Genomic DNA, 55,954 nt, shown 5'->3' with positions numbered 1-55,954 from the left:
TACTAAAGAAAGAAAAAGGATACATCAGAAGGCTAGACAAGAATGATAATAAAAACCTGTGGCAGATGCTGAGAGTCTGACACACCTGGCTGTGATTGGTCATTAATTAAAAACAATTCACATGCTGGGTAAACAATTCTCCAAATCACATTCCAGAGCAGCAAAACAGGGAGAAGCTGAAGCTTCCCAGGTTTCCAGGAGAAGAAATCCTGGTGAAGGGATTTTTCATAAAATATCATGGTGACAAACAAGAACCAGTGGAGTTTCATGGTTCTGTTTTTCATGGTGATGATGGTGCCAAAGACAACAGAACCTACCCAATACACCACAGGAGCAGACATTTAAATGATGCACAGAGGGAAGCATTTAGACTGTGCTCACTGTCTAACGAAGACACTTCTGGTGTTTTAGCTTGTCATCAGCTGTACCATAACTCTTAAAAATTAAAGCTTATTCTGTAGGATACCATCCACACAGAAGTCTCAGTATTTTTTAGGAAAAGCAGCAGCACTAGGGCTGTGTGACAGATCAGGGAACTCCTCATCAGGACCAGAGAAGCACCAATCTTTTCTCCACAGCCTACAGAAGATCCTGCCTTCCTCCTTCCTTTCAAACACTCATTATTATTCCTTCTCACCCTCCCCTTCACAGAGGAATTCCCCTTCAGCTTAGAGGCACAGAGGACAGTACATTCTCCCAGCTGGTGTTCAGTGCTGTCATTTGAATTTCTATTTAATGTTGACTCAGTGTCTGGATTGCAGCAGGAGGGCACAAGCAGCTGAGTTTAAAGCAGCCAAGGGCAGGTAATGATTGACCAGGTTCCCAGACCTCAGCACAGCACCATCCCTGAGCCTGAAATGAAGAGGGGCCTCCCCTTGTGCCCTTTCAGTGACACCAGCCAATGTCTCACACACCAGGATTCATTAACTCATCTGCTGTATTGCTCCTCATCTAAAAATTTTAGGATATTTCTTTAATAGGAGACCTCTGTAAGCTGTTGTCAGGCACAGTGGGGACTGATGGAGAAACAGAGGTAAAACCTGCCCTGTGCACCCATTTAGCCCATAGGAAATGGCACAAACCACTCTAATGACAAGTGATGTGTAGGAATATTGTGTGTGAAAGCCAAGTGTGTCCATTAGAGGATGTCCACTGGTAAATTTTCATTTTCAAGCAACCTTGGCCCTCATTTTCCCATTCTTATTCTTATTGTGCCCTTGTCATAGTTGAGACAGAGACAGCACAAAGCAACACACTCCATTTTCAGAAGGCTTCAAACTGATTTTATTATACCATGCAGGTTTTTTGTACATTCTTACAAAATGCAGAAGTTTACACTTTACTCATTGGAAACAAAGTGCTCATTGGAATGGGCAGTTGCAGGTTTCTCTTATTTATCCTTCTTTCTTTCTTGGTTTCTATGTCAATGACCTTGTTAGAAAATTCTTTCAGGGGTAAACATGGATCCTCTTATCAAACATGGATCCTCTTATCAAACTTCCCTCTGGCTCACAGAAGTCACTGTAAAAACTCTTCCACATGCCCTTAGCAGGATGATGTCAAAGGGTAGAAAGATGGAATCACAGAATGGTTTGGGCTGGAAGGGAGCTTAAAGATAATCCAGTTTCAACCCCCTGCCATGGGCAGGGACACCTTCCACTACCCCAGGTTCCTCAAAGCCTGATCCAGCCTGGTTTTCAACAGTTCCAAGGATGTTCCACCTTCCATCAGACCAGGCTGTTCCAGATGGAGCAACCTGGGGAGTGGAAGGTGTTCCTGCCCATGGCAGAGGTGGAACTGGATGATCTTTAAGCTCCCTTCCAACCCAAATCATTTCATGATTCTATGATTCTATAATAATGATTTGTGCTATCATTAGGAAGCCAGGAGAATACTGGATTATGTTTTAACATGCATTTAGTTTTAATGGAACATAAGCACATGATTTCTTAAATAACCCTATGCCTACGAGATTTTAAAGGCATATTTATATTTACAATAGTAAAATGAAGTTTTGCCACCATCCAAATACTTGTACCCTGTTTTAAACAACCTATCTCAAAAGCATAGTAGTTTTTAGACTTCTTTTCATTTGTCATGAGCTGATGAGTCGCATTCAAAAGAAAACACTGAGGCAAACCCCTCCTATATAACATCATGTATGGTGCTTGCTGTGAATTATTATGGGGGCAGTTTGTTACTCAAGGAAGGAACAGGAGAAGAAAAACCCCTGTTTTGCAGAAGACTGAAAAAATCAGCTTGAAATGCTGTTTGCAAAGTTTTTCCCCACTCAACATTTCAGATTTTCCTTGCAGTATCACCTTTGGAAAGGGGCAAAATCCAGGAAAATTGAATTGCAAAATCCCTCCAGCTCCTCTTTGCTTAGAGAGCTTGATTTCTCTGGGATAGGTACTTGCAGCTCCTTGAATTCCCAGCTCATGTGTGGGGGTTAATGTTCAACAGAGACCGCCAGGACTTCATCCTGGCCCTGGGTACTGTGGGATAGAGTTGCATGCACACACTTCCATGTTCCAGCCCCAGGTCACTGCTGTGCTGCATGAATTGTTCTGCTCCTTGCCTGTTTTGTACAAGTTTTGCCCGGTTTTAAGCAACCAGTTTGCTCCTGTCTTTGTTTTTGTTAGCACTCAAAGTCATGGAATTTTCCTCTTGCTCTGAGTGACATTTTCAGGTTGCTAGCAGGGCTCAAAGTGTTGGTCACTTCCATAGAAACATGGAATCCTTGAAGAGTTTGGGTTGGAAAGGACCTTAAGGCTCATCTCATTTCAACCCCCTCCCATGGGCAGGGACACCTTCCACTGGACCAGATTGTTCCAAGCCCCATCTTTGGTTGTTTCCAGGGTTCATCCACCACCTCCCTGGGCAATCTGTGCCAGGTTTTGCCACCCCCATTGCAAAAATCTTCTTCCCTGTTTCCTAGAGGGCCATTCTCTTTCTGCAAAATCTCTTCAGCAAAATCTGAGTGCTGTGGCAGTCCATATAAATGAAATAATATAATTTAACTTTAATAATAGATTGACTTTGTTTCAGAGGAGGGAAAATAAAGCCATGGAAGTGAGTAGAGCTTTTTCAAATAACAAAAAGTAATCACAAACTTCCCCAGGACCACACTTTGATTTTATTTGGGAAAAACACCCCTCCTCCCTCACTTGGATGTCTTATGGATAAGTGCTTCCATTTGGACAACATTCCCACACTGTTCTGTCTGTGTGAAAGACAGGTGAGGGGAATTCACATTTCAAAGGGTCTTGAGAAAAACAGAAGAGTTTTATTTTTTGGTTTATTCATGCTGGTGTTGCAGATCAGGTGTTTGCCTCTCTGTATCCCACTAAAGAGAGAAGAGAGGGGTGACAAATTAAATTTCTTCTCAATTAGAAATGGGGAAAGTTGAAGAGTTGCTGGCAAGGGAAAAGATCCTTTTCAAGGCAAGGGTGCAGAAAAAAAAAGAGGGACAAAAAGGAGCACTTGGCATTTCTTGGTTAATTAGATTTTATGAGTGGAAGAGGGAAATCAGTGTTTATCTTGTTATTTGCTGCATAAACTCACCTTGTTGCCTCTCTCTCAGCTGCTCGATCTGGCCCATTACTGTGCAAATTAAACATAAACCTCAGTAATGTTTTCATCCTTCGAACAATTCTTGGAACAAAAGTGCCATTAACTCTGAGTTAAATATAATGAATGAGGTAATAAGGAAACAAACCACTGAACCAGAATGCCAGAGGTAAGAACTGCAGAAACACCTGGGCTGTGGCAGTGTTTAAGCTGTTTATTAGCCCAGGATTTTTTGAAGGAGAACCTTCCTGCATTGATCTCCTTTTAAGAAAATTTACAGCCACAGGGATCATGCTCTGAAGTGAAGCCCCAGAAGATGCTGCCCTTCAAAGCATTGTGTCAGACATGATTCTTGTGGAATCAGCACATTCTCCCAACCTTTTAAGGGCACTAAGAGGGAAATAGTTGGCATTGCATCACAAACTTGTGCATGTATATGAAGTAGTTTATTTCCTTTAAAGGAAAATAGATATATTAGTGACTGTTAGAACTCTTAACTCCTGAGGTTTTTAATCTGGACAAACGAACAGAATGCAAAGAGAATTCGCCCCTTAAGGCTGAAGGTGGAGCAGTGGGAATGATGTGGGATGAAGTGCCAGGCTGAATGGGGCTTGGAGCAACCTGTTCTAGTGGAAGTGTCCCTGCCCATGGCAGGGGTGTTGGAATGAGATGATCTTTAGGGTCCCTTCCAACCCAAACTGTTCTGTGATTCTGTGACACAAGTGAGGAGTGAAGGAGGGGGAGAGCTTTGTGTCAGCCCCCTGCAGTGGTTGAGGCTGTCCTGAGACCTGTTTAAAAAGTGACAGAGAACAGTTGCATCACCTCAAGTCTTTCCCAATGCTTTCCTCTGCCTTTGACATCATCCACCTGGCTACAGGGATGGGGAGATGGAGACAAAATGTGACATGAACTGTCAGTGAGTGACAAACCCAGGGTCAAAGCTGGGTCTTCACTCCAATGGTCAAGCTACATCAGGGAAGGTATAGGTTGGAAATTAGGAAGAAATTTTTCACCAAAAGAATAATGAAGTACTGGAATGCTCTTCCCAGGGAGGTGGTAGAATCACCATCTCTGGATGTGTTTAAAAAAAGACTGGACATGGCACTTGGTGCTATAGTCTAGTTGAGGTGTTAGGGCATAGGTAGGACTTGATGATCTTAGAGGTCTCTTCCAACCTCATTATTCTGTGATTCTGTGTCTTCCAAGTCCCCCTGACTCATCCTGGTGCCTGTGTTGGGAAGAGGCTTCCAAAAGCCATGAAAATTGGTGCAGCTCACTCAGGCTTGGCTGATGGTCAGATTATATAACTGGCCTGTGAAGTGGAAATTCACCCTTGGGGGATTGCAACACATTCACTGCCACCTGAGATAAGGGGTCCAGTCCCTCTCCAGAAAGTTCATGGCAGTTACTCATTGACTTGTCACACAATCCCAAGGGCCCTATAAATACCAGGTGTCTGTCCCAGCCCTTGCTCAAGCCAGTTCCAGCCACCATTGGCCTTTCAGGTGCTCTGCAGGACCTCACAATCCACAAGCAGCTGACAGCCATGAAGATCCTCTACCTGCTCTTCGCTGTCTTCCTCCTCCTCTTCCAGGCCACTTCAGGTGAGAAGCAAAACTCCTACAACGAGCAAAAGGGTTTGTAAGCAGAAGAGTGTTCACAGGGGGGCAAAAAGCCACCATCAGCTGAAAGGCAAAAATCTGATGCCACAGGGGTGGTGCAGTGGTGGGACCAGGAGCATCTCCACTCAGAATACTTCCACTTGCTAAAAAAGACAACACATGACCTGTTGAACATTTACCTCTCATCATTTCAGGCAGAAAGCTGAGATTTTAACTCTTGCCACTCCCCACAGGTTCTGCAGACCCTCTTTTTGCTGACACTGTCGAGTGCCGGAGCGCACAGGGAAGATTCTGCCGTGTTGGGGCGTGCCCACCCACCTTCACTGCCACGGGGACCTGCCACGGGGGCATGATGAACTGCTGCTCCAAGTAGGTGACAAAACATCTCAGGGGCCTCAGAAGGTCCCCTGTTTTATCCCCTGTTTCTCTGAATAATCAGCAAAACTTCAGTGGGGCTTGCAGGGCAACCCTCGGTGGGAAGGTCCAGAGGGAGGAGGAACACGTGCGTAATGTTGATGTGTGCTTAGGGAGAAAATTCATTTGAATGGAAGATATGTATGGGAGAAAGAATTCAGAATTCAGAAAGAATTCAGAATGGTCAAAATGTCCAAGAATTCAGTATTTTTCACTTTATTTTGAATTTTTATGGGAAAAGAAAGAAGTTTTTTAAAGAAATGATTAGGAAAATACTTCACAGCATTTATACCCATCAGGGGAAGCTTTTTATCATCCATCTGGTTTTATTTTAAAATTTACCTAGAAAAGGGGGGAGAGTGTTCACAGAACTTTGCTTTTCAACCTCTCCCCATCTCTCCTTCCTTCCACCACTGTACAGCTCCTAGAAAGGTGATGAGGAGTGAATTTGTCACTTTTGACCTTTGAAACTACTTTCTAATAATGTCTGGAGTTTCCCTGATAGCCAGATTTTTTTATTTCCTTAAGGCTTTGGTCATGCTTTTGGGGAATGCTTTTCATCTTAAAATAAAACATGTTCTCCATCTAATTAATTATTAGAATAACTTTGTTCAATTAATGGCCACGAGATGATCCTTGCCAGTTGCAGTGACATTCACACCCCCAAATTCAGCGCCAGATTAGGAGAGGTTCCTGTACCTTTGATGAAGAGGACTGGTGTGAAGATAAAATTTATCCCAGCCATGATGCTCAGGCAGATCCCCAGCCACTGATGTGACAAGACAGACCCTGGCTCAAAACAAAGGGAGAGCTCAGATCTGTGATGTCTGAATTTTCCAGAACTCTTTATTCTGTGATTCTGTTATTTATAGAATTGCCAAGGCTTAAAGGTTCCCAGAAACTGAAGAAATCTGATGAGGTGGTTCTAGAAAAAAAGTTTTATACATCTATTTAGCAAATGGGGATCCTCAGTGGTTTCAGGAAGCCCAAGTAATTCCAATAATAGGGCAGGTTTGTTGCCAGGAGAATAAGATGTTAAGGAATAAGATGCTAAGGATGCATTTGGGAATTCAGGAAAGCAAATGGAACAGAAGGAACCTGATATTAGAGGATTTTACAAAGCAGTGATGTGATCCCTCAGTTTCTGTGACCACTCATGCTCCTTGGAAAGCAATTTCCACTGATAGCAAATGGACTGGGAGGAGCAGATGGGAGAACTCCAACATCAAATTTCTGTCAGAACATCTGCTAGACCTGACAAAAAGAAAACTGCAGCACAATAACAAGACCCTTTGTATCCTTGCAGGATTTTGGCAGAATAAGAAGAAAAAGCTTTCCTGGATCACAGCCCTTGAACCAGCAGCATTTCCACTGCCTTGAGGAGCTGATTTTCATGGATTCCTCCTCTGTCTAAAGCCTCCTGCAAATGAGCTTTAAGAGAAGCTTCCAGAGGGCATGTCCTGTTAGCACACCGCTTCTGGAGATCCGGGTTTTCCCTCGCTGAAGTCACTCCCTTTTTGCTTTTAATACTCAAGCCACTTTGGCTCCTTGGCCACCTGTTCCAGCCTACCTCACAGGGGTGTTTGGAGGTTCAATCACTTCAGGTTCATGCAGCTCTTGGAGGATGTGAAGCAATATATATATTATTATTTTATTCGCACATGAAAATAAAGGTTTTCTTGAACCAAAACCCGCGATCTTTGTTGTTGCTCACAGAAATTTCCTCTCTGGTTTTGACTCAAGGCTCAGAATGATGCACTATTTTTTAAAGAAGTGAGTCTGTGCAGTCTCACATATTCCCAAAGGATTTGGGAAAGAGAATGACTAAAGGAGCAGCCAGTTTTGGTGATGGTAATAAAAAATGGTAATAAAATTTAGGATGACAGGAATGAAAGCTGAGTGGGAAGAACTTTACAGGCAACTCTTGACACAGAGGATAATTGTATGGCAGCCAATACCAGCAGTATTGCAATTTATATATATATATAATATACAATATACAATATACAATACATAATATACAATATACAATATATAACACATAATATGTAATATATAATATATAATACATGATATATAATATAACATATAATAATATATAATATAGCATATATAAGCATTAAAAATACATACACACATCCCTGAATTTATTAACACAACAATGGGGTCTGAACTATCCCTCCACAAAGACGAGATTTGGGTGATGTATAGACTGGGTTTTAAATCATCAGACCTGTTTTCAACAACAGTCACAAAATTCAGTATTTAAAGAACACACTGTAGCAAGGACATGTCCAATTTAAAAAACAGACACTGATGATTTGTTCTACGTCCCTCAAGTTCCTTCTGTGTGCTGGTTTTGTCTGGGATGGATTTAATTTACTTTCCAGTATGGAATGGTGGTTTGGGTTTGTGCTGGGAGCAGCGCTGATAATTCAGGGATGTTTTTTGTTATGGCTGAGCAGAACTCAATCAAGGCTGCCTTTTCTGCTCCTCATCCCACCAATGAGAGGGCTGAGGGGGACAAGAGGTTGGGAGGGGACAGAGCCAGGACAGCTGGCCCCAGGTGACCCAAAGGATATTCCAGACCATGTGGGGTCATGCTCAGGAATAAAACTTGCGGGAAGAACAAGGAAGGAAGGAAGGAAGGGACATTTGGAGTGATGGAGTTTTTCTTCCCAAGTCACTGTTACCTGTGGTGGATTCCTTCTCTCCTGGGGATGGCTGCCAGCCCATGGGAAGTAGTGAATAAATTCCTTGTTCTGCTTTGCTTGCACAGATTTTGTTTTGGCTACTAATCTGTCTCTATCTCAACCCACAAGTTTTTTCACTTTCACTCTTCTGATTTTCTCCCCATTCCACCAGGGCAGAAGTGAGCAAGAGCTGCATGAAGCTGAATTTCCAGCTTGGGTAAAACCACAACATCCTGAAGAAAATCTCTGCTATTAAATCTGGATAAATTCAGAACAGACTGAGCCTCAGATTTCCCTGCTACCCCAATGAAACACATCTCTGGTGTGTAAATCACAGAGGTGTTATTCCAAAAGGGGTTGTCTCTATTTCTGTCTCTGGATGCAGGACCTTATGCCCATCAAGGTCTGGCATTTCAGCCCAGCAGCCACCTCTTGGGATCTCTGCTGGTCAGAGTGACCCTGAGATATGTCAGAAAGTCTCTTTTCCCAGCCTGGTGGTTGAAGAAGGAGTCAGAGCTCCTCATTTCTCATTCTCAAGATTGTTTATTGTATCTTATCTATAAAATTCTTTCTCCTGACCTGCCGAGGTACACTCAGCAGGACAGTCAGAGGCACTCTGCCCACCTCAAGCAGTGTTATCTTTTTATACTAAAAACTATGTGTACAATATTTACAATAACTTCCCAATACCTATCACCTATGTTAGACAGTGAGCTTCTACTCTAAACCAATCCAAAAGTGCCAGCATCACAGCAGAAGATGGAGGCCAAGAAGAAGAAGAAGGAGAAAGGTTGGACACGCCCAGATTCCTCCATCTTGCCCCCTCAACCCCCATTCTAAAAACCCCAAAAATCTATTTTTCACCCCATGATAAATTCACTATCGTTCTACTTAAACTGTCATGGCTTGTAATTCTTCATATAAAGGTTGGTGATAGTTTTTCCAAGGGCTAAATCAAAGGCACAGGGGTCTTGGGCTCTGTACCAAGGTCTCTGAGCCCCCCCGGGCAGGGGCTCAAATCCTCGAGGGCAGCCAGAGGAATTTCTGGGTTCCAACAGCCACCCTCACTCCAGGCTCATTCTTCCATTTGTGCCCAATTTCTGTGAGTCCCTTGAGTGCCCATCTCACCTCTGCATCCCCCTGAGCCTGAGTGGAACCTGGCCTTGGCCTCATGTGAGACAGCTCCCACTGCTCTCCTCTGTTGATGGCCCTACAGGGACCTGCTTCTCCCATCCCAGTTCCCTGCCCTGTTTCTCTCCTGCGGTGACCACTGGGAGTTCTTCCCAAGGATTTCCTCATTCCATGTCTATTCAGAACTTGTCTCCTAGGACACCATTGGTGTTTCCCCATGGAGGGCTGGGAGGGCAGCAGCTCAAACCCAACTCTTTGATAGCATTCAAGCTATGGGAAAAATAGGTTGTTTTGGTTGATATTCCCCTTCCAAAGCTGATGCAGGACCTCAGAAAAACTCATCCTTGGTGACCTGAAGAACAGATCAGTTTCAAAATGATGACTGGAACAGAGCTTTCCAAAAAATCTGCTATCAGTGACTTATCCCCCTCCCTGCTCTGGTCCATGGCCTGGACACAGGCTGGAGGTGGTCCCATTACTGGCCTTGGACAGAAACTTCAGTCACTAGGACTGGAGTTTCCCACTGAAAATCAGTTTTATGCATGAGCAGCCTTTATTGAGTGCTCTGTCAAGGAGAACAAACATCGTGTACCCTCTGCTCAATGCCACCTTCACTGGCTGCAAACACTTGTCCCTCTCTCTGTCACTTGTTCCATGCCCTTAACTTCAGGACAGGGGAACTCAACACCACTTCTTGCCTCTGCCTGTTTATTTATTGCTGGAACAGAGGAGATTGTCACTAAATTAATCCTCCCTTTCTGATCAGGCAGATTAGCTACTTATCAGTTATAATTAAAAGCAGAGAAACTCCTTCAGAGCCAAAGATATTTGCACTGATTTCCCCACAGTCCACAATACAGACCACAGGTGGTGATTTCTTAAGGTGTAAAGGCAAATTTACCAAGCTCCCTGAAGGATCAGTAAGCCAAACAAATGAATTTGCTCTTTCTGGGTGACAAAATTATTTTCCTTCAAAGGGATAGGTCCCATACAAAATCCACCAACCACTGCTTGGCTGCCAGGTCAAATGTTATAATAATATCTCAGAGACCTCAAGATCAACAGCTTCCTGTCAGTCAAGCCTCAATGATGTCTCTGTTCAGTGGAGACTGTTTGGAGCATCTTTTCCTGGTCCTCAAGAAGAAGGAAGAAGTGGAGCACCGGTGTCCAAGCTGCCTTTCCCTGGTGCCAAGCAGTCTCCAAGGGGGCTGTTACCACCCCAGGTACATTTATATTTCCATGGAGGGAGCCTGGACCCGGGACAGACATTGCTGCCACTCTCCAGCTGGACTGGGGGAGGGAGTTGAGGAGGCCGGGGACATTCCCTCTTTCCTTCCCTCTCCCTGGCATTGTTTGGTTCCAAAGAACATTGAACCATCTGTGACATCATGGCCCAGCAGGGTTTGCTCAGCAGCCTCACTCCCCAAATTAAACATCCCTGCCCCTTGTGCTGCCTGGGACGGGCAGGAGGGGGGATTGTGCAAGGAGTAGAAAAGCACTTTTCACTTTTCCATTAAATCCTGTTATTTCTACAAGTACACTTCACCCTTAATGGTTTCCTTACAGCTGGCTGTGTTTTAAAACATCAGAGACTGATGATTTAAAACATGACAAAGATCATGGACTCCACTTTTTTTCTCTTATTTTTGTCTTTCCAGAAGTGAAGCTGAGGGTGGAGATGGATGGGCTGCCTGTCTGAAACCTTGTGCAGGTGCTCAGAGTGGTTTGGGTTGTGGGGTTGTGTCCATGTCCTGCATCACAATTCAGGCATCAGGGAGATGGTCAGTGTTTCCCTATGATTCCCTTTAAATAAAATTCCAGGCACACAGAGACACAGTGTGATTCAATACAAATGATTGACTCCTTGAAACTTCTATATCCGGGAGGGAAATGGAGGAGAGGTGACAGCAACAGCTTGAGCCTCTGGCTCAGGCTCTAAATGTGTGTGTGAAAATACAAATGTGTATTTTCATGTGTGTGAAAATACAAATGTGTATTTTCATGTGTGTGAAAATAGAGGGCCTTTCCCTAAACCATCACTTCCCACCCCAGCTCTCACAGCTCCTGGCTGAGGTCTGAAGGATAATTTTCTCACCATGTTCCCCAAGGATGTGGGCTCAATGAAGTATGAGTGGGAATTTATTTTCTTTGCCATCTGTATCCTGTTGCCCCTCCTCAACCTCCTCATCCATCCACAAGAAGATTTTTGCTTGTTTCTAGCCCTGATATACTGAATAAGTGGGTTTCTTTTATAAACCTGAAGCCCTTTCATGCCCTCCATCCAACTTGCAGCAGCTGGTTCAGCAGGCACAAACCTCTCTGCCCTCTGTGAGCAGTTGGAGCTGACCCCTGCTCTCACCCTCCCTCGTTTCAGTTTGCTGCTCTGGCTGAAGCAGTAAATAATTAATCACCCTCATGACTTTGTTTCACTGATGATTTGTGGTTTGTCTTGTTTGACTGAAAAAAAAATGTTCACTTAAGTTCCCATATGTCACAGGAGTGGCATTTCTTGGTGACAGGTACAAGGGTTAAGAGACCTTTACAGAATTCTGGTGACACTTCTTCTGGTCCATTTTAGATAAGGCTGGACCTTCACATGCATAAAAAAACCCCATTAGGTTTTATTTTCAGATACAGAAATAAGTTACAAGGTGATAAGAGAGGTGCAGACACCACACAGAAGTGGGTTTGATATGTTGAATCTGTGAAATCAGAGATGTGAGTCTCTTCATAACCACATTCAGCAAGGTGATTGACAACAAGGGAAAATGTCATTAAATCAAGAAAATTTGGGCAAGAATGAGTAATTTTAGACACACCATGCAGACTAGATTTGAGAAGAAGGCTGACACTATGATATCATTGTTTTCAGACAGATCTTTGGGGTTGCTGCAGGGAATTAGGATCTGTCTCTCATAGCATGGCACAACACACAGAGTTGTCTCTTCCAGTCCTTTCTGTTTAATGACTTCTGTGACATTTGGTACAAATCCATAGCTAAACTCACAAATAAAAGGCACAGAGAGTCACTGAGCTGTGAAACATGCTGGAAAACCTCCAGAAAGTGGCAGTTTCATAGTCAGGAGGGGGGATATCCATGAGTCTTTCAGCCTTACTCTGGCTCCTTCATTTGCAGCCCTACAACTCCAACCCAAGCAAGGATTAAATCTCTGATCCTTTCCTGCATTTTTCTCCATCATCACAGAATGGTTTGGGTTGGAAAGTGTGACTGTGGTCACAAGGGTTTTCAGGATGAAGAAGAGACGAGAATGTTGACTCCGTGATCAGAAGGCTTGATTTATTATTTTATGATATATGTTACATTAAGACTATACTAAAAAGAAATAGAAAGGAAAAGGTTTCTTCAGCAGCTAGCTAAGCTAAGAATAGAAAAGAATGAATAACAAAGATCTGTGTCTCAGACAGAGCAAGGGCTAGCTCTGCCATGAGTGGTCAAGAAATCAAACACCCACAGGAGACCAATCACGGCTCTACCTGTTGCATTCCACAGCAGCAGATAACCATTGTTTACTTTGGTTACTGAAACTGCAACTTCTCACAAGGAAAAATCCTAAGAAAGGATTTTTCATGAAAGATGTCTGCGACAGGAAAGGACCTTAAAGATCATCCTATTCCAAGCCCTACCTGGGTAGGAATATTTTCCAGTATCCCAGGTTGCTCCAAGCCCTGTACAACCTGTCCTTGAACACTTCCCTGTACAGGGATGGGGCAGCCACAGCTTTTCAGAATAACCTGTTCCATTGTCTCACCACCCTCACAGTGAAGGAGTTTTCCTGAATATCTCACCTAAACCTGCTCTTTCAGCTTGAAGCCATTGCCCCTTGCCCTGCCACTCCATGCTCTTGCCTCCAAGGAGGACTTTTCTCCTTTGCTCACCCTGCCTGGTGGCTGAGGGGGAGGACAAGCTGGCACAAGACCATGGCCAAGAGCCACAGGGCACCATCAGTTCTGCATGGTTTACAGCCCTGCAGATCCCAGGAACCCACCTCCCTCCTGCTCCAATCCCCTGCCCTCCCTGGGCACAGCCCACCAGCTGGCATGGGTTGGTTTGGCTGCTCGGGGCAGCCAGCAAGATGTGGTCACGGCTCAGGTCGGGCATCTCCTAACGTGAGAGGTTGCAACACCTCCCTACCTCACCAATCTCCATGGGAACAGGGCAGTGAACTCTCTGTTCTCCAGGCAGCCACTCCTCCACCCCCTTGTTCTGCCCCAGAGCCTTTATATGCAGAGGCACGGCCTGTGCTCGGTCTCGGACAGCTTCTGTTCACACTGGTGTTGTCTCCATCCCTGCCAAAGCTGCCTTGCTGCCAGCTGCCAGTCATGAGAATCCTCTTCTTCCTCGTTGCTGTTCTCTTCTTCCTCTTCCAGGCTGCTCCAGGTAAGGCTGAAGAGAGATGAGATGGAGGCTCAAAGGGTGAGGATGCAGAGAAGTTCTTTAGATCCCAGTGCTGAGGGTCAGATTACCTCTCTGCTCCTGGAATCCAGGACTTTCCTGTTAGAAGTCCCCTTCCCTGGTCATTGTCCTAATTTTCAAGCTATCAGTTCAAGGCTCTTGATATTCATACTGATGGTTTCTTTCTAGCATGTGATGACAAAATAAGAAAAAAAGGATGGTCCTGTATTGACCTTGGTGCCAGAAAAAGTTTTGGAGCTGCTTGAATGCCTTCATGTGGCATGTACAGAACACCCAGGGCACAGCCAGAGTTGGTCCATGAAAAGCTGATCCTGCTTGACCAACTTGTTCTCCTCGATGACAAGGTGTCCCATTTGGTGGTTTAGATATCTAGCTGGATTTTGTTAAATACCTGACACCATTTCCCACAGAGTTTTCTTGGAGAAACTGGCTGCTCCTGGCTTGGATGGGTGCACTGTTCACTGGGTTAAAAACTATCAGGATGGCCAGGCCCAGATAGGTGTGGGGAATGGAGTTCAGTCCAACTGAGGCTGACAGCAGCGGTGCTCCCCAGGGCTCAGTACTGAGGCTGGTCCTGTTTGATATCTTAATGAATGATCCAGATGAGGGGACTGAGGAAAACCTCAGCAAATTTGCAGATTACACGAAGTCAGATGGGAGTGTTGATCTGCTGGAGGGCAGGAAGGCTCTGCAGGGGAATCTGGACAGGCTGGATCCATGGGATGAGGCAAATTGTGTGAGAGTCAAGAAGGCCAAGTACTGTTCACATCAACCCCTGCAGCTCCAGGCTGGGGCAGAGTGGCTCAAAAACTGGAAAAGGCCCTGGAGGTGCTGCTGGCAGCAGGTGGACATGAGCCAGGTGTGCCCAGGTGGGGAAGAGGCCAAAGGCACCTGGGCTGTCCCAGCTCTGGGGTGGCAGCAGGAGCAGGGCAGTGCTGTCCCCTGTGCTGGCACTGCTGGGGCACCTCCAGTGCTGGGAGCAGCTCTGGAATCCTCATGGAGGGAGAGACACTGAGAGGCTGGAGTGTGTCCAGGGAAGAGAATGGAGCTGGGGAAGGAGCTGGAGCACCAGGAATGGCTGAGGGAGCTGGGAAAGGGGCTCAGCCTGGAGAAAAGGAGGCTCAGGGGGGACCTTGTGGGTCTGCACAACTCCCTGACAGGAGGGGACAGCCAGGGGGGTCGGGCTCTGCTCCTGGGGAACAGGGACAGGACAAGAGAAAATTACATCAAGTTGTACCTGGGGAGGTTTTGATTGGATATTAGGAAACATTTGTTCACCAGAAATTCTCAACCCTGGCACAGCTGTCTGGGGCAGTGATGGAGTCCCCATCCCTGCAGGGATTTAAAAGCCATGTGGATGTGGCACTTGGGGACATGGGTCAGTGGTGGCCTTGGCAGTGCTGGGGATGGTTGGACTCGCTGGTCATGGAGGATCCAAGGACCCTTTTCCAACCTGAACAATTCCCTGAGGATTTTATTGAGGCAATTGTTAGAATAATACTAAAGATGTAACCTGGCAACATGAGAGCTTTCTCTTCTCACATTCTCATGCACATATCCTCAACTGTGTATTCTAGATTAGGAGACCTCATCTATTTTTGGGAAAAATGTTATCCTGACTGTTGCTTTTTGCCTGAACTTGGTATTGGCCATGTGCATTAAGTGGTTTTGGAGCCAATGTATCATTCCAGGCTGTTTGGGTGTCTTTGAAGCAGCTGAAGTTGTCTCAATTTGATTTGCAGTAGTCTCAAATTTGTACCAGCTTTCCTAGACCATCAAATGTCTGTCTACTCAAAGAAAAAAAAATATAGAACCATGTGGTTGTAATGTTAGAGACCTGATTTAGAATAAAGCTGTGATGCTTTCCAAATTAGGGATGGAATCCAATTTGATGACAAAACCTTAACACAGTGCCAGGTAAATCTCATGCCTCATGTCCCCAGCCAGGGCAAACAAACATGAATTTTCCCTATTTTTTTGCAGCTTACAGCCAGGAAACCGCAGACACCCTGGCCTGCAGGCAGAGCCGGGGCTCCTGCTCCTTCGTGCCCTGCTCTGCTCCTCTGGTTGACATCGGGACCTGCCGCGGTGGGAAGCTAAGATGCTGCAAATGGTAAGAGAAAGTCCTCTGGGGAAGGGCTGCTGTACTAAAAGCAAGAAGAATCACCGGGCTTTTCCTCTTTTCAGCATCAGAGCCCCTTCTCCAGACCCCTACAATATCCAAAAAGTACCTGCTAATTGCTGGGGTTGGTGTGTGGTGAAAACAAAGCAGAGTTTTTGTGGTGTTGGAAGAGAGAAAAGGAGAGGCTGTTTGCAAAAGTGACAGGACAAGGGGCAATGGATTCAATCTGACAGAGAACAGATCTGGATTGGATGTTAGGAAGAAATTTGTCCCTGTGAGGGTGGTGAGGCCCTGGCACAGGATGCCCAGAGAAGCTGCGGCTGCCCCATCCCTGGAAATGTTCAAGGCCAGGTTGGATGGGATAGTGGAAGGTGTCCCTGGTATTCTGGGCATCAGCAGCCACAAGTGAGCAGCTGTGGTGTGTGCTGAGAGGTGAAAGCCTCATTCTCTATTTTATCTGGGCTGTCTTTCTTGCCTGGCCAGAGACACAGGTCCAGCTCAGATCTCCAGCTGTCTTTACCCTCATGTGGTCCCTGATGTCTCCATCAGTCTGAGGTGTCAAGGTGTAATTTATTTGTTTGGTAGATGAGCTAAGCACCTGAATTTTCTCTGCAGGACCCCCAGCTCCTAAATCTGACACCTCACTGACCACTCAGACAAGAGCTCTGGACATCTGAGACATCTCCCATCTCTGGACATCGATGGATCCTGTCCTCAGTGCCCTGAGGAGCCTCTCCCATGGGGATGGAGGCTCTCAGGAGCACGAGAACATCTGAGGAGGAGTTCTTGTCCAGTAAAGATATTTGCAGTTTCAATTCTAATAAAAGCAAGTTCTTGTGAAACCATGTTGCTGATACTGGCTCATGTATGTCAGGGTGGATTTTGTTGGTTTTGTTGTCTATAAAAATCAGCCTGTAAATGAATTTTTTTAACTCCCTTAAGTCCATGTGTCATCAAGTCCTGTTAAATCACCCTGTGTTGCAGTGATTTATGTGGCAACATTTATATCAATAATTGGAAAAGCATTAAACCCCATTCCAGCTGCCATTCCAGCCCAGAGCTGGGATTCAGGAGACAATCTCAGTCCTCTGCTCCTGTCCAGGGCTGCATCTGCCAGCCCAACCTGAAATATTTGGAATACAGAGAAACCCCAGGGTGGCAAAAGAGCTTGAAACTGTGCGAGTCAAGAGTCACAAGAGTCTGCTCCTGCTGTCTCTGTTTAGTGTAGACAAGCATCATGTCCATGGAATTTGATTTCTCTGTATCCCAAACTGGTCAGGCTGTTTTTCCCTGCCTTGCTCTGTCTGGAGGCAGTGGGCTGTGTGTCCATCAGCCTGGATTCTCATCACCAAGACTCATCCCCTCCTTCCCTTCCCCTTCCCTAACACCCCCAGTGCAAAGGCCACAAGGATTTGGGACAGGGGGTGACTCAAGATGTCCGTGGTCTCCATGCCAGGAGCTCCTGGAGGGATTCAGGACTTCCATGGGTGCTCAGCCTGGTCAGTTTGTGCCAGCTCTGCACTGGCCTCATCACAGTGGGTTTGGAAAATCACAGAATCATGGAATGCTTTGGGTGGGAAAGGACTTTCAAGATATCCAGTTCCATCCCAGCCACGGGCAGGGAAACCTTCCACTGTCCCAGGTTGTTCCAAGTCCTGCCCAACCTGGCCTTGATGTTATTCTTGGTTAAATTAATAATGATTAGGACAAGGACATATTCCTTGTCACATGGGTTTGTTTTCCTCTCCCCTTTTCTTGGATAAGTTTTCCACAAGGCACATCTCACACTGATTCTAGGTGAGACCCTCCAACAAAATGCACAGCAAGAGAATTCCTCACAGGAATAAGGAGATTGTTCCTCACAGGGATAAGGATCAAACACGGATCTTCCAGGACAAGTTTATTAAAATTTATTGAGATGTGTAGACTATGAAATATAAACATTTTGGCTGAGCATTCTGGCATTAGTCACATTATTGCTGAGTGCAAAAGGAAAATAAAATAATAATAGCAATAATAAAAGATCTGTTCTGAGGGCCAAAGGAAGAACTTTGCATCCTCTCACAGGCACAGACCCCTGCATGCTGGTGATCTCTGGGACAGATGTTGGTTGACACAATAAAATTTCAGCAGCAAAACATTTTTAAAAATGAAAAATATTGGTCTTTTCAAGAAGTGCTTTGTTGTTTCTTCATGTCATTAAGGCTGTTTGTGGAGGGGTTTGTTCTTCTTCTGTTGTTGACATTGTGGCGTGTGCCTGCATGGGTCAAATGCATATTTTCTGGTCAGAATTCTAGATTTTCCAGTGAGATGATACATCCCTTAAGTTGCCAGGAGCTCTAGGTAGCCCATATGAGATGTCAGTGGTCGCTAATCATACTGAAAAAAAAAAAAAAGGGAAGAAACTTTCATATTTTGTGCTTACAACCAGGAAAGAAATTAAATAAAATGCACAGAAGGGATTGAATGAGCACCAAGGGCTGATATTCCTGAATCTAACTCTTCAGGATATTCACAGTCCTGCTGCTGCTGAATTTTAATAATAAATTGCTTTTCTATTTTAATTAATAATGAATTGACCACATCCTGTGCCTGAAGCTTCCTACTGCTCTTGGAATTTTTAGCATGGAAAAGAGTTTCTGCTGCTCAAGTTTTGTTTTTAACATCTCTTGCTACTAATATTGAACAAAGTTTAAGTAAGAGCCTCCAAAAATAAATCAGTCTGCAGCATTTTACAAAGAATAAAAGAAACAGAAAATTAAATGTTAGAATCAGTGGAGGCAGAGTGTAAATATTCAGGGATATTTGTTGCTGCAGTTTCACATTGGAATAAAGATATGGGGCAAACTTTAGGATTCCAGTAATTTGAGGGGGAAAAGAATAAATTAATCACAGAATTAAAGAATGATTTTGATTTGAAGGGACCTAAAAGACCATCTGGTTCCAACTCCCTGCCATGGGCAGGGACACCTTTCACTAGACCAGATATTTTGATTTTGTCTAGAAGATGAAGTTTATCAAACCATAGGAAAAAAATCTGGGAGAACAACATGACTTTAAGGCTGTTATTCTGACTATGGGACCAGGCAGTCTTTGCAAGGTGGAACATGCAGGTTTCCTATGAATCCGTCCCAAAAATCCCAGGTTTCAGGACAGCAACCACATTAAGAGATGTGTCCTTTGAAGCCAGTACTAGTCATCATGAGCAGCTTGAACCAGCCAATGGTAACAGCAGCAAAAAGAGTTCATTTCTGGCTAATTAATTCTCTCTGCCAAAGAGGTTTCACTGTGATCTTCCCCACGAGGCACTTGAGCTGCACCAATAATGCTACAGAGGGAAGCAGTGAGGAAATCCTCAGGAAATCTGAGTGTGCAGAGTCTCTGCTCTTTGCCAGCTTGTGCTGGAGGAATTTTCCATCTAAAGGCCAGAGTAGATGTCCAAAAATGAGTAATAAATGAGTAATAGACCCCAAAAAATCCCTGGAAATGCTCAAGGCCAGGTTGGACCTGGCTTGGAGCAACCGGATCTTGTTGAAGGTGTCCATGACAATGGGGGTGGAACAGATGACCTTGAAAGGCCCTGTCCAGCCCAAGCCCTTCTGTGGGTGTGTGATCCATCACATCCTGGACTCACCACGGTCCTACAGCAGGGAATTCCCTGTTGGCAGTGTCCAAAGGGTCTCGTGTGGGGCGGGGGGCAGCGGTGGCTGGAACAGATGCCCCCAGCCTGTCTGCACTGCACCTCGGTGTTGGGGGCACGCAGGAAACCTGGGCAGAATGAAAAATAAATGATGCAGAGTCGTGATTTCCTTCCCAAAGAAGACCAAGAACAATCCAGGTTATAGCATGGCAGCAGTCTTGAAGTTCACCTGCAGGCTGGCCACTTCCACACAGTTAAATTCCCTTATTTTCCAGACTGGGAGAGTTCCGTGCATCCAATGGACCCATTTGGTGTCTGGTCACTGCTCAAGATGTGCCCAACACCTTGGCAGCACTTTAGGCAAAAGGGACAAAACCCCTTTATATTCTATTTCTATTATTTCTATTATTTCTATTATTTCTATTATTTCTATTTCTATTTCTATTTCTATTTCTATTTCTATTTCTATTTCTATTATTTCTATTTATATTTCTACTTCTATTTCTATTTCCTCTTATTCTGATTCCTTTTATTTCTGTTTTTATTTATTCCTATTTTTTTTTCCATTCTCACAATTTTCCCTCTGCATTTCCTTAGAGTTTATTTAACTCTTACCTGAAGTGCCCTGGAACATAAAGAGGAGAACAGCAAAGAAAAAGGAAAAGATCTTCATGTCGAAATTCAGTGCCACCAAATACAACAGATGCTAAGAAAAAAAAACAGAAAGAAGTAATGCATTTAACCTGCATTTGTCATCACCCACCACAAACAGCATTAATGACAAATTAGCTGCAATTTTAAAATAAAATTGGCATTTATGTAATAGAGTAAATGTTCTAGAATGAATTTATAGAAATAACAGTTTTTAAGGAAAAATAAATTTGAAAGCCTCCTGTAAAAGATTGATAAAATGTATTTATGACTCTAAATATTTTTAACAATTTTCTTATTTGAGCAACTCTGCTAAATCTGGGTGGGATGGACTTAACTTTAATCATGGCAGCCCATACAGTGGCGTGCTTCATGTTAAAGCAAGTTACTTCATGACTAAAATATCCATTTTATTTAATTAATAACTTAAGCCTTTCCTATTTATTTGAATATAAAAACTCAAAAGCTTTAATTGCTCAAATAATGGTAATTTTTTAGCTTACAAGCCAGTAATTACTCCTTGAAATATCTTTACAGAAAATCTAAGCAGCCATCTATCCATCCTGGAAGTCCTGGATTGTCTCTCCACCATCATTTCTCACTGAAGATTCCAGCTACCTTTGGAAAATAATGCCAACTAATTTAATAATTAAGAATCACCATCACTGAGTATAACAATCAGCCGAATGCATTACTGAAACACCAAGCACTGACCATTTCAGATATTCATGGGGATTTAATGAAGCTGCAATATTCTACCTCTTGGATGATTAAGTTCTTTTTAGAGGATCAAAAAATGTTATCCAAAAATCAGGTGTTTTTCTCCTCTTTGGTTGAAATTGGTGTGAAAACTGCACCTTTAGCTCACCCAAGGGGACTGAGGAGAGAGGGGCCAGAGGGTCCTACCTGTTTGCACTCCAGGGGATCTTCACAGAGCGATGTCTCACCCCAGAAGAGCTGTTTTTATACATTCTGTGGGTGACAGAGCTGCCACAGACCAGCTGGCCAAGGACATGGTCTTGCCACAGCAATTCCCAGCAGCTGAAATGTCACTTCCCATCAGCTGATGGGGGACAGTGACCTCTTGTGAACTCCCTCCCCTTTCCCTGGAACATGAGTTAGCCCTTCCCAAAAACGCCTCACGCTGCCCCAGTGTGTGACCAACACATCAATCCCTCATGGGCAGTGGGAAACTGTCAGACAATCTCCTTTTCTGACCCAGAGATGAGGCAACTGAGAGGCTTTTTCAAAACTTTTGTTCCATTTTCAGTCTTATGTGATGGGTGAGACAATACAGATGTTCTTATTCACGACATCACAATCAGAAGCCAACTATTTCCTAATTAAAAGATGCTATAAGTGTTTCTCGGCCTATCAGCTTTTTGCCACACCATGCTGTAGATGCCTTCAAGCAAATCACCTAAAACTACCCCTTGTGGGTCCTACTAAAATGCATCTATTTCTCCAAAGTATCTAGTTGTATTTGCAAGGCCATCTTTTGAAACTTCTTTCTAGCTCCATTTCTCTCTCAACAGCATCTGCCCTATTCCATGGCATTTCTAAGTCAGCATTTCTCATCTCAAATTTTCCATATGGATGCATACAGTGTAGGCCTTCTGTCAGGCCCTGAGAAGTCTCTACAGATCCATTTCCCACAGAAAACGATGGCCCGGGACACACAGGTTGGGATCCAGGGGGACCTAACCCTGCAGGGCTGTGTCTGGAGCCTGCAGATGCATCCACAGCCCCAGAACAGCAGAATTTGGGAAGCTCAGATTTTGCAATGACTCTGCTGTGTGAAATACAGGTGAGAGCCCTCTGTGTTCATAGAATCCCAGAATGGTTTGGGTTGGAAGGGACTTGAAAACTCATTCAGTTCCACCTCCTGGCATAGGCAGGGACACCTTCCACTGTCCCAGGTTGCTCCAAGCCCTGTCCAGCCTGGCCTTGGACACTTCCAGGGGTCCAGGGGCAGCCACAGCTTCTCTGGGAAACCTGTGCCAGGGCCTCACCACCCTCACAGGGAAGGATTCCAATATCCCGTCCTCTGGCAGTGGGAAGCCATTCTGTGTTTCCTGTCCCTCCAGGCCTAGAGTATTTGCAAGGAACCCCCAATGAGGGGAGAGAATGATGCATGTGACTCCATCTTATCAGAAGGCTAATTAATTACTTTATTATACTATATTATTCTATATTATATTACACTATATTACATTACATCTAAACTGAATCTGCCAAGCATTCAACTCTGCACACACTGCACAGAATCTCGTGACTGTCAGTGACAGTCCTGACACACACACACACACACTTGGCCCTGCTAGGCCAAGGAAACAAGACACTATCACTTTGGGTAAACAATCTCCATATTGCATTCTACTTTTTGCACAAACACAGGCACAGCAAATGATAAGAATTGCTTTTCCTTTCTCTGAGGTTCGGAGAATGTGAAACCCAGAAATATTCTTGGGAAGAATTGTGCCTTGCTTTTCTCTGTGAAGAGAAATGTGGCGACACCGGCCCTGGTCCCAAGTCCCTCTCCATCTCTTCTGGAGTTCCTTTAGGCCCTGGAAGAGGCTCTGAGGTCTTCCTGGGGGCTTCTCCAGGTGAGCACCCCCAGTTCTCCCAGCCTGGCTCCAGAGCAGAGGGGCTCCAGCCCTTGGAGCATCTCTGTGGCCTCCTCTGGACTCTCTCCAGGAGCTCCAAGTCCTTATGTTGGGGACGCCAGGCAGGACATCACAAGGGCAAATTGCCCTCCCTTGACCTGTTGGTCCCTCTTTCATTCTCATGGATTTGCCACATCTGTGTTCTGCTTGTCCCACAGAAAATGTTTATATTTGGATAACTAATTCCAGGGAAGCATGTCACAGCCATATTTTCTGGAAAAATCTCTTTGCCCAGGATTCTTCTCCTGGGAAGCTGAGAAGCCTCAGAGTAAAGGAAAACAATAATTATCTGATTCGCTTCTCCTGTGTTTTGCTGGAATGTGTTTGGAGATTGTTTACCAATAGGTGGTTGTTTCATTGGTTTCATGTGAATTGTTTTGACTTATTGGCCAATCAAGATCAAGCTGTGTCGAGGCTCTGGAAAGTGTCACGAATTTTCATTATTATCTTTTTAGCATTGTGTAAGTATCCTTTCTGTATTCTTTAGTATAATTTAGTTTAGTATTCTTTAACATAATATAGTATCATAAAATAATAAATTAGCCTTCTAAGAACATGGAGTCAGATTCATCATTCCCTCCTTCGTCTGGGCACCCCACAAATACAATAGAAGCACCCACCTCCACACAGCCTTTCTGATTACAGGTGGCCAAAGGAAACAACTTCCACAAAAATATTTTGGTCAAAGATGTGCCCTCAGAGGGTCTGGACTACAGAAACTGGGGCAGCACTGGTTTAACCTGAACCCCAAAGGAACCTGTGAGCCAAGATGTTGTGTTTTTATTGTCATACCACCAAGAGACCAGGGTAAAACCCAAAATTCCTGTACTCCAAAGAGCATTCACCTACTCGGGTCTCTCCCAGAAGATGGCAATGAAGAGCTAATGCTGAAATTCCCCTCCAGCAACCTTCTTCAGTGAAGAGTACAGAAATTATTCTGACAGTGGGGGTTTATGGATTTTTTTTTTTTCTCCTTAATTAAACTGATGTCTTTTGATTCCCAGCACTGATATGTGAGGGAATGATGTTTTCTGACAGGCCAGACTCAAAGCCCTCCCTGCTCTGCAGTCAGCTGTGGAGCCCTGTGATGGACAAGAAACCATTCACTGCTCTCAAAATCAAATTGACAGGACTCGAGGAAATGGAATGAAGCTGAGTTGGGGGAGGTTTATGTTGGATATCAGGAAAAGTTATTCACCCAGAGGGTGGCTGGGCACTGAACAGGCTCCCCAGAAAAAGACAGCTATTTAAAATCCCATTCCTGTATTATTTAATTGGAAGAATGTATATATTTGCTTTACAATGTGGAAGAGCATTTGTTTCTGTTATTTGGATTTTGATTGTGTTTTTTAAACAACTCAAAACTTTTGTTTTTTAAATAAATCAAGTGATGAAATATAAAGAAGCAGAAATAGACACTGTGAATATTAAATGTATAAATGAGTTTTCAGAGGCACAGACCTCTGAACTGAGATTTTGGGGTAACCTCTTGAAAAGGAAGTTAAAATAGAATAAAATTATTTCTTCCTGCTTTTCCACTTTGTGCATGTGCCACCTGCCCAAAGTGGAACAAAACAGATCCAAGGTCAAATACCGGGGTTTGGATAAGATCTTTAACTAATTAATTTTATTTGTTCTTATGATTGATGAAAAACTTCCTTTAAATATCTTAATTACTGTAATTTAACCCTTAATTCCAACATACTGTTATTTATTCTAGGCATTGTTCTGGCCACTCATGATTGCAAAAGTGCTGCATTTCACCTGTTTCCTGGCACTTAAACACATGCAATTAAAGAATGAATATTGCAAATCAATTAATATTGCATCCTGAAAGCATTTTGACTACTAAATATCTTAGTTCCCTTTTCCAGGGGTACTGCAAAGGACATTGTGTGAAGCCCCCAAAATTATGTTCTCCAAGCATAAATATGTATCTGTATGCCTGTGCATATAATCTATAAATATTCCAAGAGAAACAAAGGCCAAACTTACTCAACTGCTTTATATTTTATCTTTGCTGAAGAACATGCAAATAGAGAATAATCCAGATTCTAACCATGATTTACTCAGGAATGGTCAGGATATGAATTTCAGTAATTGTTTACTTAAACATAGACAAATTTTACAATGATTTTTCTTACTCTCCTGTTTCTCTACAGCCCTCATAGCAAATCCACACTAACCTATATATATTTATATTATATATATAAAAATATATATATATATTATATATATATATATATATATATATATATATATATATAAAATGAGTATGTGGAAAGACTCCTCTAAATCGCAGCTGATTTTTTATCACTCAGTACACGACAGACTTTGTTCCCAGTAAACATCCAGCTCTCAGTTCCTTTGCCCACACTTAGACAAGTGTGGCTGCCTGAGATGTCCCTGTGTCCCATCCCTCCTCCCTGGCTTGCTCTCCTCTCTCCTGAACCTTTTCCATGAATCCCAGGAGGAGATCTCAGCCAGCCCACAGCACCCTAAATCACTCTAGGAGCTGGTGTGAAGGGAACTGGGTTAACCCCTGTGTGTCCACAGGGTCACCTCAGCTTACCTGTGAAAATTGGACGTCCCCAGACACTTGAAGTAACGAGGATCCTTCACCTTCTCTCTGCCATCCTCTTCCTCCAGCGTCCTCTGTGCAAATGACAGCAAGGATGACAGACCTTTGATACGATTGCCCAATGTTTGTCCCCACAGCACCTCCACCTCTGGCAAAAAATGGCACGAAATCCATGTGGGAACAGCCCTGCTGTCCATGCACTGACCTTGGACAGCCCTGTGGAAAACTGCCCATGTCTGACTTGGCGAAGCTCTGCCTGGAAATCCCATCTGCTGTTGGGGATTTTGAGCAGTGATGTGGAGTGAGCTGCCCCTGCTCCCTTTGGGAATTGCACCTTTCTCACAGCAAAGACCCCCCAGCTCAGGGAAGGCACAAGCAAACAGGGTTTGCCAGCTGCTTCCAAAACCCTGAAAATATGAGGATAAAAGTGCTGCTTGAGGTCCAGAGAGCAGGAACTGAGCTTTACATCTCTAAAGCATCAGTAATATTTATCCGTGCTTGCCTGACTGCATTGTAAAGCTGTGATTTATCCCATGGGGAGTTGGCCCATCTGGGAACAAACCCTACATTTTGCTAACCTGAAGCTGAACATCTGAGCTGCCTTTTCATTCAGGACATTCAAGCAGCTGTAAAGCAGATATACCTCGAGGAAGATATTCTTAGCACTGAGATTTCTTAAAATCCACATAGATTTCCACAGCCCACCCTTGTCCTCTTCCTTATGTAATTTTGAGATTCCCTTCTAGACATCAAGGTTTCTGGTTGTCCTGGCTACTTGGTCCAGAAGATCTGTAAAGCACCACAGCAGTCACCAGGGGAAGCTGGTGACATTACCAGTGATTATTTTACAGGGAAGGAGAGGAAATTTTTCCAAGTGAGGGCTGGCCCTGGCACATGCTGCCCAGAGAAGCTGTGGCTGCCCCATCCCTGAAGGTGTTCAAGGCTGGGATGGAAAGGGCTCTGAGGAACCTGGGATAGTGCAAGGCGTCCCAGGAAGGCAGGGGGTGGAACTGGGTGATCTTTAAGGTTCCTTACAGCCCAAACCATTCTAGGATTCTACAGCTGAGGAGCCCTCAGGATCAGGAGCCCTCAGTGCATGCTCCAGGTATTTTACATCACCCTGTGGTCTAACGTGCCTTACACAAACTGGGATGGGTTGCACAAAGATCAGGGGCACTGTGGTGAAAGCAGTTTCAAACTGGACCTTTCTTTCTCATTGGAAGAAACAAAATACAGGCTGGAAAAGGCTTTTTTTTAATTGGCTAATGATTGCATTGGCTCATCCCCAACCTTTTATAGGCATTTGGGTCTTGGTGTATCTACAGGAGAACAGAAGTGGCAGTGATCCTCCACCTTCTCCTCAGGTAACTCTGCCTGGTTCTGGAGAGCCACCCTCACCTCTCCATCTTTATTAACCTTTCTTTTCATCAGTCTCAGGTTTCTGCTTTGATTAACCCCTTCCCTCTCTTTACTCCAGCAAGTGCCTCCTGTGTATACACATTCCATAGAACCATGCATTGGCTGCTTGCAGGGCTTCCAGGAGGGCCCTGGGTTTGCTGCTCTCCAAGAGGAACAGAGACCTGGGAACCTTCCCTTGAGACATCAGAGAAAGAAATGTCTGTTTTACTCCAGAAGAGGACACCCAGCCAGCACAGTAGCTGAGCTTTGCATTTTGAGCCATGTCTTGCCTAAACACAGTAACATTTTGAATGATTTGCTGCCTTAATTAATATTGAAAAGATAGAGATGTATTTTTTTAGATTTTCCTAAGGATTAAGACTAGCTCATTCTCTGAATCCTTTCGTACTTCAAGTGGGATAATTTGTAGGCCTATGCTGGTGCAAGAGTAGCTTGCCTGGGTCTGAAGAGATCTGGGATATATTTTTTTCACTGCAGTAAAACCAGAATAAAAAGAAAAAAAAAAAAGGAAAACCAGCACCAAAACAACATAGAACCCCAGAATAACTTAGTTTTTGTGCTAATCCAGAAGTTTCTAGTCTGAATCCATGCTTAAAGTGGTACTAATTAGGTCATGTTCTTTAGAGATACATTCCTTGAAATTGCTAATACCTCCAAGGAGGAGGTTTTCACTCTGTTCTTTGTCCAAATCCACTGGACAAAAATTTTGGCTTTGGTGTCTCTGGACACATTTTTTAATCATCATCTCCTGGTCAGGAGGGAATCCTCTGTGTTGTCCAGTGTTGTTCACCCTTGTGCTCTCTGCTCAGTGCAGGTAAAGAATCCACATCCAACTGTGGCCATGAGGATCCTTCAAATGCTCCTGGCTGTCCTCTTCCTGATGCTCCAAGGGGCTGCAGGTAAGGAGTGAGGGGAGTAAAGAAGAAGACTGTATTTTCTTTTGATCACTTTCATGGTAAATGACTCTTCTCTTTGTGCTGTTCAGGACAAGTGTTTCCTAGGCTGGACAATTCTTGTTTGATCCAAAACGGACGCTGTTTCCCGGGGATTTGTCGTCGCCCTTATTACTGGATTGGAACATGCAGCAATGGATATTCTTGCTGCAGAAAGTGAGTAGAAATTCAGGGATCTCTATGGGAATGGCTCATATCCTCATTATTTTTTTTCTCCAGAGCAACATGGCACAGCTCCTGCCACCTGCCTCACTTCTCTGGTGCCAAACCTGCTGGCATGGAGGGGGAATTCACATCCCCTGGCAACCTCTGCTCTGATGTCATGAGATGAGGAGAACATCTCTGCAGAAAACCTACAGGTGGGTAGAGAGACTCTCTCTTCTTCATGCAGGGGGTGGAGTAGCTGAAGAGTCCCTGGATTCACCTTGGAAATCCTTCCTGCATCTACTGAATGGCTCCTGGGAATCAGCCTGATCCCATTGCTCCTGGTGGCACCAGTTCCTGCTCCAGTGAAAAGCTGTCACAATCCTCCCTTGCAGTGAAGCAAACACCACAAACACAAACCAGACAACTGTGGAAACTATTTCTTTCCTCTCCTTTAATAAAATCAGTAATGGTGGCATTCATGTGGTTGAACCTCTGGTGATTATTTGTAGGGAAAGAGGGAAACATTCTTCCTGTGAGGGTGGTGAGGTCCTGGCACAGGTTGCCCAGAGAAGCTGTGGCTGCCCCATCCCTGAGTGTCCAAGACCAGGCTGGACAGGGCTTGGAGCAACCTGGGAGAGTGGAAGGTGTCTTTGCTCTTGGGTTGAGATGATTTTTAAGGTCTCTTCCAACCCAAACCATTCTGCAATTAAACAAATAAGGTGCCCCCAGTACCGAAAGGAGCAGTCATTGAAGTTGCAAAGTGGACCTTCCTTTCTCATTGCAAGAAAAAAAATACAGGCTGGAATGTGTGCTTCTGTCTCTTTTCCTTGCCCTCATGACATAGCAGTGTAGATAAAGCCAAGATACCTCCAGAAGTTTCCTTCAGAGGACCTGGAGGCATCTGGGAAATTTTCTGAGTGGACCTTATGCAAAGGAAAACCGGGAACATTTTGAATCATATCAGCAACACAAAACAGGAGGGGAAAAAAGTATATAAAAAAAGGGAAAGGGTAAAAAAATATATTCCCAAGAGTTATGGGTGTTCAATGTAGTGATTTGGTTATCTCTTCAAAAGCAGTTGCTGAACAGTCACAACAGTGCCCAGTGAAATATGTTACCAAACTCAGATGGTTTGGATTCCTAATGGCTTTCTAGGTGGGTTTGGAGAGATGACAACGTATTTTAAAAAACCCTCTGAAGAGCAAATTCTGGCTCTGTGAGAGACACAGCTGCCACTTGTGTTGTTCTGCAGAATTGGTGCTTGTGGCTCTTATTGCAAAACACCTCCTGTGATGCAACACTTCTGGGTTTCTTCTATCCCTACTGTTATTTCTATGTTTTATTTCTAACAATCTTACTGCAAATGTCTATTAAAAGTCTGTAGAACAGTCTCTCTCCATTATCCATAAAGGAAGAACAGTGAAAATAGTTTGTACTTCGATATTTCCTTTTAGGATACCTGAAATTTGGTGAGATTGCTCCTGCCAGTTTTCTCTAGAAAATTTGATTTGGTATACGAAGTTTCTTTGAATCTGAGTAACTTTGGGATACCTGGCCTGTGCCAAGGGGCTTTGATCACACACACCACTGCCAGTCATATCGTGGTTCTCAAAAAGAAAGGGGTTAGGGTTAGGGTTAGGACTCTGCCCTTGTACCCCAGTACCTTTAATTAGCTGGCAGGTCAAAAAGATGGAGCCAGAATTGTTCATGCAGATGTTAATCTCATAATTTACTCAAGATAACTGCATAATCAATAAAATATTGAGCTTGATTAAATGCATTTTGTGTACATTTTGAAGCACTTTAATTAGGGGTAACATCTAATATTAAAGGAAATATTATTATCTGTCTTTAGTGAAAGACAGATAATAATATTTCCTTTAATATTTCCCTAATATTTCCTTTTTTACTTTCAAAAGAAAACTACTAGGAGCAGAGTTTGAAGTTCTCCTTTTTGCTCCTAATTGCCTCATCATCTGTGCTAGATACAAACTCCTAAAGTCGAGATAAGATCCTCCTTCTTCTCTGGAAGCTGAACTTGGTAAAATCACTCAAACATCGTGATTTTAAAAGGGTGAAAGACATTTCTGCTCCAGACACTTTGCAGCCTCCTTTGAGGACATTTCCCTTTGGAGTATATCCCACCTGCTTCAGACACAGCAGCTCCTCAGCACTGGATTATTGCACAAAATGCTGACCCCACCATAATAATTGAAAGTGTTTGATGGTCTCTTGTTCAGCAGAACAGACGACGCAGATGGGGATGGAAAGATTGTCCACCCTAAGAGCCACAACCCAAAAATCTTTCTGAGTTCTGCTGAAGGTGCTCCATCCCTTCTCTGCTTCTCCCTTCCCCTTGTCCAGACAGAGGTTTTCTGATGGCCTGGATGGGACTGTGATCATGTGAAATTGATATTAAACAGGGCCAAGAATCCCCAGTGTTAAAGCCAAGCCCTTGAGAGTTCTTGCACATAAGATCTTACAGACAATTAAAATTAACGATGCACCTTTGTTTCCTTGAGGAATTGTGTTGGGTAAGAGTAACAGTTGGCAAGTTAACCACCAACACTTGGCAAGAGGTGAAGCAACTGCAACTTTTGCAATTTTATTCCTGCTATTTTTCAGTTTTGTGGCCAGATGTTGGCAGACACAGCAGAAATCCAATTTCCAATTACAGAAACAGTTCACATACGAAATTATCTAGAGAATAAAAAGCTGTGTCAGAGTATGCTTGTAAGGGAAATGGTTTGTAGTCATGTTTTCACATGCATATAGGTAATTTCTGTACACTCCTATGCACCTGTTTACTTGGGCAGGGCTCTGAGCTAGGTCTGGGCTGATCTGATCTAGTTGAAGATGTCTCTGCTCATTGCAGAGATCTTGGACTTATTCACCTTTCAAAAGTCCCTTCAAATTCAGACTATTCTATGTTTCTATTTAAGAACTAAATATCAAAGTAATGAAAAAATTACATGACTAGGATGTAAATTGCCAGTCAGCAATGGAAATATTTCAGTTTAATTTTGGTTTTACCTTTAGACACTACAGCACAGTAGTGTCTGTAAGACATGGTGTCATTTGCAGAGGTCTTGGTCAATTAGAAACACCAATCATTCAAATTAGCAAATGTATCATTACCTATTATGATGTAATTCATATAGCATGTTAAAATACTGTATGGACAATATTTTTTTGTTGACTGAAGGGAAGTTTAAAGTAAAATATGATCTGAGAAAGCATTTCATATCTTAGAATAATAGAAACATAGTATGGTTTAGATTCTAAGTGACCTTAAAGACCATTTCATTCCAACCTCCCCAGTGTAGACAGGGACACCTTCCACTATCCCAGGCTGCTCCAAGCTCCATCCAACCTGGTTTTGAACACTTCCAGGGATGGGGAAGGCACAGCTTCTCTGGGCAACCTGTGCCAGGGCCTCACCACCCTCACAGGGAAGAATTTCTTCTTAACATCTAATGCAAGCCAGGTTTTGTCAGTTTAAAACCATTTCCCCTTGTCTTGTCACTATCTGCCCATATAAAAAATCCCTCTCCCTCCTTTTCATAATACCCCTTTAGATACTAAGATGGAGTCTAAGGTCTCTCTGGAGCCTTCTCTTTTCCAGGCTGAACACCCCCAGCTCTCTCCATCTCTTCACAGCAGAGGTGCTCCATCCATGCAGAAGTTGGGCACTACTTCCCATGGCAGCAGAAGCAGAGGCAGCTGGCAGACTGAGAGCAGATAACCAAAAACTAAATGCTCATCTAAGGCATAATCTGGTTTTGGAATGATCAACTGAAGGCCCTGTGGAAGGCAGAAGAATCAAAAAATCAACCAGAGTCCCGGGGACAAAAGCTCAAGCAGGAGCTTTGGGGCCTGAGGGCCCAAAGACATCCTCTGGCACTGGATTTGCCTAAATTTACACATTTCCCATCAACTGGAAGGGTGTCTGTCCAGGGACATGACCATGATGTATTCACTTTATTTGGGTACATCTTGTTTCACCCCGTTATCTTCAGTGGCCACTGGCCAGGAAGCCAATGGACATTTGGTTTAGATCCACATATCCATTCTGTGCTCTTATATTCTGTATTTATGGAACAGAAAATTAACTGGGATTGCAGGGAACACACAGATGCTTTGTCTTGTAAGGTTTGAAGTTGCTCTTAGGCAGGGAGAGTTCAACCTATGTCCCAAGATGTTTGACACATACCATGGTGGGTTAACGTATCTTACACAAACTGGAGTGTCACAAGAGGTATTGCATGAAAAACATGGGATTTTCCAGGAAAAAAGCTCAAAGCCTATTTTATCATTGAGAAATGAAAAGCAGCTGGTTTCTGGTTGGATTAGAAGCCACCAGAAAAAAAAAAGAGCAATTTTTGGATTGGCTCAATGAATGGCTCAGAAGAGAAAGCACTTGTCAGTCTCTTTTTGGACTCACCTTATAAAAGAGCATCCCAGTCCCAGAGCCGAAGTCTTCAGGAGGGAAGAGACCAAGAGCAAGTCTTGTTTGGCTTCAGGGCTCACCTGATACCTGGTAATGTCTCAGTTCTTTTCTTTCAATGTCAGCTTTTGCTTTTTCCTCAAAAATCCAACTCCCAAACCTCTGCGTTATTAACTTTAATTTGTATGTAACTAAAATGGTAAACTAAGATTTCAGAAAATTCAACATGTTGAATAAGTGATTCAAATATATGCTAATACCTAGAATGCTTTAATAAAATTTTCTGCCTCCTAAGTCCTAGGAAAAATAAATGTTTGATTGGTTCGGGTCGCTTTTGGGAGGTCTATGGTCCAGTGAAATTGGTGACCTCTCAGTGGAAATCTACATGTTTATATCTATATATTTCCATTAAATATATAGCCTCTGAATATAAACATATTATAAATAGTCATACAATATTTCTGTAATGCATAAGAGATATAAAATTAAACATTGTTTATATATTTATATATTTTAATGATGTATGTAATACATATTTTATTTATTGTATTTTTTATTTATGTCTCTACGTTAAACCCTTATTTCAATTTCAGAACTGTTCACTTTGTCTCCTTATTTCTCCTGATATTTTCAAATGTATAGAAGCTTGTGTAAGCTTCTAATACTAATTTTGAAACAGTTTTGGTTCACCCTCTATCAGTTCTGTTCTCAGCAACAGGACATTTCAGCACAATCTCATTTCCATTCCTTGCTTGAGAGACCATAATTTGTGACAGATCAGAACCTTCCAAATTCCTAATAGTTCTTAATATGAGATATTAACTGCCACTTCTTTGTCCATAAGCACCCTTCTAGACTATCTTATCCTATAAAATTAATCCTAATAAAAGTTTAAACTCTTCCAATGAAGGTATCATATGTTTACTTTTAAAATTTTCTTTTCAAATGGGAATTGATTTGATTGCACATTTCCTTTCTAGAACTGCTGCCTGTAGACCAAGACTGGAGATGCTGAGCAAATTGACCTCTTGATAAATTTGATTTACAAAATGAACTTTTTTTTCCCCTGAAGTTTGTAATTTTTACAGTATTAGCACCTAATTTTGCTTTATGTTGTTTAGTTACTAGATAAAATCATTTAGCTAAAAATAAAGTTATGGAAGTATTTAAGACCTGGTTGGATGGGACTTTGAACAGCCTGGTCTAGTGGAAGGTGTTTCAGTCCTGGGGGTTGGAACAAGATGAGTTTCAAGGTTCCTTCCAATCCAAACCATTCTGGGATTCCATGATTCTGTTCTGGCTAAGGAATATTTGCAAAATGGAAAAAAAGTCTGAGCAACAAAACTATTAAAGTAACTTAATGATCCCATGTCCTGAAAACATTTTGACCCACACAATAGTCAGGGTTTTACTGATTATTTTTGAAAGCTTGAAGAAAAAATTAATATAAATGTAATTGTTATTAACACAGTGTGTATCTCAGAAGACTGCAGATCCCAGGGACTGTCTCTTACATCTTCCTTGGTCCTTTTCCCAACAGTGTACAGCACATCCTCAGCCATGAAGACCCTTTGTCTGCTCTTTTCTCTCCTCTTCTTGGCACTCCAGGTCTCTCCAGGTAAGATGGGAAAGAGATGCTGGAAAAGGATTTTTGTGCACCTGAAGAAAAATCCCCAGCATGTTTTAACTACTTCTGTTCCAAATTGCTAGAAGCCAGTCAGGAATTAATCAATCAGCCCAGTGCTTGTGCTAGACCTTCTTTGTAACCTCATTGCCCACACAACCTTTCAAAACATCCAAGGCTGTGACAAAGACAGCTCAGGGAATTTGAAAACAGAAATAAACCAGCCAAGGTTGTGACAAAGACAGCTCAAGGAATGAGAAACCCTTCCACTGCAATTCCCTGCCCTGCGGAGCAAGGGGGAAGGAAACATTTTATTCTGGTTGCAGGTTTGTCTTCACCCCGGAGGGAAATGCTTTTCTGCAGAGGAGGGAGCTGTCACTTTGGAGGATGTCCCTTCCACCTGGTCAAAGTTGGAAGTTGCTTTGGGTTCCGCTCCTGCTGCAAACCGTGAGTTTGGTGTTCACCGAGGCTCATCTGCAGGATGAGCAGAGAAATAGTAAATAGTTTGCCTGTCTCCTAAACCCCAAGGTGTTCCTGAATATTTAAATTAGGAATAAGGGGGAAAAAAAATACTATGCCATGAGGACAGTCAAGTGTTCTGTGTTGACTCAAATGTTACATGTTGCCCAAGAAGCATTTGGAGAATGCTCTCAGGCACAGGGTGAGGTTTCTGTTGTAAAATTTGTTGCAAAATTAAATTATCATATGAGAAACAGCCTTCTATTTTTACTCAGGAATGAATGAGCTCACCCCAAAATCTAGGGATATAAATTTAATTCCCTGCTTTTCCTAAACATTAGGAAAACAGTCTCTTTACTCACAGGTATGATTGCATAGAGCATGTCCCAACATGACGACAAATGACATGAACTATTTTGGGAAGAATTTGTGTCCAGGAGGAAAAAAAGCATGGGCTGAGAGTGAGTGGGGAGGGAATATAAGCAGAATGAAAATCTGATTTTTTTTTCTTTCTGCAGGCCATGGAATGTAAGAGATGTTGATGAGCCGTTCATTGAAGAGTAATGAAAATTTCTTCTAAGCCTACAAATTTGCTTGGAATCTCCTTACTCCTAAACCCACTGGATCCTGCTGCAAAGCCTCACACTCCTTTCACATGCAAAAGGCTTTAAAATATAGAGTAAATCCAAATGTGTTCTGCATTGCTTTCCCTCCTTCTAAATAAATGGTTGGTTAGCATTGGTCATTGAAACATGTGTCATGATTCTGCCTGGGGTTTGACACACAAACCCCAGAGGGCAACAATTTATGGTGCAACCTGATCCTTACTTTGAGTTTTTCTGAGCCATACATCTCTCCAGGTCTCCACAGCCCTTAACTTCAGTGCCAAGAGAAAGCCTGGCTGAAAAAACTCAGCTTCCCTTTGTCAGAATGTGTTCAGATGCCAAAATCCCTTATTTCTTACTGCGCAGAAACCTTTTCTTGGGAAAACAGGAATGGTTAAAACCCCTCATTCCCCATCTGGAGGTCCTGGGCCCAGTGTAACCCTCCTTGCCAGGAGCTGGGAGCTGTGCTGCTCCACACCCCATCCCGCCACAGGGCACTGAGGGACTGCCTGGCCCTCATGAGCACTTGGGATGATCCCATGGGGACACCTCAAGGACACCTTTGTGGACCTTAGAGGAAAATAGATTGCCCAGGTGTGCTGTCCAGGTGACATCACAAAGGGGCCCTCTGGATCAGATGGGCAACCTGGGTAGCCCTGCAGGGTGGGAGCTGGGGGTCTTCTCCTCTCCACACAGCTGGACACAACTGGAGGTTACACAACAGAGGCTTTCCTCTGCTGAGGCTGACCTCACCCTCTGTGGAAAATGCGTCCATGATCATGATCCATGAACATGTGTGTGCATAAGGAGTGTCTCTGGTTCTACTGGTAAAGACTTCTCTATCCAAGGATGCCGCCCTGGCCAATTCCAAATTTCCAGCTGGGTATGAAGCACACGACAGAGATGCCAGGTTGCTGCTTATTGGCATTTGCAACCATCCTGTTTCACTGGGGAACTTCATCCACCTCCCACTTGCTACAAAGATGCCTCTTATCCTGCAACTGTTTTTCTCCAAAACACGTGGCATCCTTAATATTTCATTATTATTCAATATTCAGCCTTAATATTTCAAATATTTCATATTTGTCTCAGGGTGACGGTTTTGGCAGCAAAACTCTGCCCAGTGATGGAGTTACAGAGCAGAAGGCACAAAAGGGTTTTTCATTTTCTGCCTTACTCAAAAAGCATACTCATACATACCAAAACATAAACCTTAGAGATCAAGTTATCTGGGGGTGTCCAGCCTGGAGAAGAGAAGGGGTTGGGGAGACCTTGAATCCCCACCCAGTGCCTCAAGGAGATGAAAAAGAGTAAGAGAAGGACTTTGGGCCACGGTCTGGAGCGACACCAAAAGGGAGAAACTTTCAAACTGACAGACGACAGGGTTACAGTGGATATTAGGAAGAAATTCTTGACTCTAAGGATGGTGAGGCCCTGGCACAGGTTGTCCAGAGAAGCTGTGGCTACTCCATCATTGGAAGTGTTCAAGGCTATGTAAGACAAGGCTTGGAGAAACCTGAGAGAGTGAAGGTGTCCCTGCCCGTGGCCAGGTTGGATGGGGCTTGGAGCATCTTGGGATAATTGAAGATGTCCCTGTCCATGGCAGGGGGTGGAAGGAGATGATCTTTCAGGTCCCCTCCAACCCAAACCATTACAGAGGTGATTCTGTGAAAGAAGGATTCTGCTCCCCCAGGGCTGCACTGGTTCCTGTGCCTGCACCCACCACTTCCTGTGCCCATCCCAAGGATTTCCCTGCTGGCCCCACAGCCCGGTGCCGCTGTGCCGCGGGTGTCACAAGAGGTGTTGCATGGGGACAACGGTGCCATTGATTGCAACAGCCCCAGGAGGCCCCTCAGCCTCTGGCCCTGCAGCAGGGAGGGAGCAGGGCCAGCCCCAGCACCCCCACAGCCATGGGGCACTCCCGGCTTGGCCCAGGCCACTTGTGCCAGCCCCACCCCCTGGAAATGGGGAAAAACCGGCCTGCTTGGGGCACAGGGACACTCCCTGAGCTGGACTCTTCACACAAGAGGTTCCAGCTTGGTTTGTTACAGACAGACCTTGGTGTGCTCTGAACCAACACCTTTCTCAGGTACGTCACTGGGCAGTCACTGCCAGCCCACCAAGACCCTTCCCTGCCCTCTTGCTCCTCCCTGGGTCAGTGCTGCACAGGGATGGGGAGTGGGCTGGCTGGGAATCCTGGGAATGCTCTGGAGCTGAGGATGGATACTTGCCAGCTGAGCTGGGAAGACTTGCCTGACTGCAGGGGATTGTGCGGGGTGTTTGTGCATCAAGCTTTGGGCTGGCTTGGGCTATGGACAACATTTGATAAGACTTTATTTAACTTGGCCTCTCCAGGCACAGAGATTCCCCTAAATCCTTGACCCTGCTTTGGTTCTTGGTGTGTTCCCTCTGCAGCCCCAAGAAGACCCAGGACAGGCATCAGCCATGCGGATTCTCTACCTGCTCTTCCCCTTCTTCCTCCTGCTGGTGCACAGTGCTGCAGGTGAGAGGCACAGAGGGGAGGGGGCTGAGGAGGTGAGGTGGGAACCCCCACCTGAGGGGTTTTCCAGGTCCTGGTAAGCGACCACTAATCTCAGGTATTTATGACATTTGGGAGGGACTTGCTGTGAGGAAGGTTTGGGCAGCTGAGCTCCAGCACAGCAACTCCTGTACATCCTGCTGATCTTTTCCTCTGTCTTTCCCCACATGCACATGTTACTGTAGAAAAATGAGCTCTTGACTGGAGAGTTTAAAATTTTGGTTTTGGTGTTCAGTTCCCATATAAGACTGGGACTCAGAGCCAGCAGCAGCTGCACTTGAACCAGACACATTTTTGACTTTTATGCAACATTCACTGTGCCCTCTTTCCTTTTTGTGCAGGATCCTCCTTGGGACCAAAAAATGAGAAACAATGTAAGAAAGAAAAGGGATACTGCTCACTTTTCAACTGCTCTTTCCCCTTTGTCATCGTGGGAAAATGTTCCACGTTTTACTTTTGCTGCAAAAAGTAAGTTTTCAACCTACAAAAGCTGCTGTCAAGGCAGATGTTGTTTAAGGGGCCCTGAGTAGCTAAAGACTCAGCACTCTTGAAGATTCAAGGCAGAGCAGAGGGGAGGGAAGGGAAAGTGCTTGGAGCTGACCTGAGAGAGGCTGCAGGAGCCCCACATCAGTCACGGACTCCACACTCACCAAAGACACCAAGGAGGGAAACATTCCCTGTCCTTGGGCAGCACTGAGGACATGATCCCAGTCTGGCTGCATCTGCACAGGCCTGGAGCCAGGGCTGCCAGCACTGAGATAGCCCAGGTGCAACCTGGCTGCACTAAGGACTGCACCTCACCTCCCCTGAGCCTGACTCTGCTGCCCCTCACCCTGGGCATTGCAGGGCAGGGGACACAGTGGCAGGGAAAGTTACACCAGCTGATGTGCTTGTTTACTTTCTTTATGCAGAATCTGGGGTTGAGAACAAGATATTCCAGAGAAGAACCTCCCCCATGCTTCGGGCTGCTGCATCCATGTGCTGATGTCCTCATGTGCTGACGTCCCCATGTGCTGATGTCCCATGTGCTGCTGTCCCCTGGCCTTGGTGGCTGTGCCGTGCCCAGCTGGGCTGGCAGCAGCAGTGGCAGCTGCTCCTGCTGGGTGCTGCTGGGCTGGAGCCCTGTGGTGCCAGCCCCGGTGTCTTTGGGGCAGGGGCTGCTTTTCCCGCCTTGAATAAAGATGAGCACTTTGGCATTGCAGGCCTGGGCCGTGTCTGTGTGTCCTGCTGCTGCAGCGCTGCTGTGCCTGCTGCCCCTGGGGCTGCCACTGCCTTGGTGGCAGCAGAAGGCCCTGGGCATGGAGCTGGGGCTGAGCAGCGCCTGTGTCCCTGGGGATGCTCCTGCCTGGCCGTGCTTTGGGGACGCTGAGCCTGGCCCTGCCTGCTGGGCCAGGCTGGCTGGGCTGCCTGTGCTGGGGCTGCCCTGCAGATGCTCCCTCTGGTGGAACAGGAACCTTGTCCTGGTGTTTATAGGCCCAGATATCAACCTGTTCTCCAGACACAACTACTATGTCAGAAATACATGGACTGGGAACTGTGGACATAGTGGCAAAGCCTCATCAATAAAATAGCCTCAGCATTCTTACAAGGTCCCAGCTCCAGTCCCAGCTGCAAAAATTGCAGCAGGAACCATTCCTTAATAAGGATGTGGTGTGGGGGATGTCATTGAGGACAACATAGACCTACAGAGAACGCACATGTGATTCATGAGCTTGATAGGAGTAAAATAATGACATGAACCAAAAGATTTGCTTTTTCTTCATTCATCTGCATTATATCTATATGGACTACTCACTATCCAGGGCACAGTTTCACTGTAGCGTCACCTAAATTCCCCATCTTTCTATACTTTTGATGATAGAAATTATTATTCTTCCTGCTGCTCCTTGCAGCATCAGGACGGGAAGAGCACAGGAGCCAGGCTGGAGTCACCAGTAGCCCAAGAGTTCTTTTCCCTCTTTCTCCTCCTGTACCACAGAAAAGGAGGCTTTGGTTTCCTCTTCTGACACCTCTAACAAGGATTCCCAACCCAGAGCCTTCTGTCATCCTGCCTTGTGTAAGAACCCTGTGGTGCTGTGGTTTGCTGGACACATGCAGGGACACAGGGACACACCCAGGGACACCCACACAGACCCTGCTCACTGGAAACCAGCACCAATCTTCTACTGAGGCACAGAGTGGAACCTTTTCTGAGTCCCTTCAAGAAACCTCCCAGTAAAGCCACCATCAATGATGAGTTTCCACCACCAGAAGGTGGTGTCTCTGCTTCTGCTGAGCATCCAGAATCCATCTCCCACATTTTTTATCATTGTCACCTAGTTACTGTGACTTCAAATCTCAGGATTGTTCATGAGAAAATCACAAGATGTTCCACTTGCAAATCCCCAGCACCTTGCCCCTTGTAGTTTGGAGGGACCAGATTGCTCTGCCAAACCCCTGGAGAAGCAGCTGCCAACTTGGGCACATGGCACAGACCCTCCTGTCTGGCAAGGACTGTCACTTCTCCCAGTGGCATGGCTGGCATCAAACTCACTGGATTCACAAGTAATGGCTGCATCCAGCTTGTATTTCTTCACCTTGGTTGGCATTAGAAGGAGGCGCAGTTTAGTTGGATCCCCTGGTTTAGGGAACTTGTCATCTATCCTGGGGTTGCTCTCATTTTATCTGAAGAGCATGAGAGACAACCGTGCTTGTCCCCCTCACATGGCAGGTGCACATATCTGTTGTCTAATCAGATGTTCTTGCAGTGTCCAAAGTTGTTTTCCATATTTTGTGACTATTTGAATATCCCACATCAGCTGGTTTTTCAATCAGAAGAGGTGAGAAAAGGATAGGAGAGAAGGAAACGTTTTCACATAAACAGAGTTTAAATCAAACATATTACGAAGGAATCCTTCCCTGTGAGGTTGGAGATGCCCTGGAACAGGTTGCCCAAAGAAGCTGTGGCTACAGCATCCCTGTAACTGTTCAAGGCCATGTTGGATGGGGCTTGGAGCATCTTGGGATAATTGAAGATGTCCCTGTCCATGGCAGGGGGTGGAAGGAGATAATCTTTCAGGTCCCCTCCAACCCAAACCATTGCAGAGGTGATTCTGTGAAAGAAGGATTCTGCTCCCCCAGGGCTGCACTGGTTCCCGTGTCTTCACCCCCCAGTTCCTGTGCCCATCCCAAGGATTTCCCTGCTGGCCCCACAGCCTGGTGCCGCTGTGCCGCGGGTGTCACAAGAGGTGTTGCATGGGGACAACGGTGCCATTGATTGCAACAGCCCCAGGAGGCCCCTCAGCCTCTGGCCCTGCAGCAGGGAGGGAGCAGGGCCAGCCCCAGCACCCCCACAGCCATGGGGCACTCCCGGCTTGGCCCAGGCCACTTGTGCCAGCAGCAACTGGGGCCTGTCCCACCCACCAGCACTGCTATAAACCCAGCCTGCTTGGGGCACTGCAGCATTGCCTGGCCCCAAGGCCATCTGCACACAGCCATTGTTCTTGGCTTTGCTGCTGCCTCAACACCCAGACCTTCTCCAGGTAGGTGAGTGTGGGGTCTTTCCCTGGAATTCTGCCCACTCAGGGTCTCAGCTCAAAGCCCAACAGAGCTGCATCTCCTAAAGGAAAAATTATTGGAAGTCTCTAGGGGTAAACTTCGGCCAGCAGAGATTTTTTGGGAAAAACAACAAAAGCCTTCCTGTGAGTCTAAGAACATGTGGAAGGTGAAACTGAAGTTTCCTAAGTACAGGATAGTCTGGAACAGTGCCTTGATGCTGCAGGAGGGACCCAGGACCTTCTTTGCTGGCGGAATGAGGCTTCCCTTGGAAAGTAAGGAGAGTCTTTTCCTGTAGTGTCCAGCAGTACAGAGCTTTCCCATCATTTCAGGTTTTCCGTAGCTGCAAAGGTTGATTTCTGTTCCCATTTCTGGGCATTTCACTGCCCTCTGGCTCCTCCCTGGGTCAGTGCTGCCCAGGAGAGGGGCAGCAAGTGTGGGGCTGGGGAATGTCCTTGCTGGGAATCTTGAGAATCCTCTGGATTTGGGGATAGGCACTGTCAAGCTGAGCTGGGAGGAATTTCTTGAGCTCAGTGAAACCTGAAGGACTGAAAGAGAGCTTGTCCCATAACATTCAGTAGCAATTTTTCCTCTGTTTTCCCCCACATTTCACTGGCCATGTATTTTCAATGGATGGGAAACAATTGGCCCCAGGTCTGGTGCCCCTTCTCTGCGGAAAGATCTTTGGAAACCATCCAGGAAATGAATTAAAAAAATCAGTTGAGGTAATCAATTTCCAAAAGGCATGAAACATGAAACATGAAACACTCCCAAAGACATGAAATGCAGACATGAAACACACTCAAAGTTTGGAGAGTGGCACAAAACTAAGAATTGTGTTTAAAGAGAAATGGAGAGGAAATATCATCTGCTGTAGTTGGGAAGCAGCCCCTCTGCAGTTTGGTGAACCACAGAGCCCAGGTTTCTGCCCCACCTGGGGTCCTGCCTGTCCCCATTACCTTGGTGTCCCCTCTGCAGCTCTGTGAAGACCCAGGAGAGGCAGCAGCCATGAAGATCCTGTTCCTGCTCTTCCCCCTGCTCCTCCTGTTGGTCCACGGTGCTGCAGGTGAGAGGGCAAGAGGGGAAATGAGGGAAAGTGTGAGCACCCAGGAGTGGGAATTGAGTGTCCCTGGATGAGACCCTGATTGTGGGAGTGTTGAGAAGATAATGGAGGACTGAGGTCAAAGGGGTTTCTCCAATGTGTTTCCAACCGAATAGCAATTTGGGGGGGAGAAATGCCATGGAGACAGAATCCTGCCTTGTTCTGTGGGTCAGGAAGATTCCAGGCCCCAAACCTGCATCCAGAACTTCCTTTCTGGGAGTCTCTTGCCCTTCTCAGGGACGACTGAGAGCCACAGAGTTTTTTGAGTGGAGACATTTCCTGGAGCTCAAATGTGACACTAATTATCCATCAGCTGAGTGAATTATTATTATTATTGTTGTTATTAAAATTATTAATATTGTTATTGTTATTATTATTGTTGCTGCTGTAATTGGTTTTTGTGTGCTTTTATCCATGGAAACAGGAAATATAATTACATGCAGGCGCAGAGGTGGATTCTGCAGCTTTGGGCGTTGTAACTACCCTATGAGAGCTGTTGGGAGATGCTCAACATTTGAAGTGTGCTGCATTAGGTAAGGACCAAATCTCTGCTTGAAGGAAGAGTTTCCTCCTTTTTCCCTAGAGGGATCTATTACTAATTTCTTTCTGGCCAGCCTCTGATAAAATATCTCCTGATTTTATAATTAGTCAAAGAGGCCCAAAGAGAAGAGTAAAGCCCTTGTGTTGTTTTGGGCTTCCATGAGTAGGGCTGAAACAGCCCCAGGTCAGCCAGGGCTCCCCCACTCAGGAAAGCCTCTAAAGAGTGAAGCCTTCACTGTCCTGTGGGCAGCCCTGAGGACATGATAAAGGGTTTGCTGAATCTGTGCAGGGCTGCCAGCACTGAGATAGGCCAGGTGCAACCTGGCTGCACTAAGGACTGCACCTCACCTGCCCTGAGCCTGACTCTGCTGCACCTCACCCTGGGCATTGCAGGGCAGGGGACACAGTGGCAGGGAATGTTACACCAGATGATGTGCTTGTCTCTTTTCTTCTTACAGTCGCTTCGGATGAAATCCTGAAATTCCCAAGCAGGACATGGCCCTCGCTTCTGGCTGCTGGACCCATGTGCTGATGTCCCCATGTGCTGATGTCCCATGTGCTGATGTCGCCTGGCCTCGGTGGCTGTGCCGTGCCCAGCTGGGCTGGCAGCAGCAGTGGCAGCTGCTCCTGCTGGGTGCTGCTGGGCTGGAGCCCTGTGGTGCCAGCCCTGGTGTCTTTGGGGCAGGGGCTGCTTTTCCCGGCTTGAATAAAGACGAGCACTTTGGCATTGCAGGCCTGGGCTGTGTCTGTGTGTCCTGCTGCTGCAGGGCTGCTGTGCCTGCTGCCCCTGGGGCTGCCACTGCCTTGGTGGCAGCAGAAGGCCCTGGGCATGGAGCTGGGGCTGAGCAGCGCCTGTGTCCCTGGGGATGCTCCTGCCTGGCCGTGCTTTGGGGATGCTGAGCCTGGCACTGCCTGCTGGGCCAGGCTGGCTGGGCTGCCTGTGCTGGGGCTGCCCTGCAGATGCTCCCTCTGGGGGAACAGGAATCTTGTCCTGGTGTTTATAGGCCCAGATATTAATCTGTTCTCCAGACACAACTTCTATGTCAGAAATACATGGACTGGGAACTGTGGACATAGTGGCAAAGCCTCATCCATAAAATTGCCTCAGCTTTATCCCAAGGTCCCAGATCCGGTCCCAGATCCATTCCCAGCTGCAAAAACTGCAGCAGGAGCCATTCCTTAAAGTGATGTGGTGTGGGGCATGTCATTGAGGACAACATAGACCTACAGGCAATGCACATCTGATTCATGAGCTTGATAGGAGTAAAATAATTACCTGAATCAAAAGGTTTGCTTTGTCCTCTTTCATCTGTATTATATCCATACAGAATACTCAGTATCCACAGCACATTTTCACTGTAGACTCGCTTAACTCCTCCATCTTTCTATACTTTTGATGATAGAAATTATTATTCCTCCTGCTGCTCCTTGCAGCATCAGGACGGGAAGAGCACAAAGGCCAGGCTGGAGACACCAGTAGCACAAAAGTTCTTTTCCCTCTTTTTCCTCCTGTACCAGAGAAAAGGAGGCTTTGGTTTCCTCTTCTGACACATAAGACAAGAATTTCCAACCCAGCACTATACATCATCATCCCTTGTGTAGGGACCCTGTGCTGCTGTGGTTTGCTGGACACATGCAGGGACACAGGGACACATGCAGGGACACAGGGACACATCCTGGGACACACGGACACACACACAGACCCTGCTCGCTGGAAACCAGCACCAACCTGCTGCTCTGGCACAGAGTGGAACCTTTTCTGAGTCCCTTCAAGAAACCTTCCAGTGAACCCACCATCAGTGATGTGTGCAGGTGGTGCCTCTGCTTCTGCTGAGCATCCAGAATCCATCTCCCACATTTTTTATCATTGTCACCTTGTCACTGTGACTTCACATCTCAGGATAGTTCATGAGAAAATGCCAAGATGTTCCACTTCCAAATCCCCAGCACCTTGCCCCTTGTAGTTTGGGGGAATCCGATTGTTCTTCCAAGCACCTGGAGAAGGAGTTGCCAACTTGGGCACATGGCACAGACCCTCCTGTCTGGCAAGGACTGTCACTTCTCCCAGTGGCATGGCTGACATCAAACACACTGGATTCACAAGTGATGGCTGCATCCAGCTTGTATTTCTTCACCTTGGTTGGCATTAGAAGGAGGCGCAGTTTAGTTGGATCCCCTGGTTTAGGGAACTTGTCATCTATCCTGGTGTTGCTCTCATTTTATCTGAAAAGTCACTAGAGAGAACCTTGCTTATCCCCCTCACATGGCAGGTGCACAGATCTGTTGTCTAATCAGATGTTCTTGCAGTGTCCAAAGTTATTTTCCATATTGTGTGAGTTTTTGCACATCCCACGCCTACTGGTTCTTCAACCAGAGAAGGAGAGACATAGGAAAAGGACAGGAGAAGAGGGAATGGTTTCACAAAGACAGGAAGCAGGGTTAGATGGGATGTTGGGAAGAAATTCTTCCCTGTGAGGGTGGACAGTCCCAGGCACAAATTGCCCAGAGAAGCTGTGGCTGCCCCTGGACCCCTGGAATTGTCCAGGGCCATTTTAGATAAGGCCTGGAACATCCTGGGATAGTGGAAGGTGTCCCTGCCCATGGCAGGGGTGGAATGAGATGCTCTTTCAGGTCCCTTCCAACCCAAAATCATTGCAGAGTTGATCCTGTGAGCCCATGCAAGAAGGATTCTGCTCCCTTAGGACTGCACTGGTTCCTGTGCCTGCACCCGCCAGTTCCTGTGCCCATCCCAAGGATTTCCCTGCTGGCCCCACAGCCCGGTGCCGCTGTGCCGTGGGTGTCACAAGAGGTGTTGCATGGGGACAACGGTGCCATTGATTGCAACAGCCCCAGGAGGCCCCTCAGCCTCTGGCCCTGCAGCAGGGAGGGAGCAGGGCCAGCCCCAGCACCCCCACAGCCATGGGGCACTCCCGGCTTGGCCCAGGCCACTTGTGCCAGCAGCAACTGGGGCCTGTCCCACCCACCAGCACTGCTATAAACCCAGCCTGCTTGGGGCACAGGGACACTCTCTGAGCTGGACTCTTCACACAAGAGGTTCCAGCTTGGTTTGTTACAGACAGACCTTGGTGTGCTCTGAACCAACACCTTTCTCAGGTACGTCACTGGGCAGTCACTGCCAGCCCACCAAGACCCTTCCCTGCTCTCTTGCTCCTCCCTGGGTCAGTGCTGCACAGGGATGGGGAGTGGGCTGGCTGGGAATCCTGGGAATGCTCTGGAGTTGAGGATGGATACTTGCCAGCTGAGCTGGGAAGACTTGCCTGACTGCAGGGGATTGTGCGGGGTGTTTGTGCAGCAAGATTTGGGCTGGCTTGGGCTATGGACAGCATTGGATAAACCTCATTTAGCTTGGCCTCTCCAGGCACAGAGATTCCCCTAAATCCTTGACCCTGCTTTGGTTCTTGGTGTGTTCCCTCTGCAGCCCCCCAAGAAGACCCAGGACAGGCATCAGCCATGCGGATCCTCTACCTGCTCTTCCCCTTCTTCCTCCTGCTGGTGCACAGTGCTGCAGGTGAGAGGCACAGAGGGGAGATGGCTGAGGTGGGAACCCCCACCTGAGGGGTTTTCCTGGTCCTGGTAATCGGCCAAAATTCTCAGATATTTATTATGTTTGGGATGGATTTGCTGTGAGGAAGGTCTGGGCAGCTGAGGATCCAGCACAGCAACTCCTGTACATCCTGCTGATCTTTCCCTCTGACTTTCCCCATACAGACATGTTGCCATAGAAAAAATTAATTCTAAATGGAGACTTTAAAATGTTGGGTTTGGTGCTCAGTTTCCATACTAGACTGGGACTCAGAGCCAGCAGCAGCTGCTCTGGAACCAAACACATTTTTGACATTTATGCCACGCTCACTTTGCCCTCTTTCACTGAGCAGGATCCTCCTTGGAGCCAACAAACAAGAAACAGTGTGAGAGAGAAAATGGATACTGTGGATTTTTGAAGTGCAAGTTCCCCTTTGTCATCAAAGGAAAATGTTCCTCGTTCTTCTTTTGCTGCAAAAAGTAAGTTTTGGAATGACAAAAGTTGCTGTCATGGCAGAAGGCATTTAAGGGCCCCGGGAAGCTAAAGGCTCAGGGTCCTTAAGGATTGAAGCCTGAGCTGAGAGGAGGGATGGGAAAGTGCTTGGAGCTGCCCTGAGAGGGGCAGCAACAGCCCCAGGTCAGCCAGGGCCTCCCCACTCGCCAAAGACACCAAGGACTGAAATATTCCCTGTTCTCAGGCAGCATTGAGGACATGATCCAGGTCTGGCTGCATCTGCAGAGCCCTGGAGCCAGGGCTGCCAGCACTGAGATAGCCCAGGTGCAACCTGGCTGCACTAAGGACTGCACCTCACCTGCCCTGAACCTGACTCTGCTGCACCTCACCCTGGGCATTGCAGGACAGGGGAGAGAGTGGCAGGGAAAGCTACACCAGGTGATGTGCTTGTTTCCTCTCTTCTTGCAGTCTCTGGGGCTGAGACCCTGAAATTCCCAAGCAGAAATGAATGCCCCACGCTTCTGGCTGCTGGACCCATGTGCTGATGTCCCCATGTGCTGATGTCCCCTGGCCTCAGTGGCTGTGCCGTGCCCAGCTGGGCTGGCAGCAGAAGTGGCAGCTGCTCCTGCTGGGTGCTGCTGGGCTGGAGCCCTGTGGTGCCAGCCCCGGTGTCTTTGGGGCAGGGGCTGCTTTTCCTGCCTTGAATAAAGACGAGCACTTTGGCATTGCAGGCCTGGGCCGTGTCTGTGTGTCCTGCTGCTGCAGGGTTGGTTGGGAGCAGCTGGGGACCCTGCCTGCTTCACTGGAGATTTTCCCTCTCAAGAATCAGACCCATAACATTTCTGATGTTGGAAAAGACCTCTGAGAATATTGAGTCCAACCATTCTCCCAAGAAATCCAACCCCAATACTAGACCATGAGCTCAAGTGCCACATCCACATAGCTTTTAAATTCCCTGCAGGAATGGTGACACCACCACTTCCCTGCGCATCATGTTCTAAACAACCATCACCCTTTCTGCCAAGAAATTATTCCTAATATCCAGTCAAATACTTCCATGGTGCTATTTCAGACCATTTCTTCTGGTCCTGTCAATAGTTACCTGGGGGAAGAGACTGACCCCAAAAATGTCAGCACTGCCATTGCTTTCCAGACCTGGAGGATTCGGTGAGGGATGTTCAGTCCATCCCTGCTGTCCTGGTTTAGGGCAAATTTGGGAGAGAATCTCCAAAGGGTGGGCCCTCCATAACCAAACTCACACGGCCACTCCCCTCAACGGGTTTGTCAAAGATTCCCCTGAGACAAATGGAAAGAACCTGTTTATTTAACAGGTACAGCACCCAGCAGCACACAAAATGAACAATACTGGATGGCACCACTCTATCACCGCTCTGACAAAGATGACAAATTCAGAAAGTCTCTCCTGGGGGTCGTCACTCTGTTATCAGTCCCCCGGGTGCTCGGGTAGCTGGGGCAGCCACAAGGTGCAAACTCTCGGTGTTTCCCAGGTCCCAGTCCGGCGCAGGTTTGAGTGGTTCCAGAAACGGGAAAGGAAAAACAGTCCTGGGAAAAATTCGAACGGTTTAGCTGAACTAAGGAATGAGCAGAAGGAAAATGCAATAACAATGCAGTAGCAAAGCAGAAGCAAGAGCAAGAGTAAAGCAAAAAGCCAAGCAAAAAGCAAAAGCAGCACTATGTACTGCCCCGTTTCTGTGTCCGGCCAGCGGTGGGGGAGCAGGCTGATAAGAAACCAAAACAAAACTTTCACTCTTCAGAGCCAGTCCTGAAGGAACAAACACAATATCCAGTATAAACAGAACACACAAATGGGGATTCAAGCATCATAACATCACCCTAGGAGAGCTGCCTGCCTTGGCTTTTCCTTCAGCTGTGCTCACCTGGCCTGCACTGACTCTGGGGCTGCTCCCTCAAGCTCCCTTTCCCTCTGCACTGAAGTGCTGCTCCCCCAGCCCAGGGGCTCCTTGGCCCAGAACATCTGGAGCCAGACTGATGGAGGTATGGAAAACGAGCTCAGGGCTTACCAAGGGCACACGGGGGGAAGAAAAGGGCAAGAGGGAGGGCAGGAAATTTTAGTTTCTTCGTCTCATTTCCAAACTCCCCAAAAGAGCTGTTGGTGTGAAATGAGTGGGAAACCTTTCCTCTCAGTGTACAAATCTGAGCACAATTGCAATATTCACTCAGATCTTCCACATCCCACTCTGAGTATGGAAGAGATAAAATGAGAGACCACAAGGAGGGAAACCATTTCCTCATTTCTACTCTACCCAACCCCAACTCAACTCTCTTGTCCATCCCATCCCTCTCCTGCCCAGCCCGGTGCCGCTGTGCCGTGGGTGTCACAAGAGGTGTTGCATGGGGACAACGGTGCCATTGATTGCAACAGCCCCAGGAGGCCCCTCAGCCTCTGGCCCTGCAGCAGGGAGGGAGCAGGGCCAGCCCCAGCACCCCCACAGCCATGGGGCACTCCCGGCTTGGCCCAGGCCACTTGTGCCAGCAGCAACTGGGGCCTGTCCCACCCACCAGCACTGCTATAAACCCAGCCTGCTTGGGGCACTGCAGCATTGCCTGGCCCCAAGGCCATCTGCACACAGCCATTGCTCTTGGCTTTGCTGCTGCCTCAACACCCAGACCTTCTCCAGGCAGGTGAGTGTGGGGTCTCTTTCCTGAATTCTGGTCACTCAGGGTCCTGCCTATCCCCATTACCTTGGTCTTCCTTTGCAGCCTTGTGAAGACCCAGGAGGAGCAGCAGCCATGAAGATCCTGTTCCTGCTCCTCCCTCTGATTCTCCTGTTGGTCCAGGGTGCTGCAGGTGAGAAGGGAAGAGGGGAAATGGGGGAAAGTGTGAGCACCCAGCAGTGGGAATTGAGTGTCCCTGGAAGTGACTGTGTTTGTGAGAGTGATGAAAAGGTAACAGGGGACTGAGGTCAAAGATGTTTCCTGAGTGAGTTTTCAGATTGGCACTGATTTGGGGTGGAGAGAGCCCATGGAAACACAATCCTGGCTTATTTTGTGGGTCAGGGAGGTGGAATGTGACAAATGCCGACCTGCCAGCTCTGCTGATCCAGGCAGAGGTGGGAATGCAGCTGGAAGACATCCTGGCTCTTTCTTAACCTCACACTGGTCCTTTCTACTCTCTGCTCTGCTGTGCCTCCAGTTTAGGGGGACAGGGACCTTCCAGGTGAGACACATTGCATTTGGAGATGTGGCTGTGGGGGGATTGGATCTGAGCCCTTCTCTTGGCCTGAAATGCACCAGCACCAGGGAGCATCATAATGTCTATAACTGCAGCCTGACTTCTCAGTGTAATATTTTAATTGTTCCCTGTATCTTTCCCCATGGGAACAGGCAGTTCAATTGTGTGCAGGAGACTAGGGGGATTCTGCTCCCGGCGTTCTTGCCCTCCTGGTACGCATCATGCAGGAAGATGTTCTCTAAATCTTGTGTGCTGCAGAAGGTAAGGGCCAGTCCTTGGCTGAAGAAAGATTTTCCTCTTTTTATCTCAGAAAGATCTGTTATCAATGTCTTTCTTGACAGCCCATGATAAATATTCTCCTGCATTTATGCTCTGAGAGAGAAGCACAAAAGGAGAGCATAGTTCTTGAAGGTTTGATCTCCTCTCACTGAGACTGCAGGAGCCCCAAGTCATCCAGGGCCTTCACACTCTCCCCCAGTCCCCAGGGCCTCATTCAGGCTCTGCAGAGGACTCAACAAATCCACCTAAGTGAGAAATTTCCCCTGTCCATGCCAGCACTGAGGATATGGTTCCAAACTTTCTACATCTGCAGAGCCCTGGAGCCAGGGCTATCAGCACTGAGATAGCCCAGGTGCAACCTGGCTGCACTAAGGACTGCACCTCACCTCCCCTGAGCCTGACTCTGCTGCACCTCACCCTGGGCATTGCAGGGCAGGGGACACAGTGGCAGGGAAAGTTACACCAGCTGATGTGCTTGTCTGTTTATTCTTACAGTCGCTTTGGATGAAATCCTGAAGCAGGACTTGGCCCTCGCTTCTGGCTGCTGGACCCATGTGCTGATGTCCCCATGTGCTGATGTCCCCATGTGCTGATGTCCCCTGGCCTCGGTGGCTGTGCCGTGCCCAGCTGGGCTGGCAGCAGCAGTGGCAGCTGCTCCTGCTGGGTGCTGCTGGGTTGCAGCCCTGTGGTGCCAGCCCCGGTGTCTTTGGGGCAGGGGCTGCTTTTCCCAGCTTGAATAAAGACGAGCACTTTGGCATTGCAGGCCTGGGCCGTGTCTGTGTGTCCTGCTGCTGCAGGGCTGCTGTGCCTGCTGCCCCTGGGGCTGCCACTGCCTTGGTGGCAGCAGAAGGCCCTGGGCATGGAGCTGGGGCTGAGCAGCGCCTGTGTCCCTGGGGATGCTCCTGCCTGGCCGTGCTTTGGGGATGCTGAGCCTGGCCCTGCCTGCTGGGCCAGGCTGGCTGGGCTGCCTGTGCTGGGGCTGCCCTGCAGATGCTCCTTCTGGGGAGCAGGAGCCTTATCCTGGTTCTGATGCTTATGGGTGTCCCTTGTCCCCAACAGCCATGGCTTTGTGTGCATGGGGGCTCTCTGCTGCGCCCAGACTTTGTTCCCACCCAACCCATCCCAGATATCCTGGATTTCCCACCATACTGGACTGGGGTCTCCATCTTCCTCATCAGTCCTTGATCTGAGGTCTGCAGTGCACTCTCTGCTCAGTTCTCCCCCATCTCCCAGGCCCACAGCACCAACTCCTCTTCCAGCCCACAGCCTCTGTCCTTTCTTCATCCCTTCTGGATGAGCCTGATCCTGCAGACCCAGCAGACCTCCACATGTCTTCAAGGGAAACAAGTCTCCCCGGCTGGCTGTACAGCTCCTCCAGGAGGTGATCTCTCCAACTGGTCGCTTAGGCTACAATGTGAAAAAGTCCATTAAATATCTCCCATCAGGGCAAAAGCCAGGTGTCTTCTCCTCTCTGGCAGCTCAGATTGGTGTTACCACATGCTTCACTTCCTAAGGCCAGTGGTCTCAGCATTCCTGTGAGTGCAGACCCAGCCCTGCAGAGACAATTATTGGGTTTTGGGGCTGGCCCTGCTCCCTCCCTGCTGCAGGGCCAGAGGCTGAGGGGCCTCCTGGGGCTGTTGCAATCAATGGCACCGTTGTCCCCATGCAACACCTCTTGTGACACCCACGGCACAGCGGCACCGGGCTGTGGGGCCAGCAGGGAAATCCTTGGGATGGGCACAGGAACCGGTGGGTGCAGGCACCAGCCCAGTTCTTGTGACAGTCCTTGCCAGGCAGGAGGAGTCTGTGCCATGTGCCCAAGTTATCAGCTCCCTCTCCAGGAGTTTGGCAGAGCAATCTGGTTGCCCCCAGATTGCAGAGCCTGAGTTTCTGGGGATTTGGAACCTGGTGCCTCAACAGTGCCTCAACATTTTTCCCTGCATAACCTTGAGATATGAAGTCACAGTGACAAGGTGACAATTAAGAAAAACACAGGAAATGGATTCTGCATCCTCAGCAGAAACAGAGGGTCCAACCGCCCAGATTACTGATGGTTTACTGGGAAGGTTTTTTTCTGAAGATAAGTGAAAAAGGTTCTGCTTTGTGCCAGAGCAGCAGGTTGGTGCTGGTTTCCAATGAGCAGGGTCTGAGTCTGTGTCCCTGGATGTATCCAGCACACCACAGTAGGCCCCTTATATAGGGTTAAGGGGGATCCAGACTTGACAAATAGTAAGGGTTAAGTAACATGGCCTATAGGGTTACAGAGATAAGCTATGGGGCGGGGGTCAGAGAGACAGGAACTTATGTTGCTGTCTCAGCAGTTCCTACTGTTCAATCCTCCATGGGGCTTTACCTAGGTCCATGGGGTTTACTACACTGCCTTGTGCAGGGATGGAGGCATTGGACATGTTGGAGAATCCCTGCTGAAGGCTGCTGAGGGGAGGTCCTCAGTGTGTCTCAATAAAGCGCTATAAACATCACCAAACTTCCACCAGAAAACTTCCCCTGGATGTTGGAGACAGGGAACAATTGGCAGCCCAGGGACATGGGGACAACTCTGGGCTGGATCTGCTGCCTTTCCCAGCCCAGAGCCATACCTGGGATCTCAGGGACACTTCAACAGCTCCCAGAGCTTTTCAGAGCCCAGGTAGACTCAGAGGGGGGCAAGGCCCAGCCTGGGCTCCAGCCAGTCTCAGGTGTGCCCAGACAACGGAGGGGATTCTCAGGGTGTGCACAATGAACACACACAGATGTGTAGCTTGAGATTCCCAGGAGGAGCCATGCCCTGCTACATGTGCACATATGGAATATCCCTGCAGAAAACCCAGGGAGCTCATTTCCCACCAGCAGCAGGACTGTGCCTCCCTTGGGCTCATCCGCACTTGTGCTGAGCATCCTCCATGAGAAAGGACAATCACCAACCTGTGATTGTCAGGTTGTGACAGGAAAGAAGGGGACTGAGAAAATTAAGAAGTCTGGGCCTATAAAAAGCCTCAGTGAGTGACAGGAAAGGAGGGGCCTGAGAAAATAAAGAAGTCTGGGCCTATAAAAAGCAGGACATGGATTCTGCTTCACAGGAGTGAGTGTCTGCAGGACAGCTCCACCACAGGCAGCCCAGGCAGCCTGGCCCAGCAGGCAGGGCTAGGCTCAGTATCCCCAAAGCACGGCCAGGCAGGAGCATCCCCAGGGACACAGGCGCTGCTCAGCCCCAGCTCCATGCCCAGGGCCTTCTGCTGCCACCAAGGCAGTGGCAGCCCCAGGGGCAGCAGGCACAGCAGCCCTGCAGCAGCAGGACACACAGACACGGCCCAGGCCTGCAATGCCAAAGTGCTCGTCTTTATTCAAGCTGGGAAAAGCAGCCTCTGCCCCAAAGACACCGGGGCTGGCACCACAGGGCTGCAACCCAGCAGCACCCAGCAGGAGCAGCTGCCACTGCTGCTGCCAGCCCAGCTGGGCATGGCACAGCCATCGAGGCCAGGGGACAGCAGCACATGGGGACATCAGCACATGGGGACATCAGGAGGTACTTCTCAGGAGCCAGAAGCGAGGGCCATGTCCTGCTTGGGAATTTCAGGTTCTCGACGCCAAATACTGTAAGGAGAAAACAGACAAGCACATCAGCTGGTGTAACTTTCCCTGCCACTGTGTCCCCTGCCCTGCAATGCCCAGGCTGAGGTGCAGCAGAGTCAGGCTCAGGGGAGGTGAGGTGCATCCCTTAGTGCAGCCAGGTTGTTCCTGGGCTATCTCAGTGCTGGCAGCCCTGGCTCCAGGGCTGTTCAGTTTAAGCAAAACTTGGGTCATGTCCCCGGTGCTGCCCAAGGATTGTCAAGGCTTCACTCTTTGCTGGCTTTGGAAGTCAGGCCTCTGCAGAGCCTGAATGAGGCTATGGGGACTGGGGGAGAGTGGGGAGGTCCTGGCTGGTCTGGGCCTGCTGCCACCCTGTGAGGGGAGATCAAACCCACAAGGATTATTCTCTCCCTTCTTCAGCATCTCTCTCAACACATAAATGCAGGAGAGTATTTATCATGAGTTGTCAAGAAAGGCATTGGTAACAGATCTTTCTGATGAAAAAGGAGGAAAATCTTTCTTAGGCCAAGGATCTGGGCCTTACCTTCTGCAGCACAACAAGCCTGGGGCACATGATCCTGCACGATGTGTACCAGTAGGGCAATAATGCTTGAGGCAGAATCCCCGTTTTAACCTGCATTTCTCTGCATTGCCTGTTCCCATGGGAAACACACACACAGAACAATTAAAGTAATAATCTGAGAGGTCAGACTGTGGGTATAGACAGGCTGATGCTCCTGGTGCTATGCATTTCAGGCCAAGAGGAAGGCTCAGCTTCCTCAAGGGTTCAGATCCAATCCCCCCACAGCCACATCTCCAATTGCAATGTGTCTCACCTGGAAGGCCCCTGTCCCCCTAAACTGGAGGCACAGCAGAGCAGAGAGTAGAAAGGACCAACGTGAGGTTGAGGAAGAGCCAGGCTGTCTGCCAGCTGCATTCCCACCTCTGCCTGGATCAGCAGAGCTGGTGTTTCTGATGGACCCAAATCAGTGTCCATTAGAAACTCACTCAAGAAAACACCTTTGACCCCAGCCCCCTGTTACCTTCGCATCATTCCCACAAACACAGTCACTTCCAGGGACACTGAATTCCCACTGCTGGGTGCTCATATTTTCCCCCATTTCCCCTCTTCCCTTCTCACCTGCAGCACCCTGGACCAACAGGAGAATCAAAGGGAGGAGCAGGAAGAGGATCCTCATGCCTGCTGCTCCTCTTGGGTCTTCACAGAGCTGCAGAGGGGACACCAAGGTAATGGGGACAGGCAGGACCCTGAGTGGGCAGGATTCCAGAGAGAGACTCCACAGTCACCTATCCTGAGAAAGGCTTTGGTGTTGAGGCAGCAGCAAAGCCAAGAGCAATGGCTGTGTGCAGATGGCTTTGGGGCCAGGCAATGCTGCAGTGCCCCAAGCAGGCTGGGTTTATAGCAGTGCTGGTGGGTGGGACAGGCCCCAGTTGCTGCTGGCACAAGTGGCCTGGGCCAAGCCGGGAGTGCCCCATGGCTGTGGGGGTGCTGGGGCTGGCCCTGCTCCCTCCCTGCTGCAGGGCCAGAGGCTGAGGGGCCTCCTGGGGCTGTTGCAATCAATGGCACCGTTGTCCCCATGCAACACCTCTTGTGACACCCGCGGCACAGCGGCACCGGGCTGGGCAGGACAGGGATGGGATGGACAAGAGAGGTGGGTTGGTGTTGGGAAGAGTAGACATGAGGAAATGCCTCCTTGTGGTCTCTCAGAGTGGGATGTGGAAGATCTGAGTGAATGTTGCAATTGTGCTCAGCTTTGTACAGTGAGGGGAAAGGTTTCCCACTCATTTCACACCACAGTTCTCTTGGGGAGTTTGGAAATGAGATGGAGAAAATAAAATTTCCTGCACTCCCTCTTGCCCTTTTCTTCCCCCCGTGTGCCCTTGGTAAGCCCTGAGCTCGTTTTCCACACCTCCATCAGTCTGTCTCCAGATGTTCTGGGCCAAGGAGCCCCTGGGCTGGGGGAGCAGCATTTCAGTGTAGA

The 55,954-nt window shown here is 47.0% G+C and overlaps 3 protein-coding genes across 3 annotated transcripts; all 3 read left to right on the top strand.

The window, feature by feature from the left end:
- The first annotated feature begins 5,068 nt into the window (after positions 1 to 5,068).
- On the top strand, positions 5,069 to 5,565 carry LOC118685186 (gallinacin-10-like). The gene is made up of 2 exons (XM_036380615.1): positions 5,069 to 5,174; positions 5,426 to 5,565. Exons 1-2 carry the CDS (start codon positions 5,117 to 5,119, stop codon positions 5,563 to 5,565), a joined length of 198 nt encoding a protein of 65 aa, XP_036236508.1. The 5' UTR covers positions 5,069 to 5,116.
- Positions 5,566 to 13,714: 8,149 nt separating this feature from the next.
- Positions 13,715 to 16,826, top strand: LOC129046647 (gallinacin-9). Its single transcript, XM_054514383.1, has 3 exons — positions 13,715 to 13,829; positions 15,849 to 15,978; positions 16,603 to 16,826. Exons 1-3 carry the CDS (start codon positions 13,772 to 13,774, stop codon positions 16,616 to 16,618), a joined length of 204 nt encoding a protein of 67 aa, XP_054370358.1. The 5' UTR covers positions 13,715 to 13,771; the 3' UTR covers positions 16,619 to 16,826.
- Positions 16,827 to 34,051: 17,225 nt separating this feature from the next.
- Positions 34,052 to 35,138, top strand: LOC118685435 (gallinacin-2). Its single transcript, XM_036380954.1, has 3 exons — positions 34,052 to 34,109; positions 34,442 to 34,562; positions 35,093 to 35,138. The coding sequence occupies exons 1-3, from the start codon at positions 34,052 to 34,054 to the stop codon at positions 35,136 to 35,138; spliced, it is 225 nt and encodes a 74-aa protein (XP_036236847.1).
- The last annotated feature ends 20,816 nt before the right edge of the window (positions 35,139 to 55,954 follow it).

This window comes from Molothrus ater, chromosome 3 (genome assembly GCF_012460135.2).
Source record: "Molothrus ater isolate BHLD 08-10-18 breed brown headed cowbird chromosome 3, BPBGC_Mater_1.1, whole genome shotgun sequence".
Classification (NCBI taxonomy): domain Eukaryota; kingdom Metazoa; phylum Chordata; class Aves; order Passeriformes; family Icteridae; genus Molothrus; species Molothrus ater.
Note: the sequence above shows the minus strand (reverse complement) of the source record. Positions and strands in the feature narration are given on the sequence as shown.

Excerpts from the sequence above, each read along its gene's own strand:
- LOC118685435 (XM_036380954.1), top strand. The coding sequence starts at position 34,052 with ATGAAGACCCTTTGTCTGCTCTTTTCTCTCCTCTTCTTGGCACTCCAG. Across the intron at positions 34,110-34,441 it reads GGCACTCCAGGTCTCTCCAG|GTTTGTCTTCACCCCGGAGG; the intron begins GTAAGATGGGAA and ends TTCTGGTTGCAG. Across the intron at positions 34,563-35,092 it reads TTCCGCTCCTGCTGCAAACC|GCCATGGAATGTAAGAGATG; the intron begins GTGAGTTTGGTG and ends TTCTTTCTGCAG.
- LOC118685186 (XM_036380615.1), top strand. The coding sequence starts at position 5,117 with ATGAAGATCCTCTACCTGCTCTTCGCTGTCTTCCTCCTCCTCTTCCAG. Across the intron at positions 5,175-5,425 it reads CCTCTTCCAGGCCACTTCAG|GTTCTGCAGACCCTCTTTTT; the intron begins GTGAGAAGCAAA and ends CACTCCCCACAG.
- LOC129046647 (XM_054514383.1), top strand. The coding sequence starts at position 13,772 with ATGAGAATCCTCTTCTTCCTCGTTGCTGTTCTCTTCTTCCTCTTCCAG. Across the intron at positions 13,830-15,848 it reads CCTCTTCCAGGCTGCTCCAG|CTTACAGCCAGGAAACCGCA; the intron begins GTAAGGCTGAAG and ends ATTTTTTTGCAG.